The sequence below is a fragment of the Bos mutus genome, chromosome 11 (assembly GCF_027580195.1).
Source record: "Bos mutus isolate GX-2022 chromosome 11, NWIPB_WYAK_1.1, whole genome shotgun sequence".
Lineage (NCBI taxonomy): Eukaryota > Metazoa > Chordata > Mammalia > Artiodactyla > Bovidae > Bos > Bos mutus.
Genome location: NC_091627.1, coordinates 59,391,528 through 59,463,616, shown reverse-complemented (window position 1 = coordinate 59,463,616; position 72,089 = coordinate 59,391,528). Strand labels below are relative to the sequence as shown.

At 43.6% G+C, this 72,089-nt stretch overlaps 1 protein-coding gene across 2 annotated transcripts; it reads right to left on the bottom strand.

The window, feature by feature from the left end:
- Nucleotides 1–25,963: 25,963 nt before the first annotated feature.
- On the bottom strand, nt 25,964–61,214 carry RPIA (ribose 5-phosphate isomerase A). Of its 2 annotated transcripts, XM_070379468.1 has the most exons (9): nt 60,898–61,214; nt 52,823–52,883; nt 50,498–50,553; nt 35,698–35,757; nt 33,506–33,570; nt 32,187–32,255; nt 31,387–31,528; nt 29,546–29,645; nt 25,964–26,391 (listed from the first exon to the last, which is right to left on the bottom strand). In XM_070379468.1, exons 1-9 carry the CDS (start codon nt 61,168–61,170, stop codon nt 26,297–26,299), a joined length of 921 nt encoding a protein of 306 aa, XP_070235569.1. In that variant the 5' UTR covers nt 61,171–61,214; the 3' UTR covers nt 25,964–26,296. The 2 variants fall into 2 exon arrangements, with proteins under 2 accessions (XP_070235569.1, XP_070235570.1); XM_070379469.1 differs by lacking the exon at nt 29,546–29,645.
- Nucleotides 61,215–72,089: the final 10,875 nt, after the last annotated feature.

Below are 72,089 nucleotides of genomic sequence, written 5' to 3'. Positions count from 1 at the left end.
AAAGGGAATGACTGATCCTCCGAGTCACTGGCTTAAATACCCACGTGTTTTCTTGATTGGTTAGATGAGACTAGCTTTCAATAGATGGGCTTGCATAGAGTTGAATCAGTTTGACTGAGGGTCCCTGTTGTGCTGCATTTTCTCAGAATCTTTCCCTTAATAAGAACCCACCTAATCAAACTGTGGAAGAACCAGTCCTAAGTATTCATGACTTGACCTATAAGGCAAATCATTGCATGGAATCAATGTGTCCCTGAAAGGTTAATATATTTTTAAGGGACATTTATGGAGAATTCTTTGAAAATGAAGGGTCCATCTACCAAAATAAAACATAAGTTTGCCAAGTTGACTATGGGTATATTTTTTAATCTTAAAGGGATATGAGCCTCTATTGGGGTTGACTGATTCTTAGTGGAACCAGACATTTTCTACAGAAGTAGCAAAACAAATTCATAAAGCTCAAACTCAGAGCTTCTAGGGCTTCTTCCTTCCTTTGGATTCAATAACAGGTTGCAGACGGAAGAGCCACAGAAATGTAAATGGAAGAGGGCTTCTCAACCTACTGGATTCGTATTTTTTTTCTCTTAAAAAAAAAAAATTGAGTCAGTCAAGACAGATCACAGTGAATTGAACATCAGAGAGGAAGTCTTAGCCCAGAGAAGGGTGGAACCTTCACTCATGGACTGGTACGATATTCAATCCCAGCCATTATCCAGTATGAAATTATCTAAAATGTTTGGTCTATGTCAATTTTTATAAGTGAAACCCTACTAAAGAGCATGTTTATGAAATTTTATCATTTCCATAACCCTAATACATCTATTATTTTCATTTCTCATGTCATATTACTTTCTAATATTTATCTGTGTATTTCATTCATACTGATAGGAGTAAGTCACACTATTACCATAATTTTGTGTACAACTTCTTTCATTTACTTTTATTTCCCAGCACTTCTGTTTTTTTCTCCTTTTTAAATCTTTTAAACTATAAAAGCATGATAACACATTTACAGAAGACTTGGAAAATACAGAAAAATGTTACATATAGTTCTACTATATATTACAGTTATTTTTAAGGAGATAAATTAAGATTTTTAGTTGGAGCTTCAAGATCAAACTCTCAAAAATTAATAGAATGAACATACAGCAGAGTAGAAGGATATAGTAGACCTGAAAAGCACCATGAACCAATTCAACATAATTAAGATTTGTACAATTTTCACACAACAATAAGATACAAATTCTATTCAAGTTCCCATAGACTATAAACTAGGAGACACTGGAACATATCCAGGGACATAAAACAAGGTACAAAAATTTCATGATCTAAATGTATTGAAATCGACACAGAGTCAGTTCTCTAATCACCGTGGAATTACGTTAGAAATCATTATCAAAAGATATTTGAAAATAACCCGTACATTTTCAAGCCAGCACTTCTGTTTTTGACTTAGATGTTATCTTGATCATTTTGACAGATACACATCATTCTCTCCTATTGATAGTGTGTAATTTTACTTAGTCGTTTCTTTATTGTTGGCCTTGACTTTTAGGGTGGTCAGCTATGCTGGCACACCACTCTTCTTGAAAATCTGACTCAAAGACCATCACTGTGAGAATCTGTCTGCTCTGGTTGGGGTATTTTGTCTCCAGAACAACAACCGGTCGTGTCCTGACTTCAGCTGTTCTCTAATTGTTTCATATATGTTTGTTTTGTTTCATTAAAATATTGTTAGCTTAAAAAAATATTGCTAGCTTCTCAAGATCATGGGGCCAATTTTTTAGCCTCAAGGTTAATCAATAGCTAGCACTCATGAGCAGAAAAAATGTAAGTTATTATTTGACCCTAAGTGAACATTTTCAGAATGCCTAAAATGTGTCAAACATTTGCTAAGTAGGGCTACATCCTTTTTCGCATGTGTTTACCACAACAATCCCATAAAGGAGGTACTACTATTCCTAAATTACAAAAAAAAAAGAAAAAGAAAAAAGGAGAATAAGACTCAAAGATTGATTTGACTTAGTCGCTCATGGACTGCAGCCCATCAGGCTTCTCTGTCCATGGGGATTCTTCAGGCAAGATTACTGGAGTGGGTAGCCATTTCCTTCTCCAAGGGATCTTCCCAGCCCAGGGATTGAACCCAAGTCTCCCTCACTGCAGGCAGATTCTTTACTGACTGGGCCACCAAGGAAACCACCCCCCAACAAAGAAGAATAAGACTCAAAGATTGATTTGACCATCAGAAAAAATGCCATAGCCATTTTATAAATATCCATTTCTTTTTTATAAACTTTTTATTTTGCATTGGAGTATAGCCTATTAACAATGTTTTCAGAGTTTCAGGTGGATAACAAAGGGACTCAGCCATGCATATATTAAGACATGTATCCATTTTCCCCCATATTCGCCTCCCATCCAGGCTGCCACATAATATTGAGCAGAGTTCCACGTGTTCTACGGTAGGTCCTTGTTGGTTTTCCATTTTAAATATAACAGTATGTACACGTCTAACCCAAACTCTCTAACTATCCTTTCCCCTCAACTTTCCCCGGGATAATCATTAGTTCATTCTCTAAATCTATGAGGCTGTTTCTGTTTTGTAAGTATGTTCATTGGTATCATTTCTTTCTAGATTTCACATATAAGGGATGTCGTATGATATATAAATATCAATTTCTTAAAGTCTAATTTCTTAAGATTTACAACTTTTGAGAGGAATCTTTAACTCTTAAGTCAGAAAGGAAGAACCACTGTCATGGAAATAACCCTCCCTGATGAAATTAAATCATCCATTGTTTTCTGTGAGCCCATACATACACATGGAGATTTCTTCAAGGTTTTAAATGATGCTTGACCCTTGCTTTCCAGAGGGTTGCTGATACAGAGCAAAAGGGAAGTCAAAATAATGAGATAACCTACTCTAACCACCAAGACTCATTTGCAGGCCCAGCTACTCCTGCTAGAATAATATTGCTGAGAAAATGAAACAAAATAAAGACTGTGAATTCTAAGATCTGAGCCCTCATCAGAAACACAGGCACAGAATATCAAAGCTTGAAAGGAATCCTCAAGGTTACCATGAATAAGCCCTTGTATTTAACAAGTGAAGATAGTAGAAATGCCCACTGATAAATGAAAGGTCTCAGAGAAGTTGAAAACAGCACAATGGAAAACAGATCATCATCATTTCATTAATCTGAGCAACAGGTGAAGCAGCAAGGGGGTTTCCATAGCGCCACGTCAACATGGAACAAAGACTTTTTATTTTAAGAGCCCAGCCCTGCACCTGTGCTATCCAGCTGGGCTTGGTAAAAGAAGAAATGAAAACAGGCTCTTCTCACTATTGCGCTGGAGTGAGGGTCCACTCACAGGTTGCTTAAGCCACAATGGAGGAGCAAAATGCTGCTGATGTGTACCCCATGAGTGGGACCTTTCCTCCTAAGATTCCCAATTTCAGTTACTACAAAGTTTGTCCTCTTAGTACCAAGGAAAAAGTAAGAAAAAGAGAAGTGAAGTGTTAGTTGCTTAATCATGTCTGACTCTTTGCGATCCCATGGACTGTAGCCCACCAGGCTCCTCTGTCCACAGAGTTCTCCAGGAAAGAATGCTGGAGTGGGTTGCCAGCTGATCTTCCTGATCCAGGGATCAAACCTAGGTCTCCCTCATTGCAGGCAGTTTCTTTACCATCTGAGTCACAGAGAAGCCAAGGAAAAGTCAAAGAAAGGGATTGTTTAATACCCTGGCTCATGCCGAGTACCCTTCTCCCACTCCCATGAGTGGATTAAGCAGGAGGAATAGGAAACAACAGAAGGTCTGGTCCAGCCCAGCCATAGGTCAGAGGCAGAGAAATTAAGAACCCACTCATGTCCAGAAAAAGGAAATCATTCAATCTTGGAACAAATTGTCAAGAAAAGCAAAAAAAAAAAATTTAATCATAGTTTCCTCAGTATAATAATAAAAGTACAATGAAAAGATGATGGACTTCAGAGCAGGCAGACCTGACTTTGAATCCAACTCTGCTATAACTTGGGTGACTGGCTTTGAGCAAGTAAGTGACACTTTCAAAAGCTCAGTTTCTTAGTCTGTAATTTTAAGATATTAACAGACCACCTCTTTAAGGTTACTGTAAGAACAGAGACACCACGAAAGAACCAAGTCCAGGGCCTAGGTTAAAAGAAAGTACCCTTGTTCTTTTTATCAACCTACACACAGGCGTTGCTTTACTATTTGCAAGTTTAGACAAAATACTTCCTGGAGTTTCTTCACTTTGGAACAGGAGCTATCAATCCCATCTTCAGAGCTCCACTAACAATAAAGCAGGATACACTCTACCATTCTCCTCCTCCTCCTCCCAAGAACCCAACACTCAAACTCAAAGGATTCTGTGAATCTCAGTTTAAATCCTGTCATTAGACCTCCTGGTTCTATCAAAACCTGATGACTTAATATCTGTTGTGTGCCATTATCAAAATCCACAAACCCCATGTCTTTCACAGAAGTCGAAATTAAAACATCCAGTGCAGGGCTAATGAAATTGCCAAAATTTGTTAAGAAACCTCAGAAAATTCCCTTTTTGCTGCCTTACCTAACGGATGTGTTATTCTAGTTAAAATAAATTAAATAGATTTTAAAAGATCACGACTGAAATTAAATAAAACCAGGAAGGAAAGGAAATCAGTAGATCTGGTTTCCTTTCTCTAGTAATTTTATTTCTTTGATAAAGCAAATGTCACTTCAGAATCTCACAAAAGATTACCGTAGTACTATAAAGGGGCAAAATGTTGGCCAATTAAGAAACTATTTCATAAAATAGCAAATAAATTTGATTTTATGTATTCATACTTCTGAGTGTACAAGAGTTTTGTAAACTATAAAGGGCTTCACCATTGTAAGGGGTTCCTGTGATTTCTGAACTAGGGCATTTTTCTTTTTGTCTACTCTCCTTCTGTGACTCTGATGATTAGCTAAGATTAATAGCAAACCTAGTATAGTGGTTAGTTACTCAATCATGTCTGACTTTTTGTGACCCCATGGACTCTGCACTCTAGGCTCCTCTATCCATGGAATTCTCCAGACAAGAATACTGGAGTGGGTAGCCATTCCTTTCTCCAGGGGATTTTCCCGACTCAGGGATCAAATTCTGATCTCCTGCATTGGCAGGCAGATTCTTTACCATCTGAGCCACCAGAGAAGCCCAATCAAACGTACAATTTGTTCTTTTACATGTTTTCACACATGTAAAAATGCATGTGCCTACAAGCAAGGCTGGAAAAGAAAACATGGACAAAACATTAAGCTGTTCTATTAAAGTGAAAATTTATGAACTTTCTTCCAAGTTTTTGTTATCAGAGTATAATTTTCCAATAAGTAATATTTAGGACAGGGAAAACATTGCTAAGATTGCACAGTGGAAGTCAGAAATAAACCATTGTTTTATTTTCCAATTTGGATAGATCAAAGGGCTTCCCAGGTGGCTCAGTGGTAAAGAATCCACCTGCCACTGTCGGAGACACAGAAGATATGGGTTCAATCCCTGGGTCTGGAAGATCCCCTGAAGAAGGAAATGGTAACCCACTTCAGTATTCTGGCCTGGAGAATTCCTAGGACAGAGAAGCCTGGCGGGCTATCATCCATCGGGTCACAAAGAGTTGGACACGACTGACCGACTGAGAGAGCACACACACACACACACACACACAATCCCTCTTGGGCACAGCTCTGTGCGAGGCCCTGGGCAGATCATTCTCCAGCCATGGAGACCCTGCCTAGAGTAAATAAAGCACCATTATTTAACCTGACAAACATGGGAGCTTATTGTTTCCTAACAGTTTGAACTAAGTGGTTTGAAAGGTTAAATTCTACCAGTTACAGAAATACTTTTCAGAATCCAAAATTATCCTTTATTATCAAGTGACACATGAACAATAAAAATAAGTTCAGCCATTCTGTATTGAAAACTGAAAATACTTTACATTTAGACAATTGTCTAAAATAAATTGACATTGCATGTTGAGGGACAGATACACGCTTTAGTCAATTAAGTAACTTCTCCCTAACTTCTCACATTCATTTGCCTAGTTCCACTCTGGAAAGTACTTTAAAAGGCAAAAATAGGTTAATGAAAAACACTGAAAGGCATTGAATATTTTACTGAGAATGTTTCTATTTAATTGTTGGAAAAGTAATCCATGAACTTGATAAAACGTTCATACAGTACAGAAGAAAACAATGTTTTAGCTCTAAAGTACATTTTTAATAAAAGTGGACTGAAACCAAAACCTGAAGTGTTAGAAAAGTCATAACAAGAAGCGAGACTTAGAGTTACACACTGTATAAGCTCTCCCTATGCTGCTGCTAAGTCGCTTCAGTCGTGTCTGACTCTCTGCGATCCTATAGACAGCAGCCCACCAGGCACCCCCGTCCCTGGGATTCTCCAGGCAAGAACACTGGAGTGGGTTGCCATTTCCTTCTCCAATGCATGAAAGTGAAAAGTCAAAGTGAAGTCGCTCAGCCGTGTCCGACTCTTAGCGACCCCATGGACTGCAGCCCACCAGGCTCCTCCGTCTGTGGGATTTTCCAGGCAAGAGTACTGGAGTGGGGTGCCATTGCCTTCTCCAAAACTCTCCCTATAGAGCAAAGTAATACTTCTACTTCCAAACCAAAACTTTTGAAATTCTTTTAGAATTGTCCTTAATATAAAAATTCAAGTTATCAAAGTGTTAATCATTTAATTACAGAAAAGTATTCTAAAAATAAGTTCTAGAATTCAGTCTCTTATTTGAATAAATATTTGGGGTCATTTATTCATTGCTGTCCAGATGGCTGGACATCATCACTGATGCAATGAACATGAACTTGGGCAAACTCCAGGAGATGGTGACGGACACGGAGGCCTGGCGTTCTGTAGTCCATGAGGTTGCAAAGGGTCAGACACGACTGGGTGACTAAATAACAATAGCAATTCATTGCCATTATTTATATCTGATATACATGAATGAGATGATCCACTGAGGTTCCTATAGAAAGGGGCATGCAGAAAATATATTTTATCCCATTAAATGAAGTTATAATTAATGAGAGGGGAGGAATAAATTAGGAATTTGGGATTAACAAATATTATACATTACTATATATAAAACAAGCAAGGACCAACTGTATAACACAGGGAACTAGATTCAATATTTTGTAATACCTTCTAATGGAAAAAATCTGAAAAAGAATATATATATGTAAATGTCTATAACTGAACTAGTGTGCTATTCACCTGAAACATTGTAAATCAACTACACTTCAAATTTTAAAAAGAAAAAAATATAGAAACAAAGAAAAAATTATAATTAACAAGTACTTGCCATAATTGAAAACAAAAGTCAATGAGATTACTTAGAGAAAGAAGTCCTCCTTTCTCCTCAAAACTTTTAAACTTAAATGTAAAGCTACTTATAGCCACATCTCACATAATAACCATCAATTTTAGGACGATGAATTCATTGTGGTGAATTTTACTCTATGTGAATTATATCTCAATAAAAAATAAGAATGCATTAAATAAAACCCAAGAAATTGTACTTGAGGGAAAGAAGCTGATTTAAGCCATCAGCCCAAAGGACCCAGCTCTCAGGTCTGCAAAGTACCTCCAGAATTTCCCATGTTGAAGGGTATTTGGGGGAGAATGGATACATGTATACGTATGGCTGAGTCCCTTCACTGTTCACACGAAACTATCACAACATTGTTAATTGACTGTACCCCAATACAAAATAAAAAGTTAAAAAAATTTCCAGATCCACATTTACAAGTGTTAGCAGCCTTGGTTCATGCTTATTCAGAGACTTAACTTTTCATGCTTAAAATAGTCTACTTTGATGAAACTATGCTTATTTTCTCCAATTAAAATTACATCTATCTATAAGGGAAAAGAATTTGAAAAATAATATATATACATACATATATATATATATATATATATACACTTGCTGTACATCTGAAACTAACATACTATAAATCAACTTAAAACTTAATTTTAGTTGAAAATTTATTTTCAATTAAAATAAAACTAAAAAAACAAAATTGCATCTACCACCTCAACCCCTCGCAACTGTATTTTGCTTACACAATCTCTTTATTTCCTCTTCACTAAAGCAATCTTTTCCTTCCTCGTTTCCCAAATCAGAAAAGCATAAAGTTGAAAAGCATTCTATGCTCAGTGAGGGAAAGGAAACCACAGAAATGAAAGCACACTCTCTCAGCTGAGGAGTAAGTTGGAAAAGTAAGTAAATTGGAAAAGACCAACTACCTGGAATGATATGAAATTATGTTTCCACCTCCCTGGGCTTCCTCTGGATTCTCCAAACCCACCCAGCCACCCCTCCACCCCTCCACACATACACACACTCAGCCTGGGTGAGAGCCAGGGCCCAGCTCTTACCCCAGAGTTTCTGCACAGGCAGCAGATTGGCAGCACTCACTGTGGGAGCCCTAGTGGCAGCCCAGTGAGGCTCCTGCAGGGGCTGCAGGTGCCTTCTGTATCAGAGATCTGCTACATTTTACAGTGTTCACTATTCAGAGTTTGACTCTTTATCCCCCAGTCAAGCTTCCCCACTCCCTAACCCTGGAGCAATCTCCTGTGACCCCAGGGGACTTGTATGTAGCTGTCCAGGGAAGATGGTCTGCCTGAAGAGGTCATGGAGGAGTTTTGGTGAGGTGGGAATTCCAGCACAGCTCAGCCCAGCCTGCACTTCCAGCCATGGGAAAGCTCTGTGCATCCAGGGGAACAGATGGAGGCAAGGGTTAGATGAACCGAAGTACCTTTCTTGTCTTGACTGCAAAAAAAAAAGAAAAAAGAAAAATCCCCTGCCACTCACTAACGCAGCTCAAACTACTTCTGACCCTTGGCTGGTTAGTTTGCCCAAGCTGGTCTACTAGCATCAGTCACTTTGGGTGAGATGGTTTGAAGAACCAGCAGAAACTGCACAATACAGAGATTTGCACACAGCAATTTGAGATAAGGATTCGAGGAAAGGCTGAGATAGATTCAAACAGCATTTACTATTACGTGACATCTAGGACCGAGAACTCTGACCACTGGCACATCTGGGAAAGTCTCTTTAGACCAGGCCTTATCAGTACAGTGGGGGTCAAGCTTCATTGGAAACACATGTCCAACACCCCAAAGGAAAAATCAAAGACCCTCCAGTTCCAGTGGTGCATGCCTTGTTTTTCTCATGAATCCTGGCAATAACTTGTCTAAAATAGAAGGGAGGGGCAGCTCTGAGATGGGGAACGCCAGAGACAAACCTGTTGGAGCCAAGGATAGTCAACAGGGCAAGCTGTCCACTTGGGTCCCACTCAGCAAGGGCCACCATGAATCCCAGTCGGCCAACCAGCAGGCAGAGCAAGCCTGGTGTGCTGGGCTGGAGAGCCCCCTGCTGGTTATCGTGAAGAGACAACACCCAGCTCTTGACAACCCTGTGGACTGTAGCCTCCTCTGTCCTGGGGATTTTCCAGGCAAGAATACTGGAGTGGGTTGCCATTTCCTCCTCCAGGGGCTCTACCCCACCCAGGGATGGCAGGCAGATTCTTTACCACTGAGCCACCTGGGAAGCCCCAGGGCTTGGAGGATCACTCCCTAAAGCCTGGAGATGAATGAGACTCCGTATCTAAAACTCCATCGTCTGACTGCATCACACCCATCCTTATATGTGTATTACCTTTGTAAAAATATTTGACATCTCCCCTGCACATACTCACCATTTTTTTAGTTTAGTAATATTGTTTGGATTCTTTGGAAAATACAGAAAAACACTGGAATTCCCTGGCAGTCCAGTGATTAGGATCACTGCCAAGGGCTTGGGGTTCAATCTCTAGTTGGGGAATTAATCCTGCAAGCCATACAGCATGGCCAAAACAAATAAATACAGAAAAACACATGAAAATAAAAGTCACATATGATTCCATCAGCAAAATAACTATTACTTTCAACACTATTTAATATGCGTAATTTTCAATTGGTCGAGATCATGCTCCACCTACTTGCAGATGCATTTCTGCCCTTGGCGCCATTGGTTAGTCGGGTGATGGGAGGCTCTGGCAAAAGGTTAGGGTGGGAAGAAGGCTTAAACCAAAGCATTAGTTCCCCTCTGCTTTGGGGAGGAATTTTCCAGCAGTGGCTATATCTCTTTTGTGGTCCTAGCTTCCACCAAGTGCCCAGTTTCTGGGTTCTGATGACATCACCTTTTCCTGCCCTGGGAGTGCAGTGGCTTGTGGCTGTCACTCATCTCTGGGTAAATTCAACATAAGGATTGCTTCTCTGCCCTTCCACTTCCTGTGAATCATTTCCCATGATAAATTCCCTTTGCTTAAAATGCCTAGAGTGGCAGGAAAATGCCCTTTATTTTCTTGACTAGGACTGACATATGTCACTCACACCTATACTTTTTGGTTAATTTATCACCCAATATTATTCTATAAAGGTTTTTCAGTATCTTTTTTCTTTAAAAATCTTTCTTAATGGCTGCATAATGTCTCATGTGGAGAAGGAAATGGCACCCCACTCCAGTACTCTTGCCTGGAAAATCCCATGAGCGGAGGAGCCTGGTAGGCTGCAGTCCATGGGGTCGATGAGGGTCGGACAGGACTGAGCGACTTCACTTTCACTTTTCACTTTCATGCATTGGAGAAGGAAATGGCAACCCACTCCAGTGTTCTTGCCTGGAGAATCCCAAGGACGGGGGAGCCTGGTGGGCTGCCATCTATGGGGTCGAATAGAGTCGGACACGACTGAAGTGACTTAGCAGCAATGTCTCATGACATCACACCTTAATGGATTTGTGTTTTTCAAATCTGTAACGTTTGCTAGATTGTAACATTGGTATGAACATTGTTGTAAATAAATTTTTATCTACATTTCTTTTTTTCTCTAAACATTCAGAACCGGGGTTTTTTTGCGGGGGGTGGGGCGTTGGTTTTTGGGTTTTTTGGTTGCATCAGGTGACCTCTTAGTTGTGGAATGCAGGATCTTTGTTACATCACATGGGGACCTTTTGTTGTGGTATGAGGATTCTTTAGTTATGGCAAGCGGGCTCAGAAGTCGTGGCATGCAAGTCTAGTTGCCCCTCAGCATGGGGGGTCTTAGTTCCCTGACCAAGGATCAAACTAGAGTCCCCTGCATCCCAAGGTAGACTCTTAACCACTGGACCACCAGAGAGGTGCCCTCTATCTAAATTTCTAAGTACTTGATCAGATTGGATTTCTGGATGTAACTGAAAAAGATTGATTCAATTGATTCTTGGTGAGTATTGCCTCCAAATCCCCAGAAAGATGAGACCAATTTACAATCCTACCAGAGGTCTAAATAGCGCTTGTCTCACCTTGCCCTCTACAACATTGGTTATATTATTTGCTAATTTTATAGACCAAAAAAAGGCATCTGCTAGCTATTGTTTTAATTTAGATGTGTTTTGTTTTCATTGTTAGTGAAGTAGAACTTTTTCCGGTGTTCATTAGCCACGTGCATTTTCTCTTTTGTAAATTATCTACTTTACCATTTTACTGTACAGTCTGTAATGATTCTCTTATTGACTGAGGTATCAGTCAAGGTTCTTAGATGCAAACAACAGAAATTGGTTCTGGCTAAATTAGGCAGAAATGGGATCTATTTAAAGGATACAATACATCTCCAAGATAGATAGCAAGGCTGGAAAATTAGGTTTAGAAAATAGTACTTCCCCGGTGGTCCAGTGGTTGCAGGTTTGATCCCTGGTCAGGGAGCGAAGATCCCACATTTCTCATGGCCAAAATACCAAAACATGTAACAGAAAAATATTGTAACAAAATTTAACAAAGACTAAAAAATGTCCATATTGAAAATAGAACCAAGGATACCTGCTAACAGTGGAAATATGGCCAAGATCTCATCCTAAACTGATCTAAATAAGGTGCTGTATTGTGGTTGCTACCCTGAATGCTGTTCCTGGCCTTGCCGCCACCCACCACTAAATGCTGAATGCTACCCCCAGCATGAACATGGTGTGTATTTCTCCACCTCTGTGAATTTGGTCTGGCATTTTCATTTGCTTTGAGTTATATGAGTGAAAGAGATATTGTACAATGTCTGAGAAGGCCTTCTAGCTTTCACAGAAATGCCCCTTCTTAGAATTCAGCCGCCATACTGTTAGGAAGCCCAAGATGGCCCACAGAGAGTGAGAGGCCCAGGCAAGCCCCCGACATGCCAACCTCTGCCACGTTTGCCCGGTTGAAGTCACACACTGCCATACGTGATGGTGACGAGTCCAGCAAGCTCTGCTCAACTTGCAGGACTGTGAGCCAGTGAATGCTGGTAGTGGTCTTAAACTGCTCCGCTATGAGGTGGTTTACTACACAGCAATAGATAACTTGAGATGTTCCCTTAAGGTTCACATCCTGGGCAAGAACAGCCCATTGATCAAGCCTAGGTCCACGCGCTGGGAGCCAGGGAGCAGGAAGAAAGGATGCTTCAGGTGTAGTAGAAAGACATGCCTCACAGCAAGTTCCCACAGTGAGGAATTCCCCAGATAGAAATAGGGGGCTCAGATGCTGGAGAAGGAAAACAAAATCTGTTAAACTCAATACCTGCCTTTTATCTGCCTCTCCATATCTGCCTTTTGTATATTGATCTCACTGGACAGACACTGATCATTGCGTATCCTCCCACAAAACTCACTTTGTATCTCATTGTGTGTGAGATTCCTAAACAATGGATTATTCTAATGGAAACACTTTGAAGGTTAACTGGATTTAGGAAGTGCCAAAGTTCCTGCCCCCAGAATAACTAGTGACACTCAGAAAAAGTACCCACATGAGAGAGTGTTTCCTAGCAGTAGAAGCAAGCACCTTTCACAACCCAGATTTGCTGTGTCCTGAAACTGAAAAGAAAACATTCTACTAAAAAAAAAAAAAAAAAGGCCTCAAATAAACTGGGAAGTCTTTCTTAATCTTTTTTTTTTTTTTTTTTGGCAACACTGTTTGGAAGTGTTGCCAACACCCTCCCCTCTTTATTTCTGAACCTTTCCTATAGACTTACAACTGATTTCTCTGGCCCACACTCTGCCTGATTCATCCCATCCTCCTCCCTGCAGCTAGCAGTGACAGATCACCTCTCTCTACTGCCTAAAACACCCACTGTCAAGATTCAGAACAAAGCCTTTTGCTCTGATGAACATGGCCCTTCAGTAAGTGGTTCCTGCCTTTCCTTTTCTCAGCTCCTCCTGAGTCACCATAACTTGTCACCCACTCGCAGCTCCTCAGGGTCACCCACCAGTTCCTCACTAATCCTTGCCTTTGCACACTGTTTCCCCTTCATGAAACACTTCTCTCCTCATCTCCTTCCCCACTCATCACTGCCTGCTGGTGGTCTTTTACTCCTCCTTCAAGATTCAGCAGCTGGAGCAACCACCTTAGAAAGTCACTAAAATATAAACAGTAAAAAAGGAAACAAACAAACAAAAACCAGAAGAATTAGAACAGTATATTTTAAAATTTATTTAAATAAAAAAAAGGAAGTACAAACACACAAGCAGATAATGAAATAACATATCCACACAGAGATATATACATCAATACCAGCATTACTCATAAAAAATGGAAAAAACCCAAATGTCCATCAACTGATGAATAAATAAAATGTGCCATATTCATACAATAGTATGAATAAAAAAGAATAAATATTGAGAAAATTTTCCCAAAGAGAAACCCCTTGTCTGTTAGCAGTCACTCCCTATTTCCCCCGCAATGCCTCCCACCCCCAAACCCAGGTCCTAGGCAACCATGAATTCACTTTTTGTCTATAAATTCGCCTCTTCTAGAATTTCACATAAATGCAGTCATACAATATATGATAACTTGTGTCTTTTATTTAGCATTATGTTTTCAATCTTCATTCATTCTTATACAATGCATCAATATTGATTCTTTTTATTAAAAAAGAATAAATAAATTTTTTTGAATTAAAAAAAATCTTTTTTAAGTTACAGCTAAATGATCACCTACACTACAAGGCTTTCCCTGACTTTCCCAGGCAGAATACACACATATAATCACACATCTCAATAATCCTACATGGCACTTCATAGGGGTATCTAAAATTATTGTAACAATTTTTTGTTTCAGCAAATTCCAAAAAACAGTTGGCAGGTTATTAAAAAAATTTTTTTTATTATTACAGAAAATATCACACAAAAGCAGACAGCAGGGAACTCCCATTTACCTATGACTCAGTTCATGGTTTCCCCATCCAATAACACCCCCCCCCAAATTATTTTCAGCAAGCTATTTTTGCACATCCTAACCATTCTTCCCTCGTCCAAGGTAAGGAGCAATGGCTGCGCTTTGCTGGAGCAGCCGTGAAGAGATACCCCACGCCCAAGGTAAGAGAAACCCAAGTAAGACGGTAGGTGTTGCAAGAGGGCAGCAGAGGGCAAACACACTGAAACCATACTCACAGAAAACTAGTCAATCTAATCACACTAGGACCACAGCCTTGTCTAACTCAATGAAACTAAGCCATGTCCGTGTGGCAACCCAAGATGGGCGGGTCATGGTGGAGAGATCTAACAGAATGTGGTCCACTGGAGAAGGGAATGGCAAACCACTTCATTATTCTTGCCTTGAGAACCCCATGAACAGTATGAAGAGGCAAAATGATAGGATACTGAAAGAGAAACTTCCCAGGTCAGTAGGTGCCCAATATGCTACTGGAGGTCAGTAGAGAAATAACTCCAGAAAGAATAAAGGGATGGAGCCAAAGCAAATACAATACCCAGCTGTGGATGTGACTGGTGATAGGAGCAAGGTCCAATGCTGTAAAGAGCAATATTGCATAGGAACCTGGAATGTCAGGTCCATGAATCAAGGCAAATTGGAAGTGGTCAAACAAGAGATGGCAAGAGTGAATGTCAACATTCTAGGAATCAGCAAACTGAAATGGACTGGAATGGGTGAATTTAACTCAGATGACCATTATATCTACTACTGTGGGCAGTAATCCCTCAGAAGAAATGGAGTGGCCATCATGGTCAACAAAAGAGTCCGAAATGCAGTACTTGGATGCAATCTCAAAAACGACAGAATGATCTCTGTTCGTTTCCAAGGCAAACCATTCAATATCACAGTAATCCAAGTCTATGCCCCAACCAGTAACGCTGAAGAAGCTGAAGTTGAATGATTCTATGAAGACCTACAAGACCTTTTAGAGCTAACACCCAAAAAAGATGTCCTTTTCCTTATAGGGGACTGGAATGCAAAAGTAGGAAGTCAAGAAACACCTGGAGTAACAGGCAAATTTGGCCTTGGAGTACAGAATGAAGCAGGGCAAAGACTAATAGAGTTTTGCCAAGAAAATGCACTGGTCATAATAAACACCCTCTTCCAACAACACAAGAGAAGACTCTATACATGGACATCACCAGGTGGTCAACACCGAAATCAGATTGATTATATTCTTTGCAGCCAAAGATGGAGAAGCTCTATACAGTCAGCAAAAACAAGACCGGGAGCTGACTGTGGCTCAGACCATGAACTCCTTATTGCCAAATTCAGACGTAAATTGAAGAAAGTAGGGAAAACCACTAGACCATTCAGGTATGACCTAAATCAAATCCCTTATGATTACACAGTGGAAGTGAGAAATAGATTTAAGGGACTAGATTTGATAGATAGAGTGCCTGATGAACTATGGATGGAGGTTCGTGACATTGTACAGGAGACAGGAATCAAGACCATTCCCATGGAAAAGAAATGCAAAAAAGCAAAATGGCTGTCTGGGGAGGCCTTACAAATAGCTGTGAAAAGAAGAGAAGCGAAAAGCAAAGGAGGAAAGGAAAGATATAAACATCTGAATGCAGAGTTCCAAAGAATAGCAAGAAGAGATAAGAAAGCCTTCCTCAGTGATCAATGCAAAGAAATAGAGGAAAACAACAGAAGGGGAAAGACTAGGGATCTCTTCAAGAAAATCAGAGATACCAAAGGAACATTTCATGCAAAGATGGGCTCGATAAAGGACAGAAATGGTATGGACCTAACAGAAGCAGAAGATATTAAGAAGAGACGGCAAGAATACACAGAAGAACTGTACAAAAAAGATCTTCATGACCCAGATAATCACGATGGTGTGATCACTGACCTAGAGCCAGACATCCTGGAATGTGAAGTCAAGTGGGCCTTAGAAAGCATCACTATGAACAAAGCTAGTGGAGGTGATGGAATTCCAGTTGAGCTATTCCAAATCCTGAAAGATGATGCTGTGAAAGTGCTGCACTCAATATGCCAGCACATTTGGAAAACTCAGCAATGGCCACAGGACTGGAAAAGGTCTGTTTTCATTCCAATCCCAAAGAAAGGCAATGCCAAAGAATGCTCAAACTACTGCACAATTGCACTCATCTCACACGCTAGTAAAGTAATGCTCAAAATTCTCCAAGCCACACTTTAGCAATATGTGAACCGTGAACTTCCTGGTGTTCAAGCTGGTTTTAGAAAAGGCAGAGGAACCAGAGATCAAATTGCCAACATCTGCTGGATCATAGAAAAAGCAAGAGAGTTCCAGAAAAGCATCTATTTCTGCTTTATTGACTATGCCAAAGCCTTTGACTGTGTGGATCACAATAAACTGTGGAGAATTCTGAAAGAGATGGGAATACCAGACCACCTGACCTGCCTCTTGAGAAATTTGTATGCAGGTCAGGAAGCAACAGTTAGAACTGGACATGGAACAACAGACTGGTTCCAATTCGGAAAAGGAGTTCGTCAAGGCTGTATATTGTCACCTTGTTTATTTAACTTATATGCAGAGTACATCATGAGAAACGCTGGACTGGAAGAAACACAAGCTGGAATCAAGACTGCCGGGAGAAATATCAATAACCTCAGATATGCAGATGACACCACCCTTATGGCAGAAAGTGAAGAGGAACTAAAAAGCCTCTTGATGAAAATGAAAGTGGAGAGTGAAAAAGTTGGCTTAAAGCTCAACATTCAGAAAACGAAGATCATGGCATCCGGTCCCATCACTTCATGGGAAATAGATGGGGAAACAGTGGAAACAGAGTCAGACTTTATTTTTCTGGGCTCCAAAATTACTACAGATGGTGACTGCAGCCATGAAATTAAAAGATGCTTACTCCTTAGAAGGAAAGTTATGACCAACCTAGATAGCATATTCAAAAGCAGAGACATTACTTTGCCAACAAAGGTCCATCTAGTCAAGGCTATGGTTTTCCTGTGGTCATGTATGGATGTGAGAGTTGGACTGTGAAGAAGGCTGAGCGCCGAAGAATTGATGCTTTTGAACTATGATGTTGGAGAAGACTCTTGAGAGTCCCTTGGACTGCAAGGAGATCCAACCAGTCCATTCTGAAGGAGATCAGCCCTGGGATTTCTTTGGAAGGAATGATGCTAAAGCTGAAACTCCAGTACTTTGGCCACCTCATGCGAAGAGTTGACTCATTGGAAAAGACTCTGATGCTGGGAGGGATTGGGGGCAGGAGGAGAAGGGGACGACAGAGGATGAGATGGCTGGATGGCATCACTGACTCGATGGACGTGAGTCTGAGTGAACTCCGGGAGTTGGTGATGGACAGGGAGGCCTGGCGTGCTGCGATTCATGGGGTCGCAAAGAGTCGGACACGACTGAGCGACTGATCAGATCTGAACCGTTCTTCATTTTTTAAGACCCGAGGAACTTATATTTTCTAGAAGTCCACAGCAGTCTAATAAAAATATAAGATTGATTAGCATTTTATGTGCCAATAACTGCTCTAAGCACTTGGCATGAATTAGTTCATTTAACTTCAAAATTACCTGAAAAGGTAACAATTTTGCAGCCATTTTACACTGAGGAAATCAAGGCTTATGGGTGAAATCAGTTCATTTCAGTTCAGTCGCTCAGTCGTGTCCGACTCTTTGCGACCCCATGAATCGCAGCACGCCAGGCCTCCCTGTCCATCACCAACTCCCGGAGTTCACTCAGACTCACGTCCATCGAGTCAGTGATGCCATCCAGCCATCTCATCCTCTGTCGTCCCCTTCTCCTCCTGCCCCCAATCCCTCCCAGCATCAGAGTCTTTTCCAATGAGTCAACTCTTCGCATGAGGTGGCCAAAGTACAGGAGTTTCAGCTTTAGCATCATTCCTTCCAAAGAAATCCCACGGCTGATCTCCTTCAGAATGGACTGGTTGGATCTCCTTGCAGTTGGAAGGACTCTCAAGAGTCTTCTCCAACATCACAGTTCAAAAGCATCAATTCTTCGGTGCTCAGCTTTCTTCTGGAGAAGGCAACGGCACCCCCCTCCAGTACTTTTGCCTGGAAAATCCCATGGACAGAGGAGCCTGGTAGGCTGCATGGGGTCGCTAGAGTCGGACACGACTGAGCGACTTCAATGTCACTTTCATGCACCGGAGAAGGAAATGGCAACCCACTCCAGTGTTTTTGCCTGGAGAATCCCAGGGATGGGGAAGCCTGGTGGGCTGCCGTCTCTGGGGTCACACAGAGTTGGACACACCTGAAGCGACTTAGCAGCAGCAGCAGCAGCAGCAGCTTTCTTCACAGTCCAACTCTCACATCCATACATGACCACTGGAAAAACCATAGCCTTGACTAGACGGATCTTTGTTGGCAAAGTAATGTCTCTGCTTTTCAATATGCTATCTAGGTTGGTCATAACTTTTCTTCCAAGAAGTAAGGGTCTTTTAATTTCTAAACTTGTTCAAAAGTTACCAACCAGAAGAATGGAATTCCAAACCAAGGTTACTAATCATACTTAACCTCTCTCAGAAAAAAGTATACCTCAACTAAAATAGGGCTTCCCTGGTAGCTCAGAAAAGAATATGCCTGCAATGCAGGAGACCCAGGTTCAATCCCTGAATTGGGAAGATCCCTTGGAGAAGGGAATGACAACCCACTCCAGTATTCTTGCCTGGAGAATTCCATGGACAGAGAAGCCTGGCAGGTTACAGTCCATGGGATCGCAGAGAGTCAGAGACGACTGAGTGACTAACACTTTCAGCTAAAATAATCATTTAACTTAGAAGCTGAAAGAATGGTTCTCTTTCCTGGAGTTAAGGCCACTTATAAGGTCAGAGAGACCATCTGCTTGAGACACAGGTCTCAGTTCAAATTAGGGCAACTAAAGGGAACCCTTTCGGAGGCCGTCCACTTGACTCCATACTCTGTGGGTGTTAAGAAACATCTAGGGCCACAGTAGAACCCAGGCTGGCTTCAGGAAATCAAAGGGGCCTTTAAAAAGCAGAACAGGGACTTCCCTGGTGGTCCAATGGTTAGGAATCCACCTTCCAACACCAGGGACACGGATTCCATCCCTGGTCTGGGAACTGAGATCCCACATGCTGCAGGGCAGCTAAATGGCAACTAAGATCCAACACAGCCATAAAAAATATTATTGTAAAAGCCAGAACAAGGACAATACCAGAGTCCCCCACAATTCTAGAACTGTGTTCCCCAATCCTGGGTCACTGACGAATGAGTACTTGGAAGGTGCCTAGTCCAAAAGAAGACATACTGAAATACAATACACACTGTATTATAAAGACAGGGCTTCCCAGTTGGTGGTAGTGGTAAAGAACCCACCTGCCAACGCAGGAGACGCAGGTTCGATCCCTGGGTTGGAAAGATCCCTTGGATGAGGGCATGGCAATCCATTCCAGTATCCTTGCCTGGAGAATCCTAAGGACCAGAGGAGCCTGGTGGGTTACAGTCCATGGGTCGCAAAGAGTCAGACATGAATAAAGCAACTTAGCACACACATGAAGCCTTCAGTTCAGTTCAGTCGCTCAGTCGTGTCCGACTCCTTGCGACCCCAGGAATCGCAGCACGCAGACATGAAGCCTTAGTACCCCCAAAATGTAAAATATTGATTGAATATAGTCCAAATAGTAATATTTTAGATCTGTTGGGTTAACTACTAAAATTCATTTGTTCTTTTTGTTTTTTAACCTTTTCAGTGCAGCCACTAGAATGTTTGAATTACGTATGTGGCTCACAGTTCCACCGGGCGGTGCTATGCAGCCCTGGGTGCCAGCTCCCTGTGGGCTCTCACCTTGTGGCTGCCTCTCACAAGTTCACCAAGAAACCCGAGGCACACCACTGACATGGGAACAGAGGCCAAGTACAGCTAAACTCAGATCAGAGTTCTGATCTGAATTGAAATCATCAGGGACTGGAGATTGGCCCAACACTCCACCAAGAACAGTTTCTGAAATAAAATAAGGATGAGTGCAACTCTACCTGCAACTCAAGTTGGAATACCCTTGAACCTGGGAACTCCCTCCAGTGTAGTTACATAATCAGGGAGACATTTGGGGGGTCTCATGGCCGGTACGCTGAGATGCAGGAAGCCAGGGCTTCGTTTCCTGGGAGAAACTGCTTCTTCCACCTTGCTGCTAAAGCAGAGATGTTCTCAGTGAATGGAGTTCCAACACAATTTATTTTATTCATCAGTAGTCTGCCTAATGTGCGTGCATGCTTAGTCACTTCAGTTGTGTCTGACTCTGTGCAACCCGAGACTGTAGCCCGCCAGGCTTCTCTATCCGTGGGATTTTCCAGGCAAGAACACTGGAGTGGGTTGCCATGCTCTCCTCCAGGGGATCCTCCTGACCCAGGGATCGAACCTGTGTCTCTTAGGTCTCCTGTGTTGGCAGGTGGGTTCTTTACTACTAGCATCACCTGCATGGTGCACAGAACACTGGCACCCCCTCCCCTTTGGATTCCACCCCACCCCAAGACCCGTATTAGTCATCACATTTCCTTCCCTCTCAGAGCTTCATTACAGATGTTTACCTGCAGAGGTCCACTAGGGCACAACTGAATGCAAGGCTATATTGGGGTGTTTTGGTGTCCTGCACTAAAAACCTGGTTACTAAAAAAGCAAAGGCACTGAACCCCTCTCAAAAACATCATGTGATTACTGGGTTAGTGGAGAGTGAAGACTGATGCAACTCTAAGTCTGGCTGCATCAGCTGCTAGGTGAGGCAGGAAGTGAGCAAACTACCTGGCACCAATGAAGCCTTGCAAGGCCGGAGTCACAGCATCGGCCATCTGTGGCCTGACCCTGCCACCCCAGTGCCCAGCATAGAGAAAGTGCTCAGTGCCTGTTAACCAAAGGGAAGGAGAGAGGAGATCATAGAACACTCAGGCCTCCAGTTCCTGGGGTCAGCAGATTCCGAGAAAGAGAAATGACAGCCAGGAACTGGCCTGGCTCCATAGCCCAACTTTGGTGTTGCTACAAACTAGCCTGGCACCCACGGCGAGACTACCGTGCTCTCCTGTGGATCATAAACAATCTCACAGACCATCACCAGACAGGGGCACTCTGTGTTATTTTTGTTCAGTTGCTAAGCTGTATCCAACTCTTTGTGGCCCCATGGAACTGCATGCCTGGCTTCCCTGTCCTTCACTATTTTCCAGAATTTGCTCATACTTAGGTCGAGTCAATAATGCCATCCAACCATTTCATCCTCTGTTGCCCTCTTCTCCTCTTGCTCTCAGTCTTTCCCAGCATCAGGGTCTTTTCCAATGAGTCGACTCTTCACATCAGATGGCCAAAGAATTGCAGCTTCAGCTTCAGCATCAGTCTTTCTAATGAATATTCAGGGTTCATTTGCTTCAGGAGTGACTGGCTTGATCTCCTTAAAGTCCAAGGGACTCTCAAGAGTCTTCTCTGGAACAATTTGAAAGCATCAGTTCTTCTGTACTCAGCCTTCTTTATGGTCCAGTTCTCACATCTGGTCCAGTACATGACTACTAGAAAAACCAATGGCTCAAGAGGTAAAGAACCAACCTGCAATGCAGGAAATGCAGAAGACTCAGGTTTGATCTCTGGGTCAGGAAGATTCCCTGGAGAAGAAAATGGCAACCCAGTCCAGTATTCTTGCCTGGGAAATCCCATGGACAGAGGAGCCTGGTGGGCTAGTCCATAGGGTCACAAAGAGTCGGACACAACTGAGCATGCATATGCAACCCTAACCTTGACTATATGAATCTTTGTGGACAAAGTGATGTCTCTGCTTTTCAATATGCTGTCAAGGTTTGTCACAGCCTTCTTCCAAAGAGTGTCTTTTAATTTCATGGCTGCTGTGTGACAGTGATACAAACACCAGATGACTCAATGATCATTTTGTCTCCATAAAACAGACAAAACATGAACATCATCCAAACCACAAATAGGACCAGACACCTCCCTTCCCTGGCTGTTGAGTGACTGCTGCTTCTTTACAATCCCAGCGTTATAGCCTTACTTTCTCAGTGAAAATTAGGATGCTGGGTCACAGAATTCTCCTGCTTCTTGATGACATCCAACCCAGAACAAGGTCCTCCCCAAAGCCCCAGACAGACACCTAAGTTCTCTAAGTCCTAACAGCCTTGGGCTGAGACTCCTTGTGGCATGTGACTTCCTTCATTCAATGAATCAGTAAAACAAATTTGGGGGCTTCCCTGGCAGCTCAGTGATAAAGAATCAGCTGGCCAATGCAGGAGACATGGGTTTGATCACTGGTCCAGGAAGATTCCACATGCTGCAAAGCAACTAAGCCCAAGCACCACAACTACCGAGCCTATGCTTTAGAGCCCGGAAGCCGCAACTATCGAAGCCCTCTTGCCCCAGAGCTGGTGCTCCACATCAGATGAAGTCACTGCAATGAGAAGCCTGAGAACCGCAACTGGAGAGCAGTTCCGCTTCATCACAACTTGAGAAAAGCCTGAACAGCAACAAAGACTCAGTACCATCAAAAAGAAAAAGAAAAAAGAAAATCAACTTTGTTCAGTTATGTGTTCTGAAGTCTTTGACTACAGGGAACTAACAACCCTTAGCCATAAACATCCTTCCCGGGCTAGTAGTGCCAATGGTTGCCACTGTGCCTATATCCTGGAAAGTGGAGAAAGGAAATAAGCACAGGAGGAGAGAAAACTGGTGGCAGCCTAAGGACTGACTCCTGCAGAGGGCCTTCCCAGGGCCAACCCTAGATTGTGCAATCTTCTGTGCCTTTCTCCCACTAAAAGAAAGCTCATTAGAAAAGAGAAATTTTCTACTATTATAGGATTACCCATGAACCTACACACATATACAATAAACCCGTTCACGAACTTCAGAACTTTAAAAATTACACATTACTTGTGATTCAAGTTACAAACGGTGGACACAGCATTAAGGAACGCAAACTCTCCAGAGTCCTACAACCAACTGGAATGATGAGCCAGAAAAGTCTGTCCTGTTTTCCAGTGTCTGACCTGAAAAAGTTACTTAAACTGAGCCTGTTTCCCACAGGCTCCACAACAGACACCACCAAACTCCTGTGAGATAACAGACTAAAGGCCCGGGACACAACCTGTACAAAGTAACAGTTAGGGCTTGGTCACCAGTCGCTTGGTAACCTTTCCCACCTCACAGCCCCTCTTCCCTACTGAACTGACAATTCCTCTGTGACCCTGTCTCACTCAAAAGGCTGGAAGCGTCTGGAGCCCAGGCGGTGTCTTACTTGTCTCTGCTCTCTACCCTCTTACTGCTGCTGCTGCTGCTGCTAAGTCACTTCAGTCGTGTCTAACTCTGTGCGACCCCATAGACGGCAGCCCACCAGGCTCCCCTGTCCCTGGGATTCTCCAGGCAAGAACACTGGAGTGGGTTGCCATTTCCTTCTCCAATGCATGAAAGTGAAAAGTGAAAGTGAAGTCGCTCAGTCGTGTCCAACTCTTAGCGACCCCATGGACTGCAGCCTACCAAACTCCTCCATCCATGGGATTTTCCAGGCAAGGGTATTGGAGTGGGGTGCCATTGCCTTCTCCGACCCTCTACTAGTCCCCACTAAGAATCGGCACATGATGGGAACTCAGCAAAGGCTTGATGACTGAAGAATATCAAAACTTGAGCGCTGGGGCCTCCCTGGTGGCTCAGTGGTAAAAGAGTTGGCCTGCCAATGCAGAGACAGAGGTTCAATCCCCGGTCAGGGAAGACCCCACATGCTGAAGAGCAACTAAGCTCATGAGTCACAACTACTGAGCCTGTGCTCTACAGTCCAAGTTCTGCAACAAAGAGAAGCCAAAGCAATGAGAAGCCCACACAGAAACGAAGACTCAAGACAACCAAAAATTAATAAAACTTAAAAAAACAAAAACCTTGTCAGCTGAAATAAAAATTGAATAGATTCTAATTCAAGTGATTTTTTCCCCCTGTAATGCCTCCCAGATATGTGGCAGCTTAATGTGGATATAAACCTTTCCCAAACACCAGGTTTGCAGCTTGTCCTGTGCCCCTGGGACTGACCACAAGCCTGCAAATGGGGAACATCCAATAAGACCACATTTATTAATGACTTCACTGAAGAAACTTTAATCAAAATTTACTTGTAGAACAAACTGGTATATGTGTACCTGAAACACAGGTGTTTAAAGAAGGAAAACCTCACATTCACAGTTAAGAGAACTGCACTTGGCTCACAGGTGTGAAGGCCTGTGAAACCCACCATGCATTTACTTGTGCCGTGGAACATGCAGGTGTTTTTCAGAAACATAGTTTAACTTTGTTGTTTATCTTTATCCCTGAATTTAACCTAAGAGCTTTTAAGGATCAAGAAGCAGTTGTATCAAGTTTTCTCAACTAAGACCTAGTGCCCAGTCTGTGTAAAAACTATGTACCATCCAGACCAAAATAGTCTTGGAGAAAAATAAAGCACTCCTAACAGCAGGTTTCCTAACAATGTGTGAACCAACTATTTTTAAAGAGCACCTTCAGAGAGAAAAAGAAGGAATTCAGAAGGAAAAGAAAACCTCTTCAAAGCTCAGTCCTGATGATTGACTTTGAGCTTAAAACTTGATTTAGCAGGAATTCTGATGCCTCTAGGTTTGGTAGCTATAATCCAAGAGTCAAAACAGAGGGCAAGGCGAGTGACATGACCGTCTAAGGATTGTGCAAAGTCAGCACTGGGGGATTAGGGCTCTCAACACAAACACCTTTACAGCAGGATGGATTCAGAGTCCCATCTAGAATCATCGCTGAGTTGATCACGGCCTTTCTGTTGCCATCTGTGAAGCTTTCTGGATGTTCACTGCTCGTTGGGCACACTGAAGATTACACACTGGGAGAACACAGGAAAGTCGGGTGACCCATTTTACTGCTTGTCAGCTTCCACGACTGAGGGTCTGACTAGCATAAAACTTGGGGATAATCTGTGACTTTTGTTCAGCTGTGTTAGTCTCCATTAATAAAGAAAATCGATGTCTTGTTTGACAAAAGTTCTATGAAATAAAGCTGCTATCAAGCTCTCTCAGAAATAAAGGAAATATTTATCTACTCTTGGGCTCAAGATTTGAGTGAATCCCACCCCTTATCAAAGATCCAATGTAAATTAAGTGAGCAAAACTGATTCCTATTTTACTGTAAAACGGACACAAATTATATAACAAAGACAAAGAGCCAAAATGGCACCATACTGTTTTATTTCAACCTTCAAACAATATAAAGAGGTACAACTTCTGATGCCAAACCATGCCAAGTAACAACAAAGGAACGAAAAAAATATTAACAACAAAAAGACAGTCATTGAAAGGTGCTTCACAGCAGTGCTTTGGCAGTTCTGGCAAGTATTTCTGTCCAATGGCTTCAAAACAAAAGGGTCTGAATGAACCCATGACCTCAGCTGAAGAACTCCCACACCCTCCCTGGGTAGTTTACACATTCTGAGTCATCACACACCACACCCTATACTCGCCAGACTTATATTTTTATAGTTCACCTCTTAGAACACAGAACTACAGATTGTGCGTAATTGCAACAAAAACTAAAAAACAAAACAGTGTGGTAGAAAAGTAAACGAACTCCTATGTTTCCAGTAAGGCATCAGGGAAATCGCTGCTGGCTGTGCCCTTCATTTCACCAGTTTGAAGAAACGTTTGACTTATATTTCTCAGCAAACCCAATATTCAGAAGCTTAACCAGCAGGCTCAAGTTAAAAGTTTAAAAGACAGTCCTTTTTTTTTTTTTTTTTTGGTAAATGTTTCTTATAAAACATGAAATCAAGTTCCACTTTATTAAAAAAAAACAACTGAGCATTTTTAATAGTAAAAATATATATATGTTTATATCTCTCTTTTAAAAAGACATTTAATAACAATACTTCAGAAGACTGGATTTAACCCTCACCCTGCCAAGCTGTCCACCTGGCACAGATACATTAAGGCAAAGGCTCAGAGAGGCATGGCCACCTTGGCGGTGGGCTGGGGACGCAAGAGGAACACACTCTGCTCCTGCAGGGCCCATTCAGAACGGCTTCTCCCTCATGTTCACCGAGCCGTCCTGCATCCCGAAGTAGACTCTCTCGGCCATGTTGATGAACAGCCCCGTGTCCACCACACCTGTGGGACGAAGGGCAGAAGAAGTGTTAAGTTTGAGCCTCCCAAGGTAGGAAGAAAACCAGGATCACGGGGTCCGTAGGAGTGACCACCTTCAACAGCACCAGACAAATGATACATCTAAAGATGCACCTCATGCATGGTGATGAAAACACATCCTCGTTATTTTTATTCCTTCTTGCAGTCTCTCCCTCTCTGGGATCCTGGATTTCTCTCTGTACTCAAATGTGCAAGCTCTTTCCTGCCTCAGGGCCTTCGCTCACACTGTTGCCTTTATCTGGACCAGTCATCTTCTCAGAGAGGCCCTCCATCATGACTCTAAGTGCTCCCATTCCCAGTGATCCTCAATCACACTATCAGCCTTAGAAGCTTTTCCCACAAAGGGCTGAAAGATACTTGCAATGCATATACTACGTCAAGATGAAAACTCTCCAGATCAGTAAGACAACAGACAATCTAGTGGAAAAATGGGCAAAAGACTTAAGAGATACTTCACAAAAGAGGTTCTCCAAAACAGCCAATAAACATAGAAAACGGTGCTCAAACTGGTCAATAGGGAATGTAGGGACTTCCCCAGCAGCCCAATGGTTAAGACTCTGCTCTGCCAATGCAGGGACGTGGGTCCTGTCCCTAGTCGGGGAACTAAAGGTCTCACACGCTGCAAGGTGCAGCAAAAAAACTGAAAAAAAAAAAAAAAGGAATAAAATAAAGGATACATTTTTTTTTAAAAAAGAGAATGCAAATCAAGACACCACTACACACTCAACAGGATGAGTATAATGAAATTTGACTGGAATGTAAAGACACTCCCACACATTGACTATAGGAGTAAACTGGCAAAAAACCATGCTGGAAAATCTTTCTCGGTATATCTTCTAAAGCTGAACATATTCATACCTGATGATCCAGCAACTCTACTCCTCAGTATATATCAGGTATATATATATGATCCTCACAAGATATGTAAGAGAATGTTCCCAACAGCTAAAAACTAGAAACACCCAAATGCCCATAAGAGTAGAATGGATATACAGACGTTTTTTCACACACAAAAATGATGGTATACTATTCAGTAGTGCAAATTAACTACAACTGTCAGCAACCTTTACTGAAAATATTTCATATACACACATACTACAGTGAGATAATACTGTTCACCTACTCATGGACCCAGTGTGTGGGGAAGCACACTGGCATGCACTTCAGGCAGAAGGTAAGCTAACGCCATTGTGGAAGGCAATTCTGCACTATCTGGCAAAACCAGATACACTTATTCTTTCAGCTGGTAATCCCCTTCTAAAAAAGGACTGGAAATGAGTATCTGCTCATGCGGATCTGCCTAAATAAATTTCGTGAGCGTCACAAGATGGAATGCCATATTACTAAAAAAAAAAAAAAGAATGAGGAAGTTCTTTTGTGATCCATTATATAATAACCTTCAAAGGGGCGAAAAAACAGGAAAATAGGAAGACAGAAAAAACAGGAAAATAGGAAGACAGAAAAAACAGGAAACAAAACATGTGCCAAATATGCTGTCAACTGTGTAAACAAAGAGATGGGGGTGGGGGAGCTGACTTGTGTTTATGTAAAATCAACTCAAGAAGGCCACACACACACAAGGACACACAACTCTGGAAGCACTGGCTGTCTTCAGATGGGGAAAGTGGAGGGATGGAAGACAGAGACTTTTCACTGCTGATTCTTAAAATTTTGAAGTATGTAAATTCAAAAGGATAAAAAAATTTTCAAAGACAGCCCCCCCCATACATAAATAAAATCATCTACCGGCACTGCACCAACACGACAGGGGCCTCCCAAAGACATGCCCAGTGGCCACTCAAGACCCAGGCTTCTCAAAAATTCTACTGAGTCAAAAAGTTCCTTAGAGTTTTTCCATAACATTTCAAGGAAAAATCTGAACAAACTTTTAGGCTAACCCAATGTAACATAAGGTGACAGCTTCCACCTGATTCACGAGAAAGCCAAACTGAGTTCAGAAAAGACTTCAACGATTTAAGAGTAGAGGTGCAGGGCAGCTGTCAAAGGTCTGATCTCAAGAGCCACCTCTCTTCAGGTTATTAGGACGCTGGGAGTGACTAACCCATTCCTACACCCATCCCCAGATTAGTGGAAAGGGGAGAGGTGGCCTGGTCTGAACAAGGGGGAAAGAACCCCGCTGGCTTTGGCCCTTCTCTGCTCCGGGTGTAGCAGTGGAACACCCAAGGGTGTGGGAGCCAGGGGCCAGTTCTGCTGCCCTCTAGGTGTCCCCACACAAATGGACGTGCATGGGACACAGGCAGGGTGACAGAGATAGACAGGGAAGCTTTCCCTTCCCTCCTCCCTTGACCCAGTCCAGCATCACGTATTACAACAGACCAAAGAGGAGGAGAAAAAGAGAATGAGAGAACAAACCACACGGATGACCCTGGAGGCACTGTGCTAAATAATTCACCATCTAGCTTCTCTGTTTACACCGTCTTCACTTAAGCTCCTAATGAAGCTCTGAACTTCTCTAGGATGTAGCTTCTGCTGACTGAGATGGAGACCAAAAGATGGGAGAAATCTGCTCACAAAGGACATCTCAGTGTCTCAATTAGCCTCGAAAAGTCTGAGCAGGTGCACCAGAGTCCCCTAGTGGGCACTGCAAGTAATCCTCCCACAGAGGAACAGCGCCCTCACTGGTGGGGGCTCCCTGTATTTGCATTATCACTAGGGCTAATTCTTCCAGATTATCAACAGCGTCCAGGCAGAACTCCCTATAACACACAGCACAGCACCTCGCCCACGGCAGGAATCTAACGAAGCCTGGGCTAACTGAGTCTTTCTTCTCCAGAGAACAGGCCAGAATCAAAGAGGTGGCAGCCAAGCTCTTTGCAGAGAAGGTGGGTTTATTTCAAGGCAAGCCCCCTGACACTCCATCGGCCCCATGCCTGCCCCAATTGAAACGGGTTGTGAAACGCCAACTAACAAAGCTGCTAGGTGAACAGTAACTGTTTTCAGGAGGAAAAGGCAAAGGTGTGAAGTGAGAAATTCCAAACATGTTATAAAACAAATTCTTCCCACCCAAGTCTCAAAGCCACAGCCACTGTGCCTCCCATGGCCAGAGGCAGGGGACAGCTATGAAGAGCCTGGGTGTCTACACTCAAGAGTATGTTACCTGGGATCATTTTGATGGCTATGTTCACTTCACTCCATTTGTGGACCCGGTCAAACTTCCAGTCCAGGATAAAGTTCCCATTATCCGTTACCACAGGACCCTAGAAGGTAATTGTCCAGTGGTGAGGTGATACAGATTCAGGCAGGCAGAGGGGACAGGGGAGTGGAGGTGATAACCAAGGACAAGTATCTTAAGCAACCCACTCCAACCAGTGCTCCACCTCATGCTTTCTGTTACTAGAAGGCAGTGCTATGAAGCAGTAATGAGCAGGAGTCCTGAAGCCACTGAGGCAGCTATCTCACAGGGGCCATTTTCCTCTGTGAGCTTCAGATTCCTCTATGGCAAGAAAGGGATAATGAAACCTACCTCCTTCGGCAGCTTATGCGTAAACCACATGGGTAAGCATTTACCACAGTGAGGGCACAGTGATGCTTAGCCATCATTAGAGTGAAAAACTACAGCAAGAGGACAACCAACAAGGCTCAATGCTCCCAGAGCTTCACACTGAGAACCATCAGTGAGGCAACGTACAACATTCCCCCACATCAGGCAGACCCAACAAAAAGATGGAGCAGTGAGGGGTCCTGGGATCACAGGGGCTAGGGGTAGTTTTAGTTAATTAACCCAGAATTACACAGCAGCTGTGGGCACTAGCAAGCATATAAGACCACAAATGTTGCCAGAATACAAAGACTGCTCTGCAAAATGGAGGAGTGGGAGCCCAGTAAGAACACCCAAAGGCAAGACGCTGGGGCTCTTGTGTGGTGGAACCCCAGCTCTGAGAGAACCCTGACAATCTCCTCTTGAATCCTCAGCTACTCAGGGAGCCAGAGTCAGAGCTTGGTATAACAACTATGATTAAGACTGTGATTTTTAAACAGTCACAAAACACCAGGAAGAAAATACATTAAAATAAAATAAAAGTTCATCAGGGAAGAGTTACAGGTAAGTTGCTTTCTCTCCTGTATGTTTCAAACTTTTTATATATAGTTCTGTCTGCAACTATAGTTAGTTTTAGAATTATTACTACTGCTTGTTTAATTAAGTGTAAGAAAAAAAGTTCTGTTCAACCCACTTTAGAAGCTGAAGTGAAGCGTTTGGACTAAGTATCTGGAGTGCATTCCTGGGGAGGAGCTTACATCCCCCAAGGAACTCGACTTCATTTAAACACAGGATGAGAAAAGAGGAAAAAGAAAATTATACCACAAAACCTGAATAACTCTCTGTCCCAGGAGGGACTCCCCAAACCCATTTTTAGCAGCTGTTAGAGAGATCCAGGTACAAAGATCAGATCACCTGAGGAGCATCAGATTCCAAGGGACAGAAAATGTGCCCATTTGTACAGGGTACAGTGTGTTAAGTATAGTCTTGTCTACATGAGTTTGAATATGGAAACTGATAAAGCCAGTGCTCTGCAAATAAGCCAATAGGCTAATTAAAAATAAACGGAGAGAACTTCCATGGTGGCACAGTGGATTAAGAATCTTCCTGCCAACGCAGGGGACAAGGGTTCTATCCCTGGTCTGAAAACACTCCACATGCCACAGGGCAACTAAGCCCATGTGGCACAACCACTGAGCCTGCACGCCGCAACTACTGAAGCCCACACACTTAGAGCCTGTGCTCTGCAACAAGAGAAGTCACCATGATGAGAGGCCCACACTTCTAGAGTAGCCCTGACGCCAAAACCAGAGAAAGCCCTTGAGCAGCAATGAAGACACAGTGCAGCCAATAAATAATCAACAGAAGCCACCTGCCCAGTCTGGGTAAAGACCTAACGGGAGGAGGAGGACAGGCCCCGAGAGCCTGGAACACCTTCCAGAAACCTTCCAGCCACTCACTGCCTTGTTGACGGCCATGCGAAGTTCAATCACGCCCCCAAACTTCTGGGTCACAGTTCGGCTCACTGGGACATAGGCCATAGGGATGACCTCAATGGGGATGCCCTTGTGCCACTGATCCCCGAGGTTCTTTGAATCTTTCCTAGAAAGAAAGAGTCAGAAATACAACAGATATCAATAAGCTCAGCAGTACAGACATGCCAAATTCAGGCATGGAGTTACTAACGAGGTGAGAGGGCAGGGCCAAGTGTCCAGGGCTTCAAACGGACTGGCTATGCTTTACTGTAATTAAATATGACAAAAATGTTAAAACCTGGATATGACTGGCTTGTGGTTAAACAGGTGTGAGGAACATAATCATTTATGCTCTTCCTACAGCTGTAATATTTTTTTTAATTAACATGCTCAGCACAAGTGCCTTCTAGTAGACTCTGAGAGCCTGGTCAAAGGCTGTCCACAACACAAATCACATGTGACAGAGGGGAAGCAGGGGTGCTGGGTGACTGCCCAGGGGCAGGCCTGACCTGCTTCCTCCGCAGGGAGCGAATAGGGTGAATGAGTGATCAATAAGGACATGCTCTATTAATGAGTGTGACATCAGTTTCCTCCTTCCAGCAGACACAAGAAATGGCAGTATCTTCCTTTAGCACCAAAGCAGAACATAATTGTCCAAGGCACTCTCCTGAGTCACAGGAAGGAGAAGTGCTCCTCCCTCCAGCTCTGTTTTCTCCTCCCTAAAATGAGGGCTGGCGTCTGAGGCACCTCCTCAGTGGACAGTTGAGAAACACTGAACATCGTACCTGAAATCGGCAATCACGATGAAGCGACTGGCATTGCCGGCCACAATCTTCTCCTGGGTCAGGCAGCCTCTGGGGAACGGGGAAGAAGCAAAGGAAAAAACACGGGGCTAAGTAAGACAAAATCTGAATTTGGGAACTAAAGTCAGATAAAGGAAACCAAAATCCATTCAGTTCTGACACTCAGAAATTTAATTTTTAATTCTTAAAGGAACAGCCCCACTAACTCTATCACACTGCAACAGACTAAATTGCGTCTCCCCGCCCTCTGCCCCCTAAAATTCATCTGGTGAAGGCCTAACCCCTAATGTGACTGTATGTGAAAGATGAGGTCTCTAAGGAAGTAACTGTGGTTCAATGAGGTTACTGAAGTGGGGCTCTGCTCTGATTAGGATGGGTATCCTTCTAAGATGATACCAAAAAGCTCTTACTCTCTCTCCTGCCACCACAGGAGGCTACACTGAGAAGGCAGCCATCTGCAAGCCCAGGGCTTCAGAACTGTGACAAACAAATTTTTCCCTTGAAGTCACCACATCTAAGATTTTTGTTATGGCACGTGGGCTAAAGACCTGCTACTTCCAGTAAATGGACTGTGGCAAAAGGAGTCTGTGTCTGGGAGAAAGGGCTCCCAGTGGGGCCACAGGCATAACCCAACTAAGATGCATCTGCATCTGCCAGAGAGCACGGTGCCTGGGGGAGGTCATGTGACTGTGGCATGAAGGGGAGGAGTAAGGACAAGCTTTGAACAACCTGCCCTCTCTGCCATTTGACAGCCAGAGTTATGAAGCAGAGATAGCACAGTGAGACTTTAAGCATGTTTTGTGTCACTCCAGAGTCTGGTTGATTATAAGAACGAGGAGACAGGGACTTCACCTTCTTCAACTCACCACTTCCTAACTCCCCAAAATTAACACTCAAGAAACACCCAATAAATGTTTTCCAAAGGAATAAATACACACATCACTCCCTGCTCAGAGCCCACCAACCTAGTAATCTAGTCCCAGTAATGTGTTCGCTTTAGGCTGTGCAATTTTTTTTTTTTTTTTTGGCTGTACAATTTTTAAAGTTGGAATCAGCAGAAGGCAGCAGACAGAGAACCCATTAAGATGAATCACTTCATTGACCAGGCTCAGGTCCCTGTCACCAGACTGCTACTAACAACCACAAATGCCCAGCTGGCTCTACAGTCTTATGCCATCAACATCCGAGAAGAAAGACAAACTCGTGTGTATCACAGAGGCACTGTACTTATCCTGCATTCCACTTGGCTTTGCTAAGGATTAACTGGCAGATACTTGGCAAAAAAAGGCCCCACAACTCACCCACCACCCTTGATGAGGTTGAGGTCAGCGTCGACTTCATCAGCACCATCGATGGCAAGATCGATCTGCATTGAAGAAAGATACAAAAACCACTGAGACCCTCGTGAGGGAAGGCTCTGTGCTAAGCATGAACCTGCAACAGCTCATCAGATCCCAGCTGCCCTATTAGCCAAGCACAGTTATTATTCCTATTTAACCAGTTAGGAAACTAAGACTCTCAGTGATTAAGTTATTCCACTAGGGTCATGAGGAAACATATAGACCACATCTGGGTGCAGCTCTCATCCACCACTTTATTCTTCCTCTACTCTTTGATGGGCTTCTCTTTGGACAAGCTGGAATTACTGAGCATGCAATCTCAGTGTGAGTAACTTCACTTCCAAGTACAGAAAGAGATATATAGTATATCTGTGGGATTAAAATTTCCTTGGAAGCAGGCAATAACGGAAAAAAGTCTGAGAAGCACTGATTTAGAAATGTCTGAACTAATATGGCAAAAACACGGGTATGCTGACACACATCTGATGTGATTTAGAATTGGAAAATTTCTGAGATCCCGCCCCCATGATCCCACTAAAGCACCTGTCTGGGCTTGCCCACTGCCTTTAACAGGAAGTTCCATTGCCAGCCCAAAAGCAGTGAAGGAGGAGAATAGGTTCATTCATGTTTCAAAATGTGAAATCAAGGAAGAGATATATTGATACTTCTCATCACTCCTGGTACTCTGCATGGACCATATGGGAGCCTCAGGAATGGTTTTTCTAAAAACATCAGTATAAAGAAGAAAATGGCAACCCACTCCAGTATTCTTGCCTGGAAAACCCCATAGAGAGAGGAGCCTGGTGGGTTACAGTCTGTGGGGCCACAAAGAGTTGGACAGGACTGAGCAACTGAGCACACATAAAACCTCAGGGTGCAAATTCAGTTCAAACTGCAAGTCAGAAGTTGCCTGATACGGAGGTACCAAAACTTTAGTGGGGCAACCTCACTTCTGCCTTTTTACAAGGATGAAGTGACAGCCCACAATGCTCCCCCCTACCCTGCACTGACCCCAGCTGCACCACAGCCAGCTCCCTGGGGACTGGAGGGAGGCAATCTTTTCTGCGTAGGTCCCATGTCCACCTTCAGCCCAAAGTATGCTATCACTTGGTCCTAGACACCCAAGCCACTCTGGGCACTGTCCGCATATGCCCACATGCTAGCCTGGAGCTGCTCCCAGGGTTCCCATCCTTGCTGGAATGTTCTCTCCTGCCCTTGCCACCTAGCATCACAGCTCTGCTCAAATTTTCACCTCTTTCCACAAAACCCCTCTAAGCAGCAGCACTCTAGAGCTGGAGGCACCTGAATTCATCCTCAGGCTCCCACTTAAAAGAAGCAAGGCCTCAGGCAAACACCTTGCCTTCTCCATGCCTTTCTCACATTTGTAAAATGGGATGGTAATAGTCCCCACCTTCCGAACTACAGGAGCTTAAATACAGGTGACCCTGAACAACAGGGTCAGGTTCAAACCGTGCAGGTCCACTTAGAGGCAGATTGTGTCCACCACATATGCACTGCAGTACTACATGATCCATGGTTGGCTAAACACACAGATGCAGAACCACGAATACAGAAGGCCAACTATGGCACTCAAGCATCTGTGGATTCTGGTTTTCACAGTGGGTCCTGGAACCAAGCCCCTCGGACACTGAGGGATGACTGTGGTTTAATACTGACCAGCACTTAGTAGAATAACCATACACAGTGAGTTACAGTGTACAGTGAGGGCTCGGGAAATGCCAGCTGTGAGGATGCTCCACACTCTCCTCAACGTCAGTCTCTGGATTGCTTGTGTGTTCAATCATCTTAATCATAAAACTTCTGTTTTCAAAAGCCCATGCTTGCCTCAGACAATTGCTTCTTATCTCCATTTAGCGGTAAACTCCAAGGGCCAGCCTGCTCATATTACATGTCTGTGTGAGGGCTGCAGGAAGTCCTGGGTCTCTGAGCCCCCTCAGTTAAACCACAGGGAATGTCCTGGAAATTAAGAACCTCCCCACTTGTGACCTCAGCCAGGATTAATATCTAAAGTCCCAGGAGAAGAGGTAGTATGGCTGACTGACTTTCTTCCTAGACTTGATCAGATATCCTGAGCCCACGAACAAGTGACAGTCATGAAAAAGGAGGCAGAAAAACCCAGCAGCCTCTCTTACCTCTGGGTGTCGGTCCAGGTCACTGAGAGTTAAGCCATACTGCAGGATGAGTTGACGGGCCTGTGGAGAACAGGAAAAAGCACCTGTAATCATCTCTGACCGAGGGTGAGGATTCTCAGAAGCCACTTGGATCTAAGGGTCAGACACTCAGTACCACCAAAGTGAAGTGAAGTTGCTCAGTCGTGTCCAACTCTTTGCAACCCTGTGGACTGTAGCCTACCAGGCTCCTCCGTCCATGGGATTCTCCAGGTAAGAATACTGGAGTGGGTTGTCATTTCCTTCTCCAGGGGATCTTCCCGACCCAGGGATTGAACCCAGGTCTCCCGCATTGCAGGCAGATGCTTTAACCTCTGAGCTACCCTCCCAAATCCAACCTGAACCACCAAGAGATAGGGATCCAGCCCCGAGAATGGCAAAAGTTGGCCCATTCCAGGAACTGGAAAAGGCAAACAGCACCTACTGAACACTCTGCTCCAGCACTAGACAGAGTCCCTCCTCTGTGACCTGTTACTTAAAATGATGTCATGGCCTCCAAAGCCTCTGGTAATACACTACAGTTGTTGCTGTTTTACTCTCTGAGTTGTGTGTGACTCTGTGTGACTTCCCTGGTGGCTCAGACGGTAAAGTGTCTGTCTACAATGCAGGAGACCCAGGTTCGATCCCTGGGTTGGGAAGATCTCCTAGAGAAGGAAATGGCAACCCACTCCAGTATTCTTGCCCAGAAAATCCCGTGGACGGAGCAGCCTGGTAGGTTACAGACCATGGGGTTGGACGGAGCAGCCTGGTAGGTTACAGACCATGGGGTTGGACGGAGCAGCCTGGTAGGTTACAGACCATGGGGTCAAAAAGAGTCGGACACGACTGAGCTTTCACTTTCTTTCTTTCTGTGTGACTCCATGGACTATAGCCCACCAGATTCCTCTGACCATGAGATGGATTCTCCAGGCAAGAATACTGGAGTGGGTTACCATCTCCTTCTCTAGGGGATCTTCCTGACCCAGGGATCAAACTGAGTCTCCTGAATTAGCAGGCAGTCTTTAATGCTGAGCCACCAGGGAAGCCCAATACAGTACAGTAGGTAGCCCTCATCTGTGGTTTCAGTTACCTATGGGCAACCTCAACCCAAAAATTTTACATGTAACATTCCAGAAATCACAAGTTTTAAACTGCACACCACTTTGAGTATAGCACGATGAGATCTCTGCTACATACTCCATCTGGTCCAGGATGTGAATCATCCTTTTCTTCAGCACACCCCACCTGTTAGTCACTTAACAGCCATCTCAGCTATCAGCCTGATGTCACAGTATCACAGTGCTTGTGTTCAACCAACCCTTACTGCACTTCATACTGGCATTCCTCAGTTTACTGTGCTTCGTTTTATTGTGCTTTGTTACCAGCTGAAGGCTGTGGCCACCCGGCCTCCAGGGAGCGTAAGGGTGCAATTTCTCCAACAGCATTTGCTCACTTTGTGTGTCACACTTTGGTAGTTCTCACGGTATTTCAAACTTTTTCATTATCATTATTACGTTTGTTACGGTAGCCTGTGACCAGCGAGCTTTCACGTTACTACTGTAACTGCTTTGGCGTTTTTTCAGCAATATTTTTAAACTAAGGTATGTCCATTGCTTTTTTAGACATAATGCTATTGCACACTTACTAGAATATAATGGAGTGTAGACATAACTTCTATATGCACTGGGAAATTCAAGTAGCTCACTCTGTATCATATTATATTACAGTGGAATGGAACCAAACCTGGACTATCTCCAAGGTAAAGCTCCAAAGCACAATAGTGATGCTGGCAATTCAGATACACCAAAGACAAGCCATAAAATGCTTTCTTAAGCGCAACAGTCAAAGTTGTTAACTTAGTAAGGAAAGGAAAAAAATTACACGCTAAAGCTGCTAAGATCTAAAACTGTAAGAACAAATCTTCCATCCATGAAACTGTAAAGAAGGAAAAAGAAATTTGTGCCAGTCTCACTGTTGCAACCCAAACTGCAAAAGTTATGACAACAGTGAGTAAATGCCTAGTTAAGATGGAAAAGGAATTAAATTTTACAATAGTGTATTTTGAGAGAGAAACCATGATCACATAACTTTTATCAGTGTCTTGTTACAATTGTCCTATTACTAGTTGTTGTTCTCTCTTACCATGCCTAATTTACCAACTGAATGTCATCACAGGTATCTATGTATATGAAAAAATATAGTATACATCACATTCAGTTGTATCCGCTGTTTCAGGCAGCCACTGGGGGTCTAGGAATGTATTTTCCATGGATGAGGGGGCAGGGGAAGGGGGGAGATTACCATTACTTTTTAAAACTTCCTAAGCTTAAGACTTTGGGCTCCTAAATCACTGCAGATGGTGACTGCAGCCATGAATATAAAAAGACGCTTGCACCTTGGAAGGAAAGCTATGACAAACCTAGATAGCATATTAAAAAGCACAGACATCACCTTGCCGACAAAGATCCGTCTAGTCAAAGTTATGGTTTTTCCAGTAGTCATGTATGGATTTGAGAGTTGAACCATAAACAAAGCTGAGCACCAAAGAATTGATGCTTTTGAACTGTGGTGTTGGAGAAGACTCCTGAGAGTCCCTTGGACTGCAAGGAAATCAAATCAGTCAATCCTAAAGGAAATCAGGCCTGAGTATTCATTGAAAGGACTGATGCTGATGGTCCAATACTTTGGCCACCTGATGTGAAGAACTGACTCACTAGAAAAGACCCTGATGCTGGGAAAGATTGAATTTGACTCCTGGATTTTTATTTGATCCTATGAATGATTACTGCTTAATTTTTTAAGTACTGTGGAGATGTTTAAAAGTCCCCCTACTTTTCACAGAGACATAATGAAATACATACAATGAAATCATACTATGTCTGGGATTCCCTTCAAAATAACACAGGCAGAGGAGAAGGGGACAACAGAGGATAAGATGGTTGGATGGCATCACTGACTCGATGGACATGAGTCTGAGCAAGCTCCAGGAGTTTGTGATGGACAGGGAAGGCTGGCATGCTGCATTCCATGGGGTCACAAAGAGTAGGACACAACTGAGCAACTGAACTGAACTGAAACTAAGAGCCAAATCTATAAAACATAAGAAAAATTTTTTTAATAACGTAAAAAAAAATGACAGAAGATCACTATAAATTGATACACAGTGATAATTTCCAGGCCACACTGTTGAATAAAAATAAGCAAGAGAATACCCACACTTAGAAGAGGATGTAAAGGCAGGACACCAGAATGGCTGCTAGTGAGGAACACGGCAAACTGAGAGAACAGACTGGGAAAAATCAGGATGTTTGTGGCCAAGTCAGCACCACTGACTATATGCTTTCAATATATGGAGCAACCAAAGCATGGAAACCTTTTTACCAAAAGCCACGTCTAGAAAATATCTTCTACCTAAAGTCAAAACCACCTGAGATTAAGAATGAGAAGGTCTTGGTTCTAATCTTAAATAAACCAGTCACATGACCCCTATCAAGTTTTCTCACCTATAAAAAGATGAGGATAGATAATGACCAATGTCAATCTTCAAATCCTAAGACTCTAACAATAAAACACAAACACCCTGGACTTTGAAATGTATGGGTCCTATCTGGATCCTGATTCAAACAAACTGTAGAAAAATATTTTTAAAGGATAAGACAATAGGGGAAATTAGAATCCTGCATTTTTACTTCATCCTATGAAAGATTACTGCTTAATTTTTTAAGTATTGTGGAGATGTTTTAAATACTCCCTATTTTTCAGAAAGACATAATGAAATACATACAATGAAATCATACTATGTCTGGGATTCATTTCAAAATAACACAGGCAGAGGAGAATAGGATACAGATGAAACAAAACTGGCCATCAATTGATCACTGTGGAAACTGGGCAATGGGTACACAGAAGTTCATTGCATTATTCAGTATCCTTTTTGAAGTTTGAAATTTTCCATAATAAAAAGGTAAAATAAAATGCTGAGTGAATCAAGTTCAAAAGAAAAAAACTCATGATTTTGAAAGAGAAATACATAATGAAGGGAGGAAACAAGAAACAAGGTATTGCTGGTTCATTTCTCAGTTCCTAGGTTTCTCCCAACATGATATTGGAGAAACGATACTGATCACAGACCCTTAGGCTATAAAAACATTTGGAAGATGAACCCCCAAAGCCCCCCGCGCACTGTGGTACTCATGCCTTTGGGGAATCCCTGCCCATGACGTCCTGAGGTTGTCCTGTGTTACCAACCGCACACAGCAGACGTGATGGCAAGCCCCAGCTGAGATTAGTTTACAAAGAAGAAAGGGCATGCTCCCTCAAGATTCCGACCCCTTCCTCTACTCACCCTCTCTCACACACACGCTAGGAAAACCTGCTGCCAAGCCCTGAAGACACTGAGAGCCCTGGGGACAAGGCCCACTTCACAGCCTGTGAAGAAGTAAGGCCACAACATCCACTTGACAGAGCATGGAAGCAGATCCTTCAAGCAGAGCTGAGATGCCTGCAGCCCTGTCCAACATTCAGCTGCAAGCTCATCAGACTCAAGGCCAGAAACACCCAGCTCAACCATTCCAGATTCCTGATCCCTGGAAACTATGAGCTTACAAATATTTGTTGTTCTAAGCTGCCAAGTTTCGGGGTAATTTGTTCCAGTGACAGATATCTAATACAGATGGAATATCTAATACAGATGCTGGAATAATGATATGAACTGAATGTAGCTCAGTGTGATATTCTATCACAAATAAAACTGTGTTATATATATTACTGGTGCTCAGTTCCTCAGTTGTGTCCAACTCTTTCAACCCTATAGACTGCAGCCTGCCAGGCTCCTCTGTCCATGTCCATTTTTCAGGCAAGGATACTGGGCTGGGTTGCCATTTCCTCCTCCAGGGGATCTTCTCAACCCAGGGATCGAACCTGTGTCTCCTGCATCTCCTGCACTGGCAGGAGGATTCTTTACCACTGAGCCACCTGGGAAGCCCATTATATATACTATGACCCCTGTTAACTGTATACTTTGGGTTGGCCAAAAAGTTCATTCAGGTTCTTCCATAAAATGTTACATTTGATGTAAACCTGAACAAACTTTTTGGCCAATCCACTAGTTAGAAACAATACTAAACTACATTCAAATGTATTACATGAAAACTGATGGAAGAAAACAATTCTATCATGATTCCTATGGGGGAAAGAAATCTGTATAAAATATATCATTTTCATTTAACACGAAGTTTAAAAACTGCCTGCACCACTTGCCAGTGTTATTGTTTCATGAGGATGTTCTGTTTGTCCACCTAGATGGTAATCAGAGTATGTGAGAGTACATTTTATATACACTTTCACCAGCAGTTAGGATTAGCTGAGCCAATAGTTGTTGAGTAACTATTGTGAGTTCATTCAAAAAGGAGTTACCCAGTACAAACTCCTGCTTTAAGAAAAAAAAATGATGAGACTTCCCTGGTGGTTCTGTGGCTAGGACTCCATGCCCCCAATGCAGGGGACCCAGGGTTCGACCCCTGGTTGAGGAACTAGATCCCACATGCCTCTTCACCACTGCCGCCAGCTGCCTGAGTCAATGCCTGTCCAGAGTCTGCATGTGAAAGGAGCCCAGTAGGTAAGTTCTGCCTGTCTTACGTGGCTGGGAGGCCAACTGCTTTCCATTTAAACAGTCTGAATCCCCAGTCACAACGTGAAGGGCCCTGTACAATGACCTCAAGGATCCCACTCAGGAGGGACCCTTCAGGCCTGCTTCCATCAGCAGGTCCTCCAGCACTCTCTTCTCCCCATATCTGACTGGATTCCCCCACAAGGCCTCTGTGCACAACCCTGCACATGGAGAGAAGCATCACCATGAGTGGCACAAACTCCTTCCTCCCTGGGTGTAATGCATTGTACTGTGCTCCCCCCAAAAAAGATTTATTGGGGCTTCCCTAGTGGCTCAGTGGTAAAGAATCCACCTGCCAAAGCAGGAGACACAGGTCCAATTCCTGGACGAGGAAATCCCACACACTGTGGAGCAACTAAGCCCATCTTCCTCAACTATGCAGCCTGTGCTCTAGAGCCTCTAAAGCTTCACAGCCTCTAAAGGAATCAATATCTAGCCTCCAGAACCTAGAGACAATGAATTTCTGTTTTTTAAGCTGCTCAATCTGTGGTTCCCTGTCATGGCAACCCTGAGAAACCAATGCAGTGAATTCAACACCACAGCCCTACTGTGGGAACATGGACCCATGGCTGGCTCAGCCACAGGTGCTCAACTGAGATTAGTATCTGTTGACACCATATACTCCAGGCTCACATACTGAGGGGCTCCTGAGAGTGTAATGAAACAACTCCTGTCTGTCTCTTCCAGCTCTTAAAAGTGCAGGGAGCAGGAAAGCTAATGATTAGTTTATACTTCTGGAAAAAAAGACAGGAAGAAAAATTCCTTTATCATAAATTTCTGCCTTCTCAATGCAGTTTCACAGCTGGTGCCTGCAATGCCTCATGTGATCAAGGACAGTGGCATGTGGCAGGCGAGCATTCCTGTTTTTCATCAGTTTTACAATAAAACCTGAAAACTCTGCATCTTCCCTTCTATCACCTTACAAAGGGAGACTAAAGGCCATTGTGAATAAACGCTGTTTTTGCTTAGACCAGATCTAGCTTTTAAATACTATGTTTATTTTCCTCTCACCAAATCTTTTAACTTTGAAGGGAAAATCTACAAAAATCCTTTAAGTCCCTAGGGGTTTACTTGTTTAAAAGATAGAGCATAAAATATTTTGGCTTCCTTTTAGTCATTTCAGGAGACTACAGCTGGCTAAATGTAACACAAAATAAGTTTGAATTTGAGGGAGAGAAAAAAACAAACCTCTGAACAAGTTTATTTTTTAAAGTCCTATGAACTGTGAATGACTCTTCCAACCGATCAACTGGAACTGGCCATCATTTTCCAGTCTTGCTATTAATTACCATGATAACACAAAGGTGTGCTGGGAGGATGCTATCTGAAAAACACAGATCAAACTTCCTTCCAATTAAAGAAATTTAATTGAAACTTCTTGAATGTGAACACCTGTATTTAGCTCAGCTCTTTCCCCAAACCTCTCTACATTTATGATAAAGGAATTTTTCTTAACGGCATAAACCAAAAAGAGGAGAAAACAGCAACCAGTTTTCAAAAGTTAGACCACTGATGAACAATCAGATCAGATCAGATCAGTTGCTCAGTCGTGTCCGACTCTTTGCGACCCCATGAACTGCAGCAAGCCAGGCCTCCCTGTCCATCACCAACTCCCAGAGTTCACTCAGACTCACGTCCATCGAGTCGGTGATGCCATCCAGCCATCTCATCCTCTGTAGTCCCCTTCTCCTCTTGCCCCCAATCCCTCCCAGCATCAGAGTCTTTTCCAATGAGTGAACTCTTCGCATGAGGTGGCCAAAGTATTGGAGTCTCAGCTTTAGCATCACTCCTTCCAAAGAAATCCCAGGGCTGATCTCCTTCAGAATGGACTGGTTGGATCTCCTTGCAGTCCAAGGGACTCTCAAGAGGGACTCTCAAGAGTCTTCTCCAACACCACAGTTCAAAAGCATCAATTCTTTGGCGCTCAGCCTTCTTCACAGTCCAACTCGCACATCCATACATGACCACAGGAAAAACCATAGCCTTGACTAGATGGACCTTTGTTGGCAAAGTAATGTCTCTGCTTTTGAATATGCTATCTAGGTTGGTCATAACTTTCCTTCCAAGGAGTAAGCGTCTTTTAATTTCATGGCTGCAGTCACCATCTGCAGTGATTTTGGAGCCCCAAAAATAAAGTCTGACACTGTTTCCCCATCTATTTGCCATGAAGTGATGGGACCAGATGCCATGATCTTCGTTTTCTGAATGTTGAGCTTTAAGCCAACTTTTTCACTCTCCACTTTCACTTTCATCAAGAGGCTTTTTAGCTCCTCTTCACTTTCTGCCATAAGGGTGGTGTCATCTGCATATCTGAGGTTATTGATATTTCTCCCGGCAATCTTGATTCCAGCTTGTGTTTCTTCCAGTCCAGCATTTCTCATGATGTACTCTGCATATAAGTTAAATAAACAGGATGACAATATACAGCCTTGACGTACTCCTTTTCCTATTTGGAACCAGTCTGTTGCTCCATGTCCAGTTCTAACTGTTAGTTCCTGACCTGCATACAAATTTCTCAAGAGGCAGATCAGGTGGTCTGGTATTCCCATCTCTTTCAGAATTTTCCACAGTTTATTGTGATCCACACAGTCAAAGGCTTTGGAGTAGTCAATAAAGCAGAAATAGATGTTTTTCTGGAACTCTCTTGCTTTTTCCATGATCCAGCAGATGTTGGCAATTTGATCTCTGGTTCCTCGGCCTTTTCTAAAACCAGCTTGAACATCGGGAAGTTCACGGTTCACATATTGCTGAAGCCTGGCTTGGAGGATTTTGAGCATTACTTTACTAGCGTGTGAGATGAGTGCAATTGTGCGGTAGTTTGAGCATTCTTTGGCATTGCCTTTCTTTGGGATTAGAATGAAAACTGACCTTTTCCAGTCCTGTGCCCACTGCTGAGTTTTCCAAATTTGCTGGCATATTGAGTGCAGCACTTTCACAGCATCATCTTTCAGGATTTGGAATCATTCAACTGGAATTCTATCACCTCCACTAGCTTTGTTCATAGTGATGCTTTCTAAGACCCACTTGACTTCACATTCCAGGATGTCTGGCTCTAGGTCAGTGATCACACCATCGTGATTATCTGGGTCATGAAGATCTTTTTTGTACAGTTCTTCTGTGTATTCTTGCCAGATCTCTTCTTAATATCTTCTGCTTCTGTTAGGTCCATACTATTTCTGTCCTTTATCGAGCCCATCTTTGCATGAAATGTTCCTTTGGTATCTCTAATTTTCTTGAAGAGATCTCTAGTCTTTCCCATTCTGTTGTTTTCCTCTATTTCTTTGCATTGATCACTGAGGAAGGCTTTCTTATCTCTTCTTGCTATTCTTTGGAACTCTGCATTCAAATGTTTATATCTTTCCTTTTCTCCTTTGCTTTTCACTTCTCTTCTTTTCACAGCTATTTGTAAGGCCTCCCCAGACAGCCATTTTGCTTTTTTGCATTTCTTTTCCATGGGGATGGTCTTGATCCCTGTCTCCTGTTCAATGTCACAAACCTCATTCCATAGTTCATCAGGCACTCTGTCTATCAGATCTAGGCCCTTAAATCTATTTCTCACTTCCACTGTATAATCATAAGGGATTTGATTTAGGTCATACCTGAATGAACAATGGTAAGTGGCAAAAATGAGGGAGAGAAATCCTAAACCTGTACTGGAGAAAGCTAAGAAGCAACCCCCAAAAGGTTCCAGGAACTCAGCGACACTGTGAACTTCAGATGCAACAATGGAAGTCATAAGGGAAAGCTGGCTGAAAGGCTATTTGAGAACCTGTTATAGCTTCTCATCTTTCTCCACTTCTTCCAAAGTAGCATGTTTATTCCCTGGAGAAGGTCAAAACAGCAGGCTCGGGACTGGGCTGCCAGGCAGAGCTGAAGATGGGGTTCTCCATCAGTGAGCTTTTGCTGTGGAGTAGCTACCCCAAGAGTAAGAGGCTTAAAAGAGCAAATAGTTATTAATTCTCATGATTCCATGGACAGACTGAAAAGTCTCTAGTATGACCTCACTCACTCGCCTCTTACCCTCCAGGGGAGTTAGCTGAGGCCTGTTCACAAGGCAACAAGAAAGGTTTCAGGAGCAAAAAGGCCAATCCCCCAAAGCAAAAGCACTTTTCAACCCACTGATGACACATTCCATTGGCAAAACAAGTAATATGATCAAGCCCAGAGTCAAAAACACACTGCAAAACGTAGCAGGTACTTATTTTCCATCTAGCACAAGAACAACACTGAAAATGGGAGAAATCAGAAACAGGTTTATGTCTTGAATAATGACAGATGTCTTCTCACCCTCCTCTCCTATTTGGTTCCCAGGACATGGCAGCTATGCATACCCCTTCTAAAAGGGCACTGGGCAGTCTGCACTAGGAAACCTGACCAGTCAAAGGAAAGAAAAATGATCTGACTCCAGAAGTTCCCCCCAAGATAAGGGCTTGGCAGACAAGCCGAGAGCAAGGGCTAGCCTCACCCTGAGGGCTGCTTTCCAATCAGCTTCTTAGTCTGCTAGTGTTCAAAACAAGCAGCCAGCTGAAGAACACCAGAATTAAGAAGTGCCAGAATTAAAAAAAGAAAAGACCAAGCACTCTAACAATATTTGTCTGTGTTGGTTGTGATTTGACCATATCAGTCAAAACTCAGAATTACATGCTAAAAAAGAGTAATTTTTTTTTTTTGACTGTACCACACGGCATGCGAGATCTGAGTTCCCCAACCAGGGATCAAACTCATGCTTCCTGAAGTAATAAGTGTGGATTCTTAATCTTAACCACTGGACAATCAGGGAAGTACCAGAAAAAGAGTAAATTGTACTGTCTGTAAATTATACTTCCAACAAACTGTAAACAACAACAAAATTCTGAGGAAAGATAAGAGGGAGAAGAGATCTTAGAACAAAAACAAAAGCATTAATATCCTCAGGGAGCTTAGAGAAGAAACTGGAAAAATTGAACCCATAAAACAAACAAACAAAAACTACTCAGAGAACAACAAAAAGAGTTCTTACATGAAATTAAACATATGAAACTAAAGAAAGCTCAATAGAAAAGTTAGAAAAAGCTCAATAAAAGGTTAGACAAAAGGACAAAACAGGCCATGAGCACCAAGGACTTAACAAGGGTCCCAAAAGAAAGATCAGAGAAAACAGAAAAGAAAATCAAAGGAATAATAGGGAAAAAGAAAAATCCCCCAAATTGAAGATGGTCAATTTGTAGAATGACATGTCCCAGCAAGTGCCCAGCACAGTGGACAAAAATAAACCCACACCAAAGTGAAATTTCAAAACAGTGGAGATAAAGATAATATAAGGGTGTTAAGAGTTCAGAGAGAATGAAAAATAGACTTCATACAAAGGATCAAGAATCAATGGCACCAAGCTCCTCAATAGCAAATTGAAAGCCAGCAGACAGAACCAAGAACTAAGAAATGATTTAGCACAGATTTCTATACCCAAATACCTGAGTCCCAGAGAGGCTAGAATAAAGACATTTTCAGACATCCAAAGTGCCGACAAGTTTGCACCCCGTGCACTTGGGTAGCTATCTGAAGCAGCAGTCCCCAACACTTTTGGCACCAGGATGGGTGCACCAGGATGGGTTTCATGGAAGATGATTTTCCCACAGGGGTGGAGAGGTGGTTTGGGGATGATTCAAGCTCATTACATTTACTGCGCATTTTGATTACAATGTGGGTAAACCTCAGTGGCTCAGAGGTTAAAGCGTCTGCCCGCAATGCAGTTTGATCCCTGGGTCGGGAAGATCCCCTGGAGAAGGAAATGGCAACCCACTCCAGTATTCTTGCCTGGAGAATCCCATGGATGGAGAAGCCTGGTGAGCTACAGTCCACGGGGTCTCAAAGAGTCAGACACGAATGAGCAACTTAACTTTCACTTTCTAACTTTTGATTACAACGTGATATATAATGAAATAATTATACAACCCACCATTATGCCGCCACTGATCTGACAGGAGGCAGAGCTCAGGTGTAATGAAAGCAATGAGGAGTGGCTATAGAAATGAAGCTTCCCCAGTTTCTAACTGGCCACAGACAGGAACCAGTCCATGGCCCAGGTGTTGGGGACCCCTGATATGAAACACGTGTTTCACTAAAGTTGAAGGAAACAAACTAAAGGATATGGGGGAGTAGTGAGGAGGAACAAGACCAAGGGACTGGATGATCCAAAATGAGACAGAACAGGTAAGTTCCTGAGCAGGAAGGGAGACACCTCCAAAGCCACAGCAAGGTACAGCTGCTAGCAACCAGAGACCCAGGCAAGAAGACAAAAGTCAAAGAGTAGAACATCTACTGGCCAGACAGGTGAGACTTTCCATGTAGCTAAGAGTTCGAGGCTGAATTAGTAAGGAGTATGTAGATAACCTGGCAAATGAAAAAAAAAAAAAAAAACCAAAGGCAATTTACTTAACTTTCAGAAAAACAAAACAACGGGCAGGTAAGGAAGCGTAACCACAGCACACTGTACAGCTCAGCTGCAGTTTGGACATCAGCTTTCTGTAAGCACTCAGTAAGCCTCACCAGAATATGACTGTCCTGAAGACTGGGAGAAGGGTGTGTGAACTGTAGAGAGCAAATGCACACTCCTTTCACCCATTCAGCTCAGCTGCAGTTTGGACAAAAGCTTAAATCTGTAAGCAGTTTCAGATTCTAAGCCTCATCCAAGAATAAAATAGTTTTAAAAGTTTGTCCACTGGGACTTCCTGGCAGTCCAGTGAACTGACTGTGAAACAAGGAGGAAGAGATCCATGGTCAAAGAACTAGATCTTCCTTTCACCCATTCAGTGTAGAATTATTACCTAAAGTTGAAAAAAAAAATGTAAATAGCAAGAAAAGTATGTAGTTTCCAGATTCTGGGACAGTGCAAACATCCAATGAGTGTTTAGCTTTTTTAAAAAAAAGGCCTTTTGTCCACCATGGGTTCTTTCTCTTACCTTCTGGCATTATCCAGTTTCTCCACTGAATTTCTTCACTGAGCTATCCTCTCCCAATCCTTAATTAACGTTTAATTAAGCAGTTGTTTCCTGATCCATGGTCATACCCTGGAACTCAGTTCAGTTCAGTTCAGTCTCTCAGTGTCTGACTCTGCTAGACTAATTCAGGGTCCTCTGGATTCATTGTTTACTTTAAATAAAAATCAGAACAAAGTCATCTATAGCAAATATCATCCCAAAACTGCTCCATAAGTGTGTGGAATTTTAAAAAGCTGCTTCTCTCCCAAACTCATTTTAATGAAAAGACATAAAAAAAATTGGAAATTTGTCTGCCTGTTCATTAAGAGCCATGAACAAATTATCAGTGGGGCCTCTATTTTGTTCCATACTCAGTATAAAATGGGATTCATGTGATAAACCATAATGGAAAAGAATATGAAAAAGAATGTATATTTGTCATATGGGTGAGTCACTTTTATGTACACCAGTAATTAACAGAACATTGTAATTCAACCACTTCAGTAAAAAATAAAAAAGGGTACAATTCAGAATGTGTATACTGGAGAGGATGAATCAAAGAGATGTTTTATAGATATTTTTTAATAAAAAAGTAGCAGTCCAAAATTGGAAATGTATTGACTAAGAGACTTCAATAAACACACTGAAAAAGGAAGGGTATGCCATGAAAGGAGGTGAAAACTGAATTATTTGACTCTTCAATCCATGTATGTTCAGATGGTTCAGACACAGAAACTGCCTGCAGTGCAGGAGACCCAGGTTCAATCCCTGGGTTGGGAAGATCCCCTGGAGAAGGAAATGGCAACCCACTCCAGTATTCTTGCCTGGAGAATCCCATGGACAGAGGAGCCTGGCAGGCTACAGTCCATGAGGTCACAAAGAGTCGGACACAACTGAGCAACTAATGTCATATACAACTTTAAAAATGAACACCAATATCAAATAACTTACTAAATAAGAAAAATGCTAGATGATCAATTCTTTTGGAAAAATGACACACTTAGGATTTTTCAAAAGACCAAGGCAACCCATCACAACCCTTCTGACTTAGAGTATCTCCTTAGGACAGCCAGATTTCAAAAGCAAGAAAGGCCAGGTAAAACCACTTCCTTCCCAACCCAACGTAAGAATTATGGTACTGTCTTCAGTCCCGTGGGTGCCCACCCAGCTGGTCAGAGTCTCCAAGAGATATAACTTCAAGGAAGCTCTGGCAGGACACACTATCCTAACTTCCTATCATGTCTCCTCCTCCATTCCCCACTGACAGGCAGGGGCACACACCTGATTTAGAAGGAAACTTTCCTTGTTTAGTCACTCAGTCATGTCCAACTCTGCAACTCCGTGGACTGTAACCCACCAGGCTCCTTTGTCCATGGGACTCTCCAGGCAAGAATACCAGAGCTAGTAGCCATTCCTTTCTCCAGGGGATCTTCCTGACCCACGGATCAAACCGAGTCTCCCCCATTGGCAAATGGATTCTTTACCACTAAGCCACAAGGGAAGCCCAAAAGGATACCGTCCTCTCCCTTCAGCTCTGTCCCTTCACCAGAGCTACCTGCAGTGCTGAGCCTCCAGGACTGAGGGTTTCTTTAACCAAGTCCACAATATCACAGGAGCACCAATCGCCAGCAAGGCTAACCCCAGCTCACAGTACCTCCTCAATGAATTCAATGAGAGATGATAGGCACAACCTCCCCACAACGACCCCCTCCCTTCCTGAAGTCTACTCTTCCCGTATCTTTCCCTACATTTAATTGGCTCTGTTGCTTTCCTTCACCAGCCCCTACTATTTTATGGTCAAACAGCATTAGATATGGACTCAAAATACTATCCCTGTATTACTAACACATCAGTTAATGCCCTGTAGCCTGTTTTTTCATCCATAAATGGAAAAATACTTCTTGAGGATGGAGACCATGTGCTTATCTCTACATACTCCACAATATACTAAAGATATGCTAAAATATTCAGAGTAAATAAAGGAACACCTCTAAAACCATGCTTCTGAGGAGCAATCTCCCATCAATTGACTAGCCTCCTGCTCCTGGCTCTCTCACCCAGAACCACCCTGGTGCACAACCCAGAACCACACCCCCTCGTCCTCAGCAACCTGAAGATTCAGTGCCAACTGCCAAGATGGAGAAGGGAAAGCAGGACATACCTGGAAGGAGGTGGGAATACAGACGAGCTTCAGATTCTCTTGTTCCACTCTTTCAGCTGTGAAGACAAAAGCCATGCTGGTGGTTTTTCACTCTCCTCACTTTATCTTCCTTGTCATACACATACTTGCTCAAAGCCAACAGAAAAGGTCTAATCCCCACCACTGACAGGTCCCTTTCATTCCATGTCCCCACCCTTGGTGAAAAGTTGGTAAACAGACTGCACATGTCACCAGACAAGGATAAAAATGCCTAAAGAGGTTAAGAACCAATCACGGAAAGAGAAACATCAGTGTTTGCTAGTATGTGTTTGGGATTATTCAAAGAACTTTGTACATATGAACTCTTTTAATCCAGGAACCCAAAGGTAACTTACAATTATTATTCCCACTTTACAGATGAGGAAACAGGTGCAGAGAGACAAAAATAACTGGTAAGCAACTAGCAAACAACAGAACTAAGATCTGATCCCAGGCAGTCTAGCGCCACAGTCTTAACTACATCCCTATATTGCCTTTTACAGACAAAAGCTAGAACGTGACTTCTGCATTTAATAAAAAAATATAATCATTTATAGACCCCAGAGGACAGTTAAAAGAGGGTTTATTTATTCACTTAAAATTTGCACCTTTCCAGAAAGTTTGATTTAAACAAAAACAAAAGTCTTAGGAATTCCCTGGTGGTCCAGTGGTTAAGACTTGGCGCTTTCACTGATGGGGCCCAGGGTTCAGTCCCTAGTTGGGGAACTAAGATCCTACAAGCCATGTGGTATGGCCAAAAACCAAAAAACCTCAAGGGATGCAGACAAAGAATGCCTCCTCTCATTTCAGTAAACAAAGGATGTCATCAAGTCATGAGTCACTGCACCCACCCTAGGCAGTACACTCGGAGAGGATTCAAGATGGAGAAAAACAGGACACTGGCCCCAGGTTAAGCTGCACATCAAAGGAGTAATTTCATTAAGCCCAGACTCTTGCATCTTCCCATACCCAGAAAAGCACTAAATTTATTAACTTGAGATCTGGTTTTTCCTTAATTAGCAGTAATCTTTTGATGTTCGACTACTGGAGTTTTGTGTGGTTATTTTTTTTGCAAAAACTCCTACATGTCCTGGCTTCTCAACGGTCCCTCAGAGCTATCTGAAAAGCTGTATCTGAGACTTAAGTCTTCAGTAATGCCCCAAATAAAACATAATTCTTGGGGAATTCCCTGGCAGTCCATCCAGAGGTTAGTACTCTGCAATATCATTGCAGGGAAAAGGGTTCAGTCCTCTTCAGGGAACAAGGGTTCAGTCCTCTTCAGGGAACTAAGATCCTGCAAGTCATGTGATGCAACCAAAAAAAAATCATAATGCTCAATTTTTAGGTTGAGCTTTTTTTTTTTTTTCCCCAGTCAACAGGGGAAAACTGTCTTATTAAAAAATATCAAATCTCTTGAGTCACTGAATGTGCACCTAGGGAGGTTTAGATGGCACTACGACGAAATCTACAGTAATCCCTGTGCCCTAAAAGCCCTCCACACGCACACAGTGCTGAGGCACAAGGGTGTACCACACTGAGGCCCTGTTAGGCTAATGAGAAGGCTTCCAGAAGCCAGCATGCCTGTACCACAATCATTCCTTCAAGACAGAGCATTCCTGGGCTTTGTCCCCTGAGCGCAGCCCCTTGGCACTGGGCAGAGGAGAGCAGCATTCAGGAAAGCCTCTCCTCTGGGCTCTGTTCTCACAAACAAAAGCAGGGCCGTCAAACCTGTTGAGCAGCCACCAGGGTTGACAGTTCCTGAGCCTTTCCTGAGCCCAGAGACACCCAAATCTAAATGAAGTCAGCACCTGCGGAGCCAGCCACCAACTGATAGGTCACACCATTGCCAGGGTCACAAATAGGACAAGCCTGGGCTGGCCTCGATTTGTGTGCCTGAGGGACCTCCAGCTTGAAAGGGCTTGCCTGCCTTAGGATCCATGAGGCCAAATGCACGCGCACACACACACACACACACACCACCACACCAATGATGATGATTAAGGTTCCATGGAAAACACACACACAGAGACACAGAAACACAGAGACACACACCTCACCTTAAGTCAGCTCCTCAGCTCCTCACCTGCAGCACAGCAGAGCAAAGAAAGCCAGGGTAACCCCCAGAGTTGGGTGACGGGGCCCAAGAATAGCACTTAGAGGAGGACAGAAATACTCACCTGACTGCAGGCTCCACATGGCTGGCACCAAGTTGGGCAGATGCCCAGCCAGTGCCCGCTGCCTACTTCTCCTCTATATCCCCTCCCCCACTGTCCTGCACAAAACATCGAGTTGGCCCCAAGACCATACCTATTCGCTGCACAGCATGGACAATTGTAGAACCACTCCCAATTCCCAGCACTTGGTTATTCTGCAAAGATAAAAAAAGAAGAGGGAAACTTTATTAATACTGTATTTTACTCCCTCACTAGCACCCTTTCTAGAGCTATAAAATTATAAGGAATAGCAATTCACTGACATGGGCACAAAGCAGGTACTGTGGCCACAGAAATATAATCACTGAACCTCAAAGCTGGACTTTGTTCCGGTGCCCAGTGGCAACTTATCAGCAGAGCCCTCCTCCTTCCATCCTTGACAATGCTACTACCATTTCCTCCTCTTCAAAGATAAACTGAGGCAGGTTAAAACTTTTAAGATTTTATTTCAGCAAACATCAACTCGAATTCGGCAGGATTCAACCTAGCAAACAGAAAGGATCTCTAAGAAGCTGTATAAAATTAAAGACTTTTATAGCAGGAAGGGAGTAGGAAAAATAAAGAAGCTACTTTTGGCTAAAAGGGAGTTGGTTACTGTAAGGTGAATTCCTGTAGGGGATGGCAGGGGTCTCCCAGGCAGATGGCCTCACTAGTGCTGATCAGGCGATCCTTGATTGGCTGGGCTAAGATTCCATTTCTGGGGGAGCCAAAAGCGTAATTAAGTATCAGTTTGGTGACCTGTGGCTTGGCATAAGCAACTCCCTTTGGGGCCTGTTGTCTTATTTTTAACACTCCTCATATTCTACCACACAGAAATGGCCTGCAGATGAACACTGGAGGATTTCTGGCCAACTCCAAAGAGAAAGACCCTAGGGAAAAACAGCCTAGCTGTACATTAATAGCAGAAAACAGAGGTTTCTGACTTCAGTGACTTTTCATCTATCTTCCCACATTGTAGATGTCAAGTTTTAACATCCACGAGGCAGGGGGCTGACCACAGTCTCCTTCAAGTTGGTGGCATCACAGCAAACCTCAGAGACACATCAAGTCTACCATCCAGAGCTCCAACCAAAGCCAACAGAAGAGAGGAGAGTCTGAAGCAACCTTGAATATCAAATCACATCAAGGGATCCTCATTTTGCACAAGTCTGCTTCAGAGAATATGGGGAGAGGGGGAAAGCTGAACTGGGAACATGAGAAACAGTCTTCATCTGGTGGCCATATAGGAAAGCATTCCATGAGTACAAAGGAGGAGAACCAGGCATCACACTACTGAGCCTGCCATTGTAAGAAAGGGGGAAGGGACCTGAGAGCAGAGCAGGGGCCCAGCCGAGGTCAGTTAGACCACAGACAGCAAAATAAGGCCAGGGTACTAACAGGAACTAATGTGGAGCTTGGTTCCTAAGCAACTTCCTCCGAGTAAGCTCTTCCCTGTTTAGGGCAGAACAGCTGCAGGCCAAAGCAGCAGCTATCCGCTACTAAGCACCTACAAAGATTTACAATGTTGATAAAGGTTGAATCTCACAACAATCCCTTGTGACCTCAAAGCCCCTCAGAGGTAATTCAACACCCCAAGGGAAAATAGATGGGCAAAGAGTGGAAACAGTGGCAGACTTTATTTTTGGGGGCTCCAAAATCACTGCAGATGGTGACCGCAGCCATGAAACTAAAAGACACTTGCTCCCTGTAAGAAAAGCTATGACCAACCTAGACAGCATATTAAAAAACAGAGACATTACTTTGCCAACAAAGGTCTGTCTAGTCAAGGCTATGGCTTTTCCAGTAGTCATGTATGGATGTGAGAGTTGGACTATAAACAAAGCTGAGCACCAAAGAATTGATGCTTTTGAACTGTGGTGTTGGAGAAGACTCTCGAGAGTCCCTTGGACTGCAAGGAGATCCAACCAGTCCATCCTAAAGGAAATCAGTCCTGAATATTCATTGGAAGGACTGATGTTGAACTCCAATACTTTGGCCACCTGATTCAAAGAACTATCTCATTTGAAAAGACCCTGATGCTGGGAAAGATTGAAGGTGGGAAGAGAAGGGGACGGGACGACAGAGGATGAGGCGGTTGGATGGCATCACTGACTCAGTGGACATAAGTTTGAGGGACCAGGAGTTGGTGATGGACAGGGAGGCCTGGCGTGCTGCAGTCCACGGAATCTGACTGACATGCAAAGACTGTCGCTTGGACATGACTGAGCGACTGGACTGAAAGGAACTGACTGAAGCGAAAATTTAAGACTTAGAAATGAGCAAGAGACTATTAGACTCTTACAACGAAATGCTGGAATGTGCAGGCATTATCTGATCCTACATGGGAGTGTGCCCCTGCAAATTCTTGCCCATTGAAATGCAAATTGTTTTGTGAAATCCAACTAATTATCCTATAGCTCTTGTTCAGTTGATGATAAGTCGATGATTAGTCCAACTCTGTGTGACCTCATGAACTACAGCATGTCAGGCTTCCCTATTTCCCAGAGTTTGCTCAAACTCACGTCCATTGAGTCAGTGATGCCATCCAACCAATTCATCCTCTGTTGCCCCCTTCTCCTGCCCTCAATCTTTTCTAGCATCAGGGTCTTTTCCAGTGAGTCAGCTCTTTGAATCAGGTGGCCAAAGGACTGGAGCTTCAGCATCAGTCCTTCCAATGACTATTCAGGGTTGATTTCCTTTAGGATTGACTAGTTTGATCTCCTGCTATCCAAGGGACTCTCAAGAGACTTCTCCAGATTTATAAGAGTTCCTGTAAATTTATTTAAACATTCCCTGACTGTATATAATTTTGTGGTTCTTTGGGTTTTCCTGTGAACAGTTTGGGTTTCCCAGGTGGTGCTAGTGACAAAGAACCCATTTGCCAATGCAGGAGACGTAAAAGACATGGGTTCGATCCCTGGATCGGAAAGATCCTCTGGAGACGGCCACAGCAACCCATTCCGGTATTCTTGCCTGGAGAATCCCACAGACAGAAGAGCCTGGTGGGCTCAGTCCAAAGGGTCGCACAGCGTCAGACATGACTGAAGCGACTTAGCACGTGAACAGGTTATAGCATCTTTTCCAGTTCCCTCAATTCAATGAGTCAAATTGAAAAAAAAAAAAAAACCTCTGATAATGTTATTTTATATCTGTATTAATTATCATGATTTTACCTTTAAAAAAAAAGTCATTTTTTAGCAATATTAATTACTCCCCTACACAGCCTCACCTTGAATAAGCAACTACAGGAAGTTCAATTTGCTCAAGCATTTCAATTAAAATTTCTTAAGAGTTCCAGCAACTGATTAACAATGAACTCATTTGCCAAGGGGCAGGGGGGCCCTTTGTAGGAGGAAGAAAGGTCCTGGAGACCCCTCGGGACAAACTCCCCATGGGACAAATGCCACAGGAACCTCCAGGGCGAGCCCATGGACCCCACTGCTGATACAGTCCTTCTCAAAGTGAGAGGACAACTCTAGCAAGAAAAGACTGGAAAGAACGAGAGGTGGACCGAGTTACAAAAAAAACAACAAATCAAACGCTTATGTCCCTGCTTCTAACTGGGCCTCTCCTACCTACACAGGGCTCTGCCCATCAGCCGTGTTCCTGATCTGATGGAAGTCACTTTTACTGGCTCAAAGGTTACCAAATAACATCAAGAGGCCTTAAAATGGAGCTCGTATTAGGTCAGGAATCCACCCATGGTGGTGCCCTCATGAAGGTAATGCATCCACCAGCTGCTTAGCTACCTGGGCAAACCTCAACAGCAAGGTCTTCAAGACCAGTAAATGCTACACTACCACACAAAATAGATGAACATCAGAAAAATGTAAAAATCTTCAAGTAACGAAGGTGCTTCCTTAACTAGAGTGCTTCCCTGATGGTACAGCGGCTAAAGAATCTGCCTGCAAACGCAGGAGACACAGGACACGCTGATTCAATCCCTGGGTTGGGAAGATCCCCTGGAGGAGGAAATGGTAACCCACTCTAGTATTCTTGCCTGAAAAATCCCAAGGACAGAGGAGCCTGGTGGGCTACAGTTCGTGGAGTCACAAAGAGTCGGACATGACTGAGTGACGAGGCATTCATGCACACTCCCAGCAAACTAAGCAAACAAGGAAATGCCTTGACTAGGCAGGCTCCGCATGACCATCACATTCGACATGAAGCTGAGAGCTCCAGCTACACAGTAATTCAACTGCCAGATTCCTCATTTCCCCACTCTCCTGTCATCCAGCAGGCAGGGAGCACACAGATGAACTTGGGTGAATCACACAAGCTCTGTGCAAGGCTCCTCCCTTGGCTTTTTTTTGGTAGAGGCCAAGAATTGCGCAGACCTGCCAGGCCCAAAGCTCTTCAGCGCTGTGGTCTTGCTGCCCTGGAATCCAATGACTGGCCAGGAATCAGTGTAACAGCCAAAGCTATACAGAGGTGGCCCAACAGTAGCCAGGCAGGCTCCACCGGAGGAGCAGGCCCCTCCTAATGGCAACACTAAACCACAGGTCATATGTGCAACATCACAACTTGGCTCACCATGTCCAGTGGGGTAACCTCTTCTGTTGACCTACAGGAACTACCGTCCACCAACTTCTTCAAGCTCAGTCAGCCAAAATGCAAAGGCCAGGCTCCAAAGAGAGCATAGGAGGTTATAGACCTTTAGGAGAACGTGGCCCTGCGTGGTGACCCATGCTGCACCAGCAGACCTGAGTCAAGGATGGCTACCTAAGCCCTTCAGTAGAGAACTCTCCAAAATTTCCATTCACCCAGGAATGGAAGTAGTCACCACACTGGAGCACCAAGGGCCTCGGGAAGGGAAACCCTAACACTCCAGTGATTCAGCCTGCAACCTCCACATGTGTCCACACTCCACACAACTCATCAGACATTTAGCAGGCAGGTCCCACTGCGACCAATGCCGAATGAAAATCAAGTTTACTACCTTCCAAAAGTTTACCCTTCATGGGATTGGGATACACACATAACTAGACCATGAAACATAAAGCACCTAAGAGGTATGGAGGACTACAGAATTTAAAGGAAGAATTCCTCCCCCTACAAGGCTAGGGAAAAACTGAAAGGAAGAATGGCCTTTGAACCAAACCCTGAAGGACAGGGTTTTAACAGGCAAGAGCAGCAGACAAGAGCATTCTAGGTAGAGGGTAATGACATGAAAACACAGCCACGTCCAGCAGTCTGTCCCTTCCAATGTTCTGGTCCCTGGGAGAGAGGAGAGCAGAGAAGGAAACAAGACTGTGGGCTTAAGGACCAGAATCAGAGCCTCTTATCCTTGTATCCCCTCCACCTGGCTCACTACTGGCTTGTAACAGATGTCATACAGAGGTTAGGATGAGGCTAAGAGCAGAAGGGAGCTTCAGGAGGTGACAATGTATCACTTGGCTGGTCAGAAGAGACAAGACAAGGGCAACTGTGATCTTCTGGCCACAGGGAAAGCCTGAACAGGGAAAGCTGGTCCACAGGAAGGGTCCGTTCTAAGAACATTTCAAAGGTGGAACCAATAGAACCTGGCACAGAAGCTACCTTGATAAACTTACACAAACTGAGTATAAAACTGAGCAGGCCCTTGTGCTCTGTTTGTTGTTTGTAGGAAATAGGCTTCATACAGCCTCCTTGACCTTCCCTGAGTTCCAAAGGACAGATACAAGCAGTCACTATTCAGGTAAGGTAAGGAATGCAGAAGCAAGGGAGGAGCAGTCAAGAAACAAAGCGCTGTGAGGCAGGGTCCTGGTTCCTCCTCAAGGAATACACAGGACAACACATCTCTGAATTCTTTCACAGGAACTAAGGCCCCACCCAAGTAGAAAACTGCTAACCACCACACAGTTACCTCACCATCAGCCAATCAGAAGAAGGTCTACACACTGTGGAAGATAAGACTCTGACCTCCCTAAATGATTAACTGCAATTAACGTCCCCTTTCACCTTAGGAGTAGGTTCTAGAAGTCTGCCTTCTCTCCAGGTTGCCAGCCTCCAAAACAAAGCAATCTTTTCTTTCCCAAGTTTTGAAAGCAAACTTGTCTTTCAAGGGGTGAGCAGTAAAATCTGAGTTGGCTAACAAGGAAACAATTTCAAGTCGCAAAGTGCTAAAGGAAAATTTGGCCTTAGATGGAAAAAATGGATAACCCTGGAGAGGGCTGCTAAACCTTGACAATCAGGTACAGGACTATGATCAATAAACTTGTCTTGGAATTAAGTGATCTTGTTTGCAAAATACCCAGGATCAGCATCTTCTCCTCCCTTTAGCCACATCTCTGGCCACCACACCAACTACCTGACACATAGCAGGCACTCAACAAGTTCCCAGCACAGGAATGAAATGAATGAATCAGGGATACAAAGTACAAAATACAGGACTTCTTGGTGGCTCAGTAATAAAGAATCCACCTGCCAATGCAGGGGACATGGGCTCCATCCCTGGTCCAGGAAGATCCCAGGAGAGCAACTAAGCCTGTACGCCCCAGCTATTGAGTCTGTGCTCTAAGGCCTAGGAACTGCAATTACTGAAAACTGTGTGGCCTAGAGCCCATGCTCTGCAACAAGAGAACCCACTGCAATGAGAAGTCTGCACACTGCAACTAGAGAGCAGCCCCGGCTCACCACCAACTAGAAAAACAGCTGGAGCAGCGACAAAGACCCTGCACAGCCAAAAATAAAGAATAAATAATTATTTAAAAAAAAACATTCAAATAGTGTTGACATCTCAGGAAAGAAGTCTGCAAAGGCAAATGGTGTTAACTGAGACTGGGGTGAATGCCAAAAGGTCAGTGGAGATCTCCCCAGGATTGTCTGGCAACTTCAGGCAACAGGTGGCTGGAGGCTCTGGCCTGAGGTGGGGGCTTGAAAATTTTTATTTAACCAAATACATAATAATAATAATAATAAACAATGGTCAGGAAGACATAATAGTAATAGGATAATAAGAAATCTAACATACAAGTCTTTTCTATTTGTATAGATTTCATTTGCCCATTACCATTCACTTTCTCCAGGTATTTGAAATTTCAACTGATTGTCCCAATGTTGCAGCTGAGACACTGAATCCCAAAAGGAGAGCCAGATGACACATTCCACATTCTCTCTGTGAACTCCCATAGAAATTCCTATTGCTAACCAGACTATTACACCAGAACAGGGCAGCTATGTATCTGGGTGAAGGCCACTAGAACAGGAGTCACTGGGTTTGGGTCTGGGAGGATACTCGGTCATTCCTCCTACAGAACACTTTGAGCCACAGGTTACCACGCGGGCCCCTCCCACTTGGCCAGGCTGTAGGAGGATCTAACATCTATCCAGCAAAATAACTTCGTACGCGAAAGCATTACCAAATGTAAAGAATAAAGAACCATTATTAGAGAAAAGAGAATCTGATACCACTTTCCAGAAAGCAGAAAACATTAAAAGCCAATGAAACCCAGGAAACTCCACCTAAGGGCAGAGATACTCCACTTGGCTCCCTGCTCCCAAAATTCTTACAATTAAGATAATTGATTGTTGACAGCAAATCCAAAAGACTCCACCAAGAGGACCACACCCGCCACTTAGCCAACAAGTGGGGTCACGACCTCACTAACATTACATTACGACCTTACATTAACAGCTAAACATCTCCACATCCCGACCTTAAAGAAGATCTCCGGACTTCAAGTGTCCACTCGAGCCCTGCCAAAAGGAGGAGGTTTAAAGTCTTTGGCTCCTCCGCTTTCCTCCGGCAAGTACATTCAGGAGCCGGTGCGCGCCCAGCTAAGCACGTCCCTGGAGTTAAATTTCAAAACACTTTTCAAATCAGCTTCCCACCGACTTCCCTGGGCAGTGAAGCGAGGTGAACACTTCTCAGCAGTCCCAGTCTCTTATCTGTTGATAAAGGAAGCCACGCGCTAAGTCCCTCCTAACCCCACTCCGAACATCAGACACACACCACCACGCTCCACTTGGCAAACTGTTATCTGGCCTGACAAGTAGTCTTTAGACAGCTCAACTTTAGCGTACTCGGCCCCAACCAATTCCGTATTTCAAAGGCCTTGAAGGAGCAGGTCTCAAGGCAGGTCAAGTGCGTACTCTCCCCTCTCACGCAGCCCCCGCTCTGCCAGGAACTTGGCGCACCTGGCAGCGCTCAGAACCCACAGCAAGAGCCCATAAGGCCGAACAAGGGGGCCCAAGCCCTGAACTGCTCACCCTCACGTGGTTCTCCACGGCCGCGCGGCCAGCCAGCTTCTTGGCCTCCTCGGCCTTTGACATCGCGGACGGGCCCGGACAGACGGTGTTAGTCTCCCTGATGCCGGTACTTGTGCTGCCAGCGCCGAACTGCGAACGTCCCGGTAACTGCACGTGGGAACCCGGAACGCCCCAGCTGTTCCCGCCTCCGCCAGAGGCCGCGCCCCCGGCCCGCCCGGGCAGCGGGGCCAGGACCCGCCCGTAGAGGGTGCTGAAGGGCCCGGGGCGCTGCATCCCGCCGCCTCGCTCCAGCCTCCGCCACGGTCCCGCCTCCGGCTCCGCCGGAAGTCTTGAAACCCACGTACGAGGTCCGCTTCCGCTGCGGCGCGGTACATGCTGGGAAATGTAGTTCTAGGACTTCAGTGACCGGAAACAGCGCCTCAGCCTGGACTACCAGCCCCACAATGCTCCGCGACCGGGTGCGCAAATCGAAGACGAACTTTGGTGTGACGGCTCGTACAGCGCAAGCAGCCCCGGATGGATCAAGGCTAGAGTGTTTTCTGTTTGCCCCCGTGTCTGAGATGGGCGTGTTGGATCTAATCCTGTTGGATTTCCTAGACGTAAGAACGTGGCGGCGTTCGAGGCCTCAGGGCAGTCGCTCTTATGGAAATGTCCTTTTAGGAGTGACTTCTCTAGATGGACTCCACGGGGAAACGTACCTTCGGACAGCGGCTCACACTTTATTCCACCTTTAGACCTCCTTCCACAGGAGCAGGGCTACAAATTTAGAACCCCCAGCCTTAGGTGTTGTTCTGCCCTGCGCAGCATTGGATGGTGCGGTTCCCTCCAGATGGAGCTTGACTCGACGCCTATGTGTGACCTATAGAAATTATTGACTCAAAAAGGACTGTCGTTGAACTAAACAACTCTCTTCTTCCCTACCTATAAAGTGTCTTGCTGTGCGTGTCAACTGAAAAAAAGTACAATGTAAGAAAAGTGAGTTTCAGTTTTATTCTGGCAGCTTACTCGGGACTACAGCTGGGGAAATAACATTTCATCTCTGTGGAACTATTCCAAAAAGATAAGGGAGGAGCCAGTACATACATGTCTTTTTGGTCTTGGAAATGTAGTCAAGCGTTGTTGTTCAAGTAGCTCAACCACGTCAGGCTCTGCGACCCCATGAACTGCAGCCTGCCAGGATTTCCTATTCTTCACCATCTCCCAGAGTTTGCTCAAACTCATGTCTGTCCAGTCAGTGATGCCATCCAGTCATCTCCTCCTCTGTCTCCCTCCTCCTCCTGCCCTCAATCTTTCCCAGCATCTGGGTCATTTCCAGTGAGTTGGCTCTTAACATTCAGGTGTCCAAAGTATTGGAGCTTCAGCTTCAGCATCAGTCCTGCCAATGAATATTCAGGGTTGATTTCCTTTGAGACGGACTGGTTTGATCTCCTTGCTGTCCAAGGGACTCTCAAGAGTCTTCTCCAGCACCATAGTTCAAAAGCATCAATTCTTCCACACTCAGCCTTCCTTATGGTCAAACTCTCACATGTATATATGACTACTGGAAAAACCATAGCTTTGACTATACAGATCTTTGTCAGCAAAGTGATGTCTCTGCTTTTTAATATGCTGTCTAGGTTTGTCATAGCTTTTCTTCGAGGAGCAAGCATCTTTTAATATGGCTGCAGTGACCATCTGCAGTGATTCTGGAGCCCAAGAAAAGATCTGTCACTGTTTTCATTGTTTCTGCCATGAAGTGATGGGACTGGATGCCATGATCTTAGTTTATTGAATGTTCAGTTTTTGATACAGTCAAGCATGCATCTTGGTAAAATAAGACTGCTAATCACACACACACACAAAGATTCTCAAGTTAATGATTTTAGTTCTTTCCCAAGTATGGAAAGATGCAAGAATCTAGAGTCATTAAAATTCTTCCTTAGATACACATCTGAACTATCTAGAGGCCTTGTAGCCATAACACTAAATGCTTCATCCTTTTTACTCCATCCTGAATCACCCACGGAGAGCACTCTTGGGGCAGGGTTGAGTATAGCTGGATGATGAGTGAAACTCTTTCAAATCCTTTTTTACAGAGGGAATAGTAAGTGTGGGAGGATGCTTGTGTGCATGTGTGCTCAGTCTTCAGTATTGTTCAACTCTTTTGTAACACCATGGACTGTAGCCTTACAGACTCCTTTGTCCATGGGATATCCCAGGAAAAAGTACTGGAGTGGTTGCCATTTTCTCCTTCAGGGGATCTTTCTGACCCAGGGATCTAACCTGAATCTCCTGCATTGCAGGTGGATTCTTTACCACTGAGCCACCTGGAAAGTCAAAGCAATGTTTAAAAACAAATCTAATGTAATCCCTGTTTACATCTTGATGGTACTCCATCATTTTCAGGATGAGTTCTAAACATCTTAACAAGGCATGCGGTGCTTCCCAGAAGCTGATCCCGACCTTTCCCTGGGCATCCTCCTCCCTCATAAGCACCAATCATAGCCAGCAACAGTTTCCCAGTGCACCTTGTTTTGTCATGTCTTCATGCCCAATGTCCTCCACGCATCCTTCCACAACCCTGGCCCCCAACTTCATCTTCGTCTGGCTAATGCCTCTTCATTTTCTAAGACCTGGCTAGGGCCTCACTTCCTGAATAAACTTATCTCAGTACTTTTCACGCTGATATACATCGTTTGCCCACTAGAGGGCAAGCTTCTTGATTCGGAGCCTAGAGCCTGCGTCTTTTCGGTCTGTGTCCACAGGGCTTTACAGTAGCAAAGGTAGGTGCTCAGTATGTGGTTGTTAGCTGGCTGAACAGATAGATGCATTGGGTGATGCATGGACAAAATGAGCATATCAAGATTTTGGTACAAACCAGAAATTGTTTAATGGCTTACAGTTTATCAAAATATGATTTAACATATATAACATCTGATTGAATTCATATCATATAAATTAAGTATGATGGAATGGAAAGAATAAAGAATTAGATTAAAACACACTACTATATATAAAGTAGATAAACAACAAGGACCTACTAATGAGCAACCATGTTTAAAAACAACTGGACTATATGATAATCTTTTATCTAGTTTGTTTTACTTTTTATACTTCATATTCAATGTTTCCATTTCATTTAGTTTATGTTTTCCAATTTCTCCATCTCTTTTATTTTTGATGTTCTTTCTCAAGCCTTTATCAAGAGTAGTAGAAAAGCTTTTGTATACATATATATATAAATAATTCAGTTCAGTTCAGTTGCTCAGTCGTGTCCGACTCTTTGCAACCCCATAAACTGCAGCATACCAGCCCTCCTTGTCCATCACCAACTCCCAGAGTTCACCCAAACTCATGTCCATTGAGTCGGTGATGCCATCCAACCATCTCATCCTCTGTCATCCCCTTCTCCTACCCTCAATCTTTCCCATAATCAGGGTCTTTTCCAATGAGTCAGCTCTTCGCGTCAGGGGGCCAAAGTATTGGAGTTTCAGCTTCAACATCAGTCCTTCCAGTGAACACCCAGGACTGATTCCCTTTAGGATGGACTAGTTGAATCTCCTTGCAGTCCAAGGGACTCTCAAGAGTCTTCTCCAATACCACAGTTCAAAAGCATCAATTCTTCGGTGCTCAGCTTTCTTTATAATTCAACTCTCACATCCATATATGACTACTGGAAAAACCAAAGCCTTGACTAGATGGACCTTTGTTGGCAAAGTGATGTCTCTGCTTTTTAATATGTTGTCTAGGTTGGTCATAACTTTCTTTCCAAGGAGTAAGCATCTTTTAATTTCATGGCTGCAATCACCATCTGCAGTGATTTTGGAGCCCCAAAAAAAAAGTCAGCCACTGTTTCCCCATCTATTTCCCATGAAATGATGGGACCGGATGCCATGATCTTGGTTTTCTGAATGTTGAGCTTTAAGCCAACTTTTTCACTCTCCTCTTTCACTTTCATCAAGAGGGTCTTTAGTTCTTCACTTTCTTCCATAAAGGTGGTGTCACCTGCATATCTGAGGTTATTGAGATTTCTCCCATCAATCTTGATTCCAGCTTGTGCTTCATCTAGCCCAGCATTTCTCATAATGTACTCTGCATATAAATTAAATAAGCAGGGTGACAATATACAGCCTTGATGTTCTCCTTTCCCTATTTGGAACCAGTCTGTTGTTTCATGTCCAGTTCTAACTGTTGCTTCCTAACCTGCATACAGGTTTCTCAAGAAGCAGGCCAGGTGGTCTGGTATTCCCATCTCTTTCAGAATTTTCCAGTTTATTGTGATCCACACAGTCAAAGGCTTTGGCATAGTCAAGAAAGCAGAAATAGATGTTTCTCTGGAACTCTCTTGCTTTTTCCATGATCCAGCGGATGTTGGCAATTTGGTCTCTGGTTCCTCTGCCTTTTCTAAAACCAACTTGAACATCTGGAAATTCACAGTTCACGTGTTGCTGAAACCTGGCTTGGAGAATTTTGAGCATTACTTTACTAGCATGTGAGATGAGTGCAATTGTGCAGTAGTTTGAGCATTCTTTGGCATTGCCTTTCTTTGGGACTGGAATGAAAACAGACCTTTTCCAGTCCTGTGGCCATTGCTGAGTTTTCCAAATTTGCTGGCATAGTGAATGCAGCACTTTCACAGCATCATCTTTTAGGATTTGAAATGGCTCAACTGGAATTCCATCACCTCCACTAGCTTTGTTTGTAGTGATGCTTCCTAAGGCCCACTTGACTTCACATTCCAGGATGTCTGGCTCTAGGTCAGGGATCACACCATCGTGATTATCTTGGTCATGAAGATCTTTTTTGTACAGTTCTTCTGTGTATTCTTGCCAGATCTCTTCTTAATATCTTCTGCTTCTATTAGGTCCATACCATTTCTGTCCTTTATTGAGCCCATCTTTGCATGAAATGTTCCTTTGGTATCTCTAATTTTCTTGAAGAGATCTCTAGTCTTTCCCATTCTATTGCTTTCCTCTATTTCTTTGCATTGATCGCTGAGGAAGGCTTTCTTATTTCTCCTTGCTATTCTTTGGAACTCTGCATTCAAATGGATATATCTTTCCTTTTCTCCTTTGCTTTTTGGCTTCTCTTCTTTTCACAGCTATTTGTAAGGCCTCCCCAGACAGCCATTTTGCTTTTTTGCATTTCTTTTTCTTGGAAATGGTCTTGATCCCTGTCTCCTGTACAATGTCACGAACCTCTGTCCATAGTTCATCAGGCACTCTGTCTATCAGATCTAGTCCCTTAAGTCTATTTCTCACTTCCACAGTACAATAATATGTATAATATATATATTTTAGAAAACTTATGAATTTTTGCCTAACTAAAAAATTTATGACATTTTGATTCCACTTGTTTGACTAAGTATGAATAGAATGCTAGGTTTCTAATTAAAAAATAGATATGCAACAAGCAGCAAATGTTTACTGTATATGACAGGGAACTATAGTCAATATATTGTAATAACCTATAATGGAAAATAATTTCAAAGATAATATATGTGTATATGCATAACTGAATCAGCTTGCTATGTACCTGAAACATTGTAAGTCAGTTATACTTCAATAAATATATATTAAGAAAAAAAAAAAAAGCTTCCCTGGTGGCTCAGACGGTAAACCATCTGCCTGCAACACGGGAGACCCGGGTTTGATTCCTGGATTGGGAAGATCCCCTGGAGAAGGAAATGGCAATCCACTCCAGCACTCTTGCCTGGAAAATCCCATAGACGGAAGATTATAGGCTACAGTCCATGGGGTCACAAAGAGTCGGACACAACTTCACTTTCACTTTCAAGGAAAAAAAAACAAGGACCTACTGTATAGCACAGGGAACCATATTCAGTATATTGTAAGAACCTATAATGGAAAAGAATCAATCTGTCTGTTTGTCTATCTATCTAAAATAGCATCACTTTGGTGTACACCTGAAATGTAAATCAACTATGTGCCTGCGTGCGTGCATGCTAAGTTGCTTCAGTCGTGTCCAACTCTTTGCAACCCTATGGACTGTAGCCACCAGGCTTCTCTGTCCATAGGATTCTTCAGACAAGAATACTGGAGTGGGTTGCCATTTTCTCCTCCAGGGGATCTTCCCAACCCAGGGATTGAACCTGAGTCTCTTATGTCTCCTGCACTGGCAGGCAGGTTCTTTACCTGGGAAACCGCAAATCAACTATACTTCAATTAAAAAAGAAGACGAGGTAGAAGAATCAACTTTTAGTGCAGTCTTTGTTACTAGCAGATAGAGGCTGCTTGCATTCTTGGCTTATGGCTTCTTCCTACGTCACTTGGTTTTGTGGTCACATTTCCTACTACTCACTCTGATCTACTCCCTGTTATTAGGAGCCTTGTGATTATATCTGACCCACATAGATAAACCAGGATAATCACCTCCTCTCAAGAACCTTAATTTAATCACACCCAAAAATCCCTCTTATCATACTTGGATGTGTAGTGGTAGTTGCTCAGTCATGTCTGACTCTTTGGGACCCCATGGATTATAGCCCGCCAGGCTCCTCTGTCCATGGGATACAAGGTAACATTCACAGGCTCCAGATATTAGGATTTGGACACCTTTGAGGGACCATTATTCAGCCTACCACAGGTAACAATAAGAAATGGCAGGTGTCAACCTAAACCTTTTAGAAGATTGAGAGGAAAAAAAAATCCCCTTTTCTTCCCTGCTCTACTATTACTATTAGGGAAAGTATTGACTGAAACAGCTTGCCCAGCAGTAAGGCAAGACTGTAGCTGCTTGCATGAGCTATCTTAACGACAAGAGGTCCTGGTAAGGAATGCAGAACCCAAAAGCTACCAGCAACCAGAAGAATTCAGGAAAGGTCAAAAGGAAAGAGGATTCACCATTCCATATGTCCTACCAACCTCCCAGAATCCTTCTCACTGCAATCCATCTTGGCTGAGTGATGCACACACCACTAGGAAAGACCCTAAATTAAGGAAATTTTAAGCTAAGAGTACATGTATATTCATGAAGGGGCTTGAGCAGCAGAGAACTCAGCACAGAATTGGTGCAAATATTCAGAGTCTAAGCTTTAGTTGATTTAGTTACCAGGGTCAAAAAAGGTCAGCATTATTATTGTATCCTCCACCTGAGTTCCCGCAGAACTGAAAGGTAAGTATCAGATTGCAATATATATCCCTTGAAGAGGAACTAAGGCTTTGTTTCATCGCTGAACTATTGTTTCTTAACTGCTTTTCCTTTGTTCCTGAATTCCTTCATTTCCATTTGTTGTTCAGTAGTTAAGTCATGTCAGACTCGGTGACCTCATGGGTTGCAGCATGCCTGTCCCTGTCCTTCACTATCTCCTGGAGTTTGCTCAAATTCGTATCCACTGAGTTGCTGATGCTATCCAATCATCTTGTCTACTATTACCCCCTTCTCCTCCCGCCCTCAATCTTTCCCAGCATCAGGCTCTTTTCCAGTGGGTCAGCTATTTGCATCAGGTAGCTAAAGGGCTGAAGCTTCAGCTTCAGCAGCAGTCTTTCCAATGAATATTCAGGGTTGATTTCCCCTAGGCTTGACTGGTTTGATATTTTTGCAGTCTAAGGGATTCTCAAGAGACTTCTTCAATACCACAGTTCAAAAGCATCAGTTTTTTAGCACTCAGCCTTCTTCATGGCTCAGCTCTCACATCCGTACATGACCACTGCAAAAACCATAGCTTTGACTATATGGACCTTTGTCGGCAAAGTGATATTTCTGCTTTTTAATATGCTGTCTAGGTTTGTCATAGCTTTTCTTCCAAGGAGCAAGGGTCTTTTAATTTCATGGCCTGTTCAAAGGCAAGCATTGTGGCCAGACTTAGGTCACAAAATGCCTGAGGCCAAAATGAAAGAAAGTCTTGCATGCTTCTCTTTCTCCAAGACCGTTTACCCTATCTGCTTCCACCAGCACCTCCACGAGTTCAATCTGGAAGCTTTCCAAACTCCTTACCTTAAGAGTTTTTATGAAGGCTTCATAATTTTGGTAGAAAAGGAACCCCTTCCAGGGCTTGAAAGTGGCTCTTGTCTAATACTTGGAAATGAATTATGCGAGGAGACTCTCATGCTGACAAAGCAAGAGGCTTCATTGGGAAGGAGCACCTGGGTGGAGAGCAGCGGGATAAGGGAAACCAGGAGAACTGCTCTGCCATGTGCGTGACTCATGGTCTTGGGTTTTATGGTGATGGGATTAGTTTCCAGGTTGTCTGTGGCCAGTCCTTCTGACTCAGGGTCCTTCCTAGTGGAGCACACATCACTCAGCCAAGATGGCTTCCAGGGAGAAAGAGTCTGAGAGGCTGGTACACATATGGCCTGGAGTCTCCTCTATGGTTTTGACCTTTCCTGAACTCTTCCGGTTGATGGTGGCTCGTTAGTTTCATGTTCCTTATCAGGACCTCCTGTCATAAAATAACTCATGCAGATGGTTACTGTGGTACCTGGCCAGGGTGGACGGTTTCAGTCAGTGTTTCCCTTAACAATAACACAGGCATGAATGATTAAATCATTGGCCATTGGTGATTAGATTCAATCTCCAGCCCCTCTCCTCTTCCTTGAGGTGTGGTTGGGGCTGAAAGTTCCAGTTCTCTAATCACAGTGGTTGGTTCCCCTGGAAGTTAGCAACCCCCACCACATCCTTAGGGTTCTTCCAAAAGTCATCTCGTTAACATAAACTCAGGCTGTGTTTGAGTTGCAGGTAAGAGTGGTGCAAGAGGATGTTGCAGTGAAAAAGAGAAGAAAAGTTTTCCTTTTACTCTTGCCCTTTCCTGAGTTTTTTTTTTTTTCTCTAACTGTTCTAATCTATAGTGTGTAATGAAGTTTACTTTTCTAAAAACTAACCTGATATTTTGTAAGTTACATCCTGTACCTATCTCCCTCTAACTCTGGATGGGCTACATTTGCACCTGTTATCCTCTGTGTGTGTGTTAGTTGCTCAGTCGCTCTCTCTCTCACTCGCTGACTCTTTGTGACCCCATGGACTGTAGCCCTCTGTCTATGGAATTCTCTAGGCAAGAATACTGGAGTGGGTTGCCATTACCCTTCCAGGGGCTCTTCCCAACCTAGGGATCGAACCTGGGTCTTCCACATTGCAGGCAGATTCCTTACTGTCTGAGCCACCAAGGAAGCCCTGTTACCCTTTAACTCTATGCTGATCACATCCTATATCTGGTGCTTACCTTTGCAGCACTCTCTTTTCAGACCACCCCTGCGGGGAGCGAGCTCCGCCCCTGGCAAAGGTCATGAGGAAGGAGGCTTGGCATACGCAAAGGCGGGATCAAGCCTCAGAAGTCTCCCTGGAAATTCTCGAGCAATCTACCCCCAAAACCAGAGTCTGCCTACTTTCTGCTTTGTGCTTTCACCTACACCTCTGACTTTACGGGGGGCTGTCCCCCACTACCTCTCTGAAAAAAGAGTTAGCTTACAGCTCCAGTTAATAATTCCTGGGTGTGACAGTGTTTCAACCTACAAACTCCCTTGGAAGTCCTCTAGCCTGCCTGAATAGGTTTTTCTGGCCACATGTGATTGCTCAGAGCCTCCAAACTGAGAGGCATGAGATGTTCTAAACTGTCTAAATACAGATTCCTTTGAGCAGTTAAAGATTGATTAGAAATTGTATTGGTGAAGGGATTTTCACTTGTTGGGCCAATGTTTGCTGCTAAGTTTCCATATCCCTTATCTGCTGTGTCCCTGGCAGTGTATTGATTAATATAATTGGTGTAAGTAGTAGCTTTAATGTTTGTAACCTGGGACCCTTGAGTTAATTCTTTTTCTTGTTATAGCCCACCACACCTTTGCTCTGTAGGAATGCAACTTTATCTAATGCTTTTTGGAGGCTGGCGCCTGACTTTAGAATAATCACCTTTAGAGAAAAAGGCCTCCGGGCCAGAAGATGATGCAAATCACCTAAACTTTTGCATATGATAAGTTTGCAGGAAGAAAGCCTGGCTTACTGCATGACTCTACCCCTTCCCCCATTATCCTCTATGCATAACTTAAGGTATAAAAACTACTTTGAAAAAAAGTGCGGGCCTTGTTCACCGAAACTTGGTCTCACCATGTCGTTCTTTCTCTTACCTTCTGGCTGAATTATTCAGCCTCTTTTCTCCACTGAATTTCCTCACTGAGCTATCCTTATTTCAGCCTCTTTTCTCCACTGAATTTCCTCACTGAGCTATCCTCATTCTATTACTCTTTATATCCTTAATTAGCGTTTAATTAAGCAGTTGTTTCCTGATCCTCGCCGACGCCGTCCCCGCTTCGAATTCCCTGGATCCACCGGGGCTGGGCCCCAGCACACCCCTTGTAGTTCTCTTTTTGCACTATAGAAAGAAGGCTGCAGGGACTTCTCTGGTGGTCCAGTGGCTAAGACTCTGAGCTCCCAATGCAGGAGGCCCAAATTCAATCCCTGGTCAGGAAACTAGATCATATGTGCCCCAACTAAGACCTGGAGCAGAAAAATGAATAAATTAATTTTTTAAAAAAGAAAAGAAGGCTGCAGTACAATAAGCCAAACCAAGACAATAGACCTAAGTGGCTACAAGACCTACTCACAGGGCTACATGTCACCAGCCTATGACTGCTTTTGAAACAATGCAAGAATGTTAGATCCTTTCACCTTTGTTTCTTATCACCTACCCCTGACCGGGAGCCCCTATCTATATGATCCTCCAGATTCCTGATTAGGGGAACACAGTTCTTGAGGCTCCAGCCTGTGCTATGTTTCCCCCTCAGCCAGGGAGGATTAAAACCATCTTTCTATTTCCTCCAAACTCTGTCTCTATAATTTCTTGTCTTTGGTGGGCGTGTGTGCAAGGAAAGTTATTCAGTAATATATGACTCTTTGCGACCCTATGGACAATAGCCCATCAGGTTCCTCTGTCTATTGGATTCTCCAAGCAAGAATACTGGAGTGGGTTGCCATGTCCCCCTCCAAGGGATCTTCCTGCCCCAGGATCGAACCTGATCTCTTATATCTACCTGTATTGGCAGGTGGGTTCTTTACTACTAGGGCCAGTAGTAAAGGGCTGGGAAGCCCCGTGGTGGGCAGAGAAAGCCAAGATTTTGGAAGAACAAGGATGGTGATATCCCAGGTCTCAAGTGAGTCCCTGGAACAGGCCACCAAGTGTGAATCCTTGGCTTCGCATGGGAAAGAATTCAAAAGCAAGTCATACTAAAGTGAAAACAGATTTATTTAGAGCGATGCACATCCCA

Excerpts from the sequence above, each read along its gene's own strand:
- RPIA (XM_070379468.1), bottom strand. The coding sequence starts at position 61,170 with ATGCAGCGCCCCGGGCCCTTCAGCACCCTCTACGGGCGGGTCCTGGCC. Across the intron at positions 50,554-52,822 it reads CCATGCTGTGCAGCGAATAG|CTGAAAGAGTGGAACAAGAG; the intron begins GTATGGTCTTGG and ends TTGTCTTCACAG. Across the intron at positions 35,758-50,497 it reads GTATTCCCACCTCCTTCCAG|GCCCGTCAACTCATCCTGCA; the intron begins GTATGTCCTGCT and ends TGTTCTCCACAG.